The sequence below is a fragment of the Gorilla gorilla genome, chromosome 5, assembly GCF_029281585.2.
Source record: "Gorilla gorilla gorilla isolate KB3781 chromosome 5, NHGRI_mGorGor1-v2.1_pri, whole genome shotgun sequence".
Classification (NCBI taxonomy): Eukaryota; Metazoa; Chordata; class Mammalia; order Primates; family Hominidae; genus Gorilla; species Gorilla gorilla.
This window is the reverse complement of record NC_073229.2, coordinates 54,844,771-54,916,167: the sequence shown is the minus strand read 5'-3', so window position 1 is coordinate 54,916,167 and position 71,397 is coordinate 54,844,771. Positions and strand designations below refer to the sequence as shown.

Below are 71,397 nucleotides of genomic sequence, written 5' to 3'. Positions count from 1 at the left end.
CTCCTGACCTCAGGTGATCCGCCCACCTCAGCCTCCCAAAGAGCTGGGATTATAAGCGTGAGCCACCGCACCGGGCCCACTTTTATTGTATATTATAATGAAAAGATGGATAGCTGTTTGCTCTTTTAAAAATATAGACTTCATAGCCGGGCGTAGTGGCTCATGACTGTAATCCCAGCACTTTGGGAGGCGGAGGCAGGTGGATCACGAGGTCAGCAGTTTGAGACCAGCCTGATCAACATGGTGAAACCCTGTCTCTACTAAAAATACAAAAAAATTAGCTGCGCCTGGTGGCAGGTGCCTGTAATCCCAGCGACTTGGGAGGCTGAGGCAGGAGAATCACTTGAAACCGGAAGGCAGAGGTTGCAGTGAGCCGAGATTGCGCCACTGCACTCTAGCCTGGGCAGTAAGAGCAAAACTCCATCTCAAAAAAAATAAAAAATAAAAATAAAAATATAGACTTCGCCAGGTATGGTGGCTCCTGCCTGTAATCCCAACACTTTGAGAGGCCAAGGTGGGAGGACTGGTTGAGACCGGGAGTTCAGGAGCAGCCTGGGCAGCATAGTAAGACCCCATCTCTACAAAAAAATTTAAAGATTAGCTAGGCATGGTGGCACTTGTCTTTAGTCCCAGCTACTCGGGAGATTGAGGTGGGAGGATTACTTGAGCCCAGAAGGTCGAAGCTGCAGTAAACTATGATCATGCCAGTGCATTCCAACCTAGGTGATGGAACAAGACCCTGTCTCAAAAAGTATATATAAAATAAAAAATAGCCGGGCGTGGTGGCTCACGCCTGTAATCCCAGCACTTTGGGAGGCCGAGGTGGGCGGATCAGGAGGTCAGGAGATTGAGACCATCCTGGCTAACACAGTGAAACCCCGTCTCAACTAAAAAGACAAAAAATTAGCCGGGCGTGGTGGCGGGCACCTGTAGTCCCAGCTACTGGGGAGGCTGAGGCAGGAGAATGGCGTGAGCCTGGGAGGCAGAGCTTGCAGTAAGCGGAGATCGCGCCACTGCACTCAAGCCTGAGCCACAGAGCGAGACTCCGTCTCAAAAAATTAAAAAATAAAAAAATAGGCCGGGTGCAGTGGCTAATGCCTGTAATCCCAGCACTTTGGGAGGCCGAGGCGGGCGGATCACGAGGTCAGGAGATCGAGACCATCCTGGCTAACACAGTGAAACCCCGTCTCAACTAAAAAGACAAAAAATTAGCCGGGCGTGGTGGCGGGCGCCTGTAGTCCCAGCTACTGGGAAGGCTGAGGCAGGAGAATGGCGTGAGCCCGGGAGGCAGAGCTTGCAGTGAGCAGAGATTGCACCACTGCACTCCAGCCTGGGGCTCCCTCCGTCTCAAAAAAATAAAATAAATAAAAAATATATAGAGAGATTTCAAAGAAAATTTTTACCTCTTTCAGAAAAGTGCTTCTGTAAATTAAGATTGCCAGATTCCTAAGTCAAAGACCTAGAGAAATAGATACAGTCTAATTTGTAGAGATAATATATAATATTAACTGAGCAATTACTATGTGCTAAGAACTATTCTAACTGATCACTTTATGGGGCATATATATGGCACATACACATTTGTACATGTTATTTATATCTGTATGACACTTTTTTCTTTAATTATCTTAATTATTATTTTACCCAAGAAGGTAAATAACTTGCCCAAGGTCTACAGATCAGACAGACACAAGCCCTAATTGGGGGACAATGTATGGGGTAGCTCTTTGTGTGTTAGAGTTCACACTCAGAGCATGGAGAGCTCTGAGCCAGATTAAATACAATCAGGATGTAAGGTAATGAATGGAAAGACAATAGAGTTCATGGATAATTTCCTTCAATATGTGTGCAAAAGAAATGAATGGTGATTGGAACAATGTTAAAAGTTGACCATGTAGGTGAGTAGTGTCAAAGAAGAATGGCTGCTAAAAATGAGAGCTTTTAGTGGCCAGGCATATGGGGTAAGGGTTAGCCTTAGCTTAAAGGGAAACTACAATCTTTATAGCAGTAAGATAAGAATCTTTTTTTTTTTTTTTTCTTGAGTTGGAGTCTCAATCTGTCGCCCAGGCTGGAGTGCAGTGGCGCAATCTTGGCTCACCGCAACCTCCACCTCCCGGGTTTAAGCTATTCTCCTGCCTCAGCCTCCTGAGTAGCTGGCATTACAGGCACCTGCCACCACGCCCAGCTAATTTTTGTATTTTTAGTAGAGATGGGGTTTCACCATGTTGGTCAGGCTGGTCTCTAACTCCTGACCTCGTGATCCGCCCTCGGCCTCCCAAGGTGTTGGGATTACAGGCGTGAGCCACTTCACCTGGCCCATAAGAATCTTTTGTATCTTGCAGTGATACTGACTGATTTGGTCAATTAATTAATAAACCTTTACTGAACAGCTACTATGTTTAAAGTACTGTGCTAAATACATGGAGTTATATACAGAGGCAAAAGATATGGTCCTAATTCCTGCTTAAGGAATCACATATAGGCCAGGCATAGTGGCTCACACTTGTAATCCCGGCACTTTGGGAGGCCGAGGCAGGAGGAATGCTGAACCCAGGAGTTTGAGACCAGCCTGGGCAAGAGTGAGACCCTGTATCTACCTAAAATTTGTGTGTGGAGTTGGTGTGTGGGTATGTGTGTTGTTTTTTTGAGACAGTCTCACTCTGTCGCCCAGGCTGGAGTGCAGTGGCACAACCTCGGCTCATTGCAGTCTCAACCTCTCGGGCACAAGTGATCCTCTCACCTCAGCCTTCCAAGTAGCTGGGACTACAGGCACATGCCACAATGACCAGCTAATTTTTGTATTTTTTGTAGAGACAGAGTTTTGCCATGTGGCCCAGGCTGGTCTCAAATTCCTGAGCTCAAGTGATCCACCAGCCTCAGTTTCCCAAAGTACTGCGATTACAGGCCTGAACCAACACATCCAGCCCCCAAAACTTTTTAAAAATTAGCAAGGCATAGTGGCATGCGACTGTGGTCCCAGCCACTCAGGAGGCTGAGGTGGGAGGATTGCTTGAGGTTGCAGTGAGCTATGATCACACCACTGCACTCCAGCCTGGGCAACAGAGTGAGAACCTGTCTCAAAAACATTTTTAAATATAATTTGAGATGGGGGTCTTGTTCTGTTGCCCAGGCTAGTCTCAAAATCCTGGCCTCAAGCAATCCTCCCACCTTGGCCTCCCAAAGTGCTAGAACTACAGGTGCAAACCACCTTGACTGTCCTAATCTCTATTTTACAGATGACCAAAACCAAATCTCAGAGACAGGAAGTAATTTGCCAAAGTTCTCATAGCATTTGCAGAACAAGGATAGTGAACTCAGACTTTATTGTTACCCTAGGCTCTTATAGAGATATAATTAGTAACGAAAGGTAGTATTTGCCAAGTGGCAAATTAATGGTATAGGCAATGCATATTTTTTGCTGTAATATGTTTACAAGTTCAAGGTCTAAATGCTAACTAGAACTTTTCCTGGGGAATTTTCAGGTGCAGAGGGACTTTCCCAGTTGTCTCCTCAACTGCTTTAGCATGAAAACAAAAAATGGTCTCGTCTCCGTGCACCTGTGCCACCTCAATCATACACATCACACGTGCTCTTGATATGTCTAGTTCAGTAGTTCTGAAAGTGTGTGGTCTTTGGACCAGCAGCACCTGGAAACTTGTCAGAAATGCAAATTATCGGGCCCACTGCCTGCCCACTGAATCAGAAACTCTGGGGGTGGAGCCCAGCGATCTGTGTTTTAATAAGCACTCCAGGCGACTCCAGTGTATCTTGGGGTTTCAGAACCCATGGTCTGTCTCATGGCTCTCCAGAGAGTTTGTGAACTCCTTGAAGGCAGAGCCTGTGTCCTTGCAGTTTTTGTTTCCCTAGCATCAAGCCTTGAACACAGTGGATATTAATAAATATTTCTAAAACTGAACCACAGGAGTGAATATGGCTCGGCAGATAACCAACATCCCATTATCCAACTCTTTTCATATGATGATTAATACTTTTAGGTTTACTTTATGTAATGGATTGAATTGTGTCCCCCAAAATTCATGTAAAAGTCCTAACTCCCTAGTACCTCAGAATATATAACTGTATTTGGAGATAGGGCCTTTAAGAAGTAATTAGGGTAAAATGAGGTCATATGTATAGACCCTAATGCAATATGACTGGTATCCTTATAAGAAGAGGAGATGAGGCTGGGTGTGGTGGAGTATGCCTGTAATCCCAGCACTTTGGGAGGCCAAGACGGGCGGATCACATGAGGACAGGGGTTCGAGACCAGCCTGGCCAACATGGTAAAAGCCCATCTTTACTAAAAATACAAAAAAATTAGCTGGATGTGGTGGTGGGCGCCTATAATCCCAGCTACTTGGGAGGCTGAGGCAGGAGAATCACTTGAACCCAGGAGGCAGAGGTTGCAGTGAACCGAGACCACGCTGTTGTACTCCAGCCTGGGCAACAAGAGCAAAACTCCATCTCAAGAAAAAAGAAAGATTTTACAAAAATACTGACTCTGAAATCCAAGAACTCCTATCCAAGCCCAGCCTATGACAAGAAAAATCTTATTTTTGGGTGAGTCTTAATAGTCTTTAGATACTAGCTATTAAAGTGTTCAAGAAATTACTCTCTTTTGTTTTTTTTCAGACAGAGTTTCACTCTTGTTGCCCAGGCTGGGTGCAATGGTGCAATTTCAGTTCACTGCAACCTCCGCCTCCCAGGTTCAAGCGATTCTCCTGCCTCAGCCTCCCGAGTAGCTGGGATTACAGGCGCCAACCACGACGCCCAGCTCATTTTCTGTATTTTTAGTAGAGACAGGGTTTCATCATGTTGGCCAGGCTGGTCTCAAACTTTTGACCTCAGGTGATCCACCCACCTCGGCCTCCCATAATGCTGGGATTACAGGCGTGAGCCACCGCACCGGGCCAGAAATGACTCTTTCATGCTCAACGTGAGTACCGGTTTTGGAGTCAGACAGAGGTGGGTTTCAATCCTGACTTGGCCACTTAGGAGTTGTGTAATTTTAAATTCTAAAGACTCAGTTTCCTCATCATAATTTGAGGCTAATAACAGATCTCTCCTAGATATAGCTCAATAATTGGCAATTATATCATAGGCACTCAGTACGGGGTGATTTAAAAACGATAATTAACTAAATTACTTATATTCGTCCTCTCTGGGAGATGGGATTACTGTGAAATTCTACTGTAATATTTGAATCAATTCAACACACATATAGTACTATGGTGACTTTTTAAAAGACCATACAAAATGGCAATATTTTTCAAGGCAAAAAAAATTGAAGACTCCAGGATAATATAAATCAGAATAAGAATGTCAGAGGCCGGCCAGGCGCAGTGGCTCATGCCTGTAATCCCTGCACTTTGGGAGGCTGAAGCCGGTGAATCACCTGAGGTCAGGAGTTCAAGACCAGCCTGGCCAACACGGTGAAACCCCGTCTTTACTAAAAATACAAAAAATTAGCTGTCGCGTGGTGGGGGGCGCCTGTAATCCCAGCTACTCAGGAGACTGAAGCAGGAGGATTGCTTGGACCTTAGAGGCTGAGGTTGCAGTGAGCCGAGATTGCACCGCTGCACTCCAGCCTGGGCAACAAGAGCAAAACTCATCTCAAAAAAAAAAAAAAAAAAAGAATGTCAGGGGCCAAGCCCAGTGGCTCATGCCTGTAATCCCAAAACTCTGGGAGGCCAAGACAGGCAGATCACTTGAGGCCAGGAGTTCGAGACCAGCCTGGCCACCATGGCAAAACCCTGTCTCTACAAAAAATACAAAAATTAGCTGGGCATGGTGGCACACACCTATAGTCTTGGCTACTCAGTAGGCTGAGGTGGGAGGATTGCTTGAGCCTTGGAGGTTGAGGCTGCAGTGACCCAAGATTGCACCACTGCACTCCAGCCTGGGCGACAGAGCAAGACTCTATCTCAAAACAAAAAAAAGAATGTCAGAAATGTAATAGAAAGATATGACACTGGCCAGGAGCAGTGGCTCATGCTTCTAATCCCAGTACTTTGGGAGTCTTAGGTGGGCAGATCACTTGAGGTCAGAAGTCTGAGACTAGCCTGACTAATATGGTGAAAACCTGTCTCTTTAAAAAAAAATCATAATAATACAAAAATTAACCGGGTGTGGTGGTGTGCACCTGTAATCCCAGCTACTTGGGAGGCTGAGGTAGGGAGAACCTGGGAGGCAGGAGTGAGCTGAGATTGCGCCACTGTACTCCAGCCTGGGTGACAGAGTGAGGCCCCATCAGAAAGAAAAAGAAAGAGAGAGAGAGGGAGGGAGAGAGGGAGAGAGAGAGAGAGAGAAGAAGGGAAAGGGAAGGGAAGGGAAAGGGAAGGATCAGCCAGGCGCGTGGCTCACACCTGTAATCCCAGCACTTTGGTAAGCTGAGGTGGGCGGATCACCTGAGGTCAGGAGTTTGAGACCAGCCTGGCCAACATGGTGAAATCCCATCTCTACTAAAAATACAAAAATTAGCTGGGCGTGGTGGCAGGCGCCTGTAATCCCAGCTACTCGGGAGGCTGAAGGAGGAGAATTGCTTGAACCCAGGAGGCGGAGGTTGCAGTGAGCCATGATAGCGCCATTGCACTCCAGCTTGGGGGACATGAGCGAGACTTCATCTCAAAAAAAAAAAGTAAAAAAGAAAGAAAGAACAACCAAGAATAATTGAATTATCTCAAACTGATGAGTATAATTAGGGATTACTGGCCAGGTGCCATGGCTCATGCCTGTGATCCCAGCACTTTCAGAGGCAGAGGCATGTGGATTGCTTGAACCCAGGTGAAACTCCATCTCTACAAAAATATAAAAATTAGCTGGGCATGGAAGTGCATGCTTGTGGTCCCAGTTATTTGGGAGGTTGAGGCGGGAGAAAGACCTGAGCTGGGGAAGCTGAGGCTGCCATGAGCTGTGATGGTGCCACTGCACTCCAGCCTGGGTGACAGAGGAGACCCTGTCTCAAAAAAACAACCACAAAAAAGTAGAGAGTATTGATTTTGTCTTTGTATCCCCAGATCCTAATATGGCACCTGGCATTTACTGTAAGTTCAACAGCTTTTGGTTGAATGAAAGAATGAGTGGCCTTCTACAAAGATGATTATTCTAATTATACAAAGACATTTCAACCCAACTATACTTACACAGGATCCGTGGCTCTGTAGCATTTTGACGTTGTGCAATCAAAACTTTAATTTTAACCTGGAAATTCCACTTTGGGGAAATAACCTAATAAAACAACCCCAAAGGAAAAAGAGTGTTGTGGTTTTTTGTTTGCTCATTTGTTTTTAAAGAGTCTTTACTATGGTGATATTCAAAATAGAGAAATCCTGGGATTGTCTTTAGAGCCTCCCCAACCCACATTCTACATCTCCCCTCCGGAGTTTTGACCAGACCTTCCCAGCTGCCCTCAAACTGTTCTGACCATCCTTGCCACCCTTCACCTGACTGGCCCAGTACCCCATACTTCAGACCCTTTGGGATCAGCGTTCTCATTAAAACTTATTGTCTTGTGCCTGCATGTCTTTGGGACTCTACTCAGCCAACTAATCTGATAAATTAATTTAAACTGGGATGCTAATGAGTGATAATGGCTGAATATGAGTCTACTCATGGATAACAATTGCATTTCAGCAGCACCTTACTCTGAGACATAAGTCATACATTTCAGGCATGTGTCAGGGCCATTGGGAAAGATATTTTAAGACGGGGGATTTCCTCAAACCCCTCAAATTACACCATGCAGACAGCTGTCTATCCTGCATGATCTGGCCAACTTCTTGGCATCCAGTTATCAGCTCTCAGGGGACACTAGAGGAAACAGTTCTGTTCCTCTTCTTAATAGGGCTTGGAAGTAGTGACTAGACTATTTATATCACTTAAGGAAAAAGGCATTTGCTCTGGAACCCACCCAGAAAGCACACATTCCCTAGGCTTAGAGAAGACCTTTCTCTACCTAGAATTGTAAGAACAGGGAAAAATTCAAATCAGAAACTATTAATGCCCCTATGATTTGCTGCAAAATAAACTCTGAAAACAATACTAAAGTTTTCAGAGATTTAGGACCTTCTCTGGGAATGGCTGAGTGACTAGAGCCTAGATCAACCAAAAGGAGTGAGCTGGGACAGGCAAACACTAAGGTGGGACTGGTTAAAATAAGCTTCGCTGCCAGGCGCGGTGGCTCACCCCTGTAATCCCAGCACTTTGGGAGGCCGAGGTGGGCGGATCACAAGGTCAGGAGTTCGAGACCAGCCTAGACAACATGGTAAAACCCCGTCTCTACTAAAAATACAAAAATTAGCCAGGCATGGTGGTGCGCCTCTGTAATCCCAGCTACTCGGGAGGCTGAGGCACGAGTATCGCGTGAACCCGGGAGGTGGAGGTTGCCATGAGCTGAGATCACACCATTGCACTCCAGCCTGGGCAACAAGAGCAAGATTCTGTCTCAAAAATAATAATAATAAGATTCACAAGTGAGAAGATCCTAGACATCAATATGAATTTATACAGATACGCAAATGAGGGGCTATTGAACCTGATCATAAAAATAGTTGCCTTTTGGTCAGGCATGGTGGCTCACACCTTAATCTCAGCACTTTGGGAGGCTGAGGCGGGCAGGTCACCTGAGGTTGGAAGTTCTAGACCAGCCTGACCAACATGGAGAAACCCCATCTCTACTAAAAATACAAAATTAGCTGGGCATGGTGGCGCCTGTAGTCCCAGGCGCCAGATACTCGGGAGGCTGAGGCAGGAGAATCGCTTAAACCCGGGAGGCGGAGGTTGCAGTGAGCCGAGATCACACCATTGCACTCCAGCCTGGGCGACAAGAGCGAAACTCCGTCTCAAAAAAAAAAAAAAAAAAAAAAAAGCAATGAAACCCTTTAAATCTGATCTCCAGGATCAGGTAAGGCTTCAGAGCAGAGGCAGCCCATGGGTCCTGAAACATGAAAATAAATGGAAGAATCAGCTAGTGGAAGGATAGGATGGGAAAACTCAAATTTCAGCAATAAGAAAAAGCATGTGCAAACATCCAGAGGCATGAATTTGCATGAACAGAAAAAAAAAAAGTCATGCTGTAGTAAGTAGGGTGCAAAAATTTTTATTTATGTATTTATTTTTGAGCTGGAGTTTCGCTCTTGTTGCCCAGACTGGAGTGCAATGGTGCAATCTCGGCTCACCGCAACCTCCGCCTCCCAGGTTCAAGTGATTCTCCTGCCTCAGCCTCCCGAGTAGCTGGGATTACAGGCATGTGCCACCACACCCAGCTAATCCAAAAGTTTTATAAGCACAAAATAGAGGAAAAGGTTGCATTATCATTGTGAAGTTAAAGAAAAATGGTTATTTTTCAGTAGGATCTGTGCTATCAGGAAAAGCACACAAGGTAAAGATAGGGAAATTCATTATGTACACAACCAAGGCTCACTGAAGTGAGAAAGTCCAGATGATCATGAGGCAGTCACTTCTCAGTTGCCCCACCTCCAACACTTTACCCCCATTTGAGAAGGGGAGTGGGAGCTTGATAGAGAACAAATTATCAGTTGCAGTTACATCTGAAATTCACATTATCACAGACTTTTACCTTGCTGCTGAGTATGGTCCCTGGAGTGAAAAGGGAGTGGAGAGAAATTCAACTGAACAAGTAGCCACAGGTGATCATGAAGAGCTGTGTATGCCTTTCTTTCTTTCTTTCTTTTTTTTTTTTTGAGATGGAATCTCACTCTGTCACCTAGGCTGGAGTGTGGAGTGCAGTGGTGTAATCTTGGCTCATTGCAACCTCTGCCTCCCAGGTTCAAGTGATTCTCCTGCCTCAGCCTCCCAAGTAGCTGGGACTACAGGCATGCGCCACCACATTCTCCTACTTTTTGTATTTTTAGTAGAGACGGGGGTTTCACCAGGTTGGCCAGGCTGGCCTCGAACTCCTGATCTCAGGCAATCCACCCGCCTCGGCCTCCCAAAGTGCTGGGATTACAGGTGTGTGCCACCGTGCCCAGCCTGTGTGTGCCTTTCTGAGGAGTATGAATTTTATCTGAAGAGTGGTAGAAGGCCGTGGAAGGATTTTCAGCAGGCCCACCTGCTGTAAAAGCTTTCCCGAGCCACCACCATGTGTGTAGTTACTTGCACTCATATCCCCTTAGATTCAATAGTCTGACTTACATTTTTTAATTGTTATTATCCATATATACAATATGCATTCCTAGGCTGGGCACAGTGGCTCATGTCTGTAATCTCAGCACTTTGGGAGGCTGAGGCAGGAGGATCACTTGAGGCCAGGAGTTCAAGACCAGCCTGGGCAACATAGAAAGACCTTTTCTTGGCTGGGCGCAGTGGCTCACACCTATAATCCCAGCACTTTGGGAGGCCGAGGTGGGTGGATCACGAGGTCAGGAGTTCAAGACCAGCCTCGCCAACATGGTGAAATCCTGTCTCTACTAAAAACTACAAAGATTAGCTGGTATGGTGGCACGTGCCTGTGGTCCCAGCTACTGCGACAGAAGAATCACTTGAACCCGGGAGGTGGAGGTTGCAGTGAGCCGTGATCACGTCACTGCACTCCAGCCTGGGCGACAGGGCGAGACTCCATCTCGAAAAAAAAAAAAAATTAACCAGACATAGTGGTGCAACCCTGTCATCCCATTTACTCAGGAGGTTAAAGTAGGAAGATGATCGCTTGAGTCCAGGAGTTCCAGGCTGCAGTGAGCTATGATGGTGCCACTGCAACAAAGCCTGGGAGACAGATGAGACTCTGTCTCTAAAACAAACAAATATGCACTCCAAATATATTTGTTGTTTGAAGGAAAGCAGCAAAGGGAAAGGAATCATTTGAATTCCTCTTATTTCACAATTCAATCAGTCAGAGTTGAGTTCACCAGGCGGATGAACTGATAAAGTTTTGTAGAGGCAAAACAAAATTCTTTTTTGGGGGGACGGATTCTGGCTCTGTCACCAGGCTGGAGTGCAGTGGCGCGATCTCTGCTCACTGCAACCTCCGACTCCCTGGTTCAAGCGATTCTCCTGCCTCAGCCTCCTGAGTAGCTGGGATTACAGGCACACGCCACCACACCCAGCTAATTTTTGTATTTTTAGTAGAGATGGGGTTTCACCATGTTGGCCAGGATGGTCTTGATCTCCTGACCTTGTGATCTGCCCGCCTTGGCCTCCCAAAGTGCTGGGATTGCATGCGTGAGCCACCGCGCCCAGTGGCAAAACAAAATTCTTAATGTGTTTATAAATGTGAATGTGACTTATACAACCGTATTTATTCAAATGAAACCTTTACCTTCCTATCTGCTTAATTCTATTGAACTCAAAAGCGCCTAGGACTATGGGGGACACAAAGCAAGTGGGAGTGCTTAAAGTTTATACTGTTAATCAGCTGGGCATGGTGGCTCATGCCTGTAATCCTAGCACTTTGGGAGGCCAAGACAGGTGGCTCACTTCAGATTAGGAGTTCGAAACCAGCCTAGGCAACATGGTGAAACCCCATCTCTACTAAAAATACAAAAAAATTAGCTGGGCGTGGTGGTGGGTGCTTGTAATCCCAGCTACTCGGGAGGCTGAGGCAGGAGAATTGCTTGAACCCGGGAGGCGGAGATTGCAGCGAGCCGAGATTGCACCACTGCACTCCAGCCTGGGCAACACAGCAAGACTCAGTCTCAAAAAAAAAAAAAAAAAAAGGTTAATCATGGATAGATTGAGTTACCAAGTTAAAGTGTTTTGTAAAATAGGGGAAAGTGATAAGATTCATTAGTAGGGCTAATTCCTCTGTCAATATCCCAGTCAAAGCCCTTAAACCTACAAATCTCCTTATATTCTCTGAGGGTGGGTGCCTAGATTCTACAGAAACCAAACCAGATTGTGAAAACACCCCATTCTCTAGACCAGTGCTTCTCAAAATGTAGCCCTTGCACCAGCAAAGGTGGAAATGAAAATTCACAGGCCCTACGCTAGCAAGCCAATAGAATCAGAAACGCAGGAGTTGGAGCCCAGCATCCTGAATGTTCACAAGCCCTCTGATGCTGGATGCTCAAGTTCAAGAATCGCTGTTCCCAGGCCGGATGCGGTGGCTCATGCCTGTTATCCCAGCACTTTGGGAGGCTGAGGTGGGTTCAAGACTAGCCTGAACAACATGGCGAAACCCCGTCTCTATTAAAAATACAAAAATTAGCCAGGTGTGATGGCTCGCGCCTGTAATCCTAGCCGCTCAGGAGGCTGAGGCAAGAGAATCGCTTGAACCCAGGTGGCAGAGGTTGCAGTGAGCCGAGATTTCTCCACTGTATTCCAGCCTGGGTGAAAGAGTGAGACTACGTTTCAAAAAAAAAAAAAAAAAAAAAAAAAAAAGAACCACTGTTTCAGGTTACTCTTTTTCTTTTTTTTTTTTTTTTTGAGACGCAGTCTTGCTCTGTTGCCCAGGCTGGAGTGCAGTGGTACGATCTCAGCTTACTGCAACCTCTGTCTCCCGGATTCAAGTGATTCTTCTGCCTCAGCCTCCCGAGTAGCTGGGATTACAGACAGGTGCCGCCACGCCCAGCTAATTTTTGTATTTTTAGTAAAGATGGGGTTTCACCATGTTGGTCAGGCTGGTCTCAAACTCTTGATCTCGTGATCCACCCGCCTCCGCCTCCCAAAGTGCTGGGATTACAGACATGCGCCACAGAGCCCGGCCCCAGGTTAGTCTTATCTCTTATGGCCCTCTGCAAGGAAGAGTAGAGTGGAGATGGGGACTACAGAACTTATTCCCATCTCTTTGGGGATCTATATTGTCTATTGGTTTGTTTTGCCATTACCCTAATACGGATGGAACGTAAGGCTCATTAGACAAAACATGAACCAGACCTGTTCCATGGAACTGTGAAGTCAGTTTTCCTTGGCTTTGCTTTTGGTCATTTAAAAAAAAAAAATTATTGCTTCATGAGACACACTGGTCTCTGAACTTTTCCCTTTTCTAGTAAAAGTACAAATTCCAGCTGGAGCTCTTGACCAACAACATCTTTCTACAGAAGTTGCTGTCTTCGATGCTTTGCTGAGTTCCAGAGATAAGATAAATAATTTACCAAATGTAGGTTTCTGATTACTCACTCTATTAGCATTTAGAGCAGAGAGCTCTGGCCCCTGGGGAGTTTGATTCGTTCAGATGCAGCCCATCTGCTTTTGTTTTTTTGTGGGGAGTTTTTTGGGGGTGGGGTTGCCTGGAAAAGCCAGGGAGCTCCCAGCATCCCACACATACTTTAGGGATGAACTGCCTAAATCTTATGGGTTTTACTGGAAATTCTGGGGAATGCTATTTTCTTATTGTTTAAAAAACACACAGCTGCTAAGGCTCATTTTCCTTTCCTCTCCTCTCTCTCTCTTTTTTTTTTTGAGACGGAGTCATGCTCTGTAGCCCAGGCTGGAGTGCAGTGGCACCATCTTGGCTCACTGCAACCTCTGCCTCCCAGGTTCAAGCGATTCTCCTGCCTCAGCCTCCTGAGTAGCTGGGACTACAGGCGCCCGCCACCACGTCCAGCTAATTTTTTGTATTTTTAGTAAAGACAGAGTTTCGCCTTGTTAGCCAGGATGGTCTCAAACTCTTGACCTCATGATCTGCCCCCCTTGGCCTCCCAAAGTGCTGGGATTACAGGCGCGAGCCACCGCACTCGGCCCTCTGTCTTTTTTCTTTTTAAAAGATGAGTAAAAACAAAACCCCACAATTTATTTCCAGAGTGTACAAAATAAGATATCTGAAAGTGTATTTTCAATCTTGTGCAATTTATTTATCCTAAATTCATGCTGCAGGTTACAAGAGTAATTTCAGGGAATTTTATAAAAGAGATTAACTAGAGTTTCTCCTAAATCAAGTGGCACTGTTCTGGGGGGAAACAGTCTATTATATGAATGCATCACTCTTCACTCATACAATTTCTGAAGTATAGTTTCAATATCGGTAGTGACAGGTGTTACAAAAGGTTTGTATCTGTAGTTATTCTACAGGCTCTTTATGGCAAATATACGTCATTATTATTTTACACCAGTCTTAAAAGTAAACTGGGGTAACAGAAGAAATCACAGCAAAAGACAGCAGATTCTGTGAATGGTCCATTCATTGCAAATGCAGAGAGGAAAAAGTTGTGATAAACCCAAGAAGCCACGTGTTGTACATATATTAAATGCTCTTCTAATTCCTTCAAGATAATCTGATCGACAACTTACTTTATTCCTTTTTAAAATAAAATTAAACTATGTGCCTGGATGATAGAACATAGTGATGAGTGGGTCTTATTTTGGCGATCCTTAAGGAATCGAAATTCCATGTAGTCTCCCATGTAGGATTTTTGTATTTTCTTTTCTTTCCTTTTTTCTTTTTCTTTTTTTTTTTTTTTTTTTTTGGTGAGACGGAGATTTACTCTTGTTGCCCAGGCTGGAGTGCAATGGTGCGATCTCGGCTCACCGCATCCTCCGCCTCCCAGGTTCAAGCGATTCTCCTGCCTCAGCCTCCCGAGTAGCTGGGATTACAGGCATGTGTCACCACACCCGGCTAATTTTGTATTTTTAGTAGAGATGGAGTTTCACCGTGTTGCCCAGGGTGATCTCGAACTCCTGACCTCAGGTGATCTGCCCACCTCAGCCTCCCAAAGTGCTGGGATTACAGGCGTGAGCCACCACGCCTGGCCGATTTTTGTATTTTCATGAACTTATTACTATTATTATTATTTTCTCTTGAGACGGAGTCTTGCTCTGTCTCCCAGGCTGGAGTGCACTGGCTCTATCTCAGCTCACTGCAACCTCCGCCTCCTGGGTTCAAGCGATTCTCCTGCCTCAGTCTCCTGAGTAGCTGAGACTATAGGCATGCGCCACCATGCCTGGCTAATTTTTGTATTTTTAGTAGAGGCAGGGTTTCACCATCCTGGTCAGGCTGGTCTCGAACTCCTGACCTCATGGTCCGCCCGCCTCGGCCTCCCCAAGTGCTGGGATTACAGGCATGAACCACCGCGCCTGGCCTTTGTGAACTTTCTTAATGCTAAGCCAGGATTGTACATTTTACTTCCTATGGTGAGCACCCTGTGAATAAGTAAAATAACAACATCTCACCACACACCTGGGTATTGTTTTTCTGTCAGTGATTTAGTAGAAAGTTGATTGTCTCCCAATACCAAGTCACATTAAAAGTCTCTTGCATGGAAGTTGAAAGTTGTGGGTTGGTTTGGGGCATGCCCCTAGCTAAGTAGTGAGCTCCCATACAAAACAATTATGTTAGAACAGAGAATGCCACTAAAAGGGTGAGAAAGGTAAAGTAAGGACACAAAAGGAATTCCTTGTGCCTCACAGCTCTGGGTTAAAGCAATTAAAGAGTGAAAGGTGTAAAAATGCTACTTGCTACCTATTTTGTGTTTCTCTAGGAGATTAACCTACTTTCTTGGCTCATTTTCTTCTTCCTACATCAGCTGGTATAAAAGCTGTGGTAGCTGGCAGCCTCAGATGACTCCATCAGCATCTGTTATCTTAGTTTTGGGCCTCTCAGGGACACACAGAGTAGTTTACCTCTTATTTCTTTTGCCTCCTCCCCACAGCAGGTAAAAAGTCTGCCCCGAGCTTAGACACATTCTCCCTTGTTATAAGAATTTGCTCAACCAAGGATAGTGAGTTAATAGTCGGTGCGCGCGCTCTTTCTTCTCTCTTTTCTTCTGACAGATCCAAGAAGCTGGAGTAGTAAATCTGAGAAAAGCTGCATCTAAGTACGCACACACACACACACACACTCTCACTCAGAAGGAGAGCTCAGACCCAGCCACTTGCTCTCTGCTTCTGCTTCCCGTATGCTGCATTTTAGAAGGTTTCATATTGCTCCTGCAACAATTTTTTTTTTTTTTTTTTTTTTTTGGTTAGTTGGATGGCTGAATGAAACACAACCTTCCCTGCAGACATCAAAGCATGTCTCCAGCATAGCAAATTCTCCATCCAGGCTTTCGTCTCTCCGGCTACATTCCAATTTAACCAGGGCTGCCTTGCATGATAATCAGGCCTAATTACCACTTTATCCCTTGATTGTTGTGCTGAGTTTTGGAACTGCAGAGTTCTTTTCTCAGCTTCGGTTCTGCCTTCTCTTACCCTCCCTCCTATTATTTAGCATACCCAGGACTGAGATTTAGCCATTCTAATTAGCAAATAGGTGAAAAGGGCTGGACTGTGCCTTTGGAATATCAGGGCTCTGTCCACTTAGTAAACTTGAATTCCTTTCACAACTGTGGGAAGACCTTGCCATAGACAGGATATTCTGAATACCACAGGAGCTTTAAGAGATTTATTACTAGGTTAAAGAGTGAAACAAAGGCCCTGAGATGATATCCTCATTCCCCAGAGGTATTTTCCTACCTTCTCTCTTACCACACACACAGGCACAAGATCTTTTACAAAATGATGAAACCAGGAAGGAAGGGGGTGTAAACTGGGGCTTTTGGAATCTTTTTTCTAATTCTTTCACTTGGTACAATGCATTTGAATGCCTTCGTTTCCCTAACTGCAAAAGGAATCACAGCCAAATAATTGAAAAATCAGAACACAACTAATGCCATCTACCTGCAGTTTAAACCATCCAGGCAGAAGATAATTTATGTTTTACTTTAAAGCTGTTTTTCTTTCTTTCTTCCTTTCTTTTTTGTTTTAAAATGGAGTTTCGCTCTCGTTGCCCAGGCTGGAGTGCACTGGCGCAATCTCGGCTTACCACAACCTCCACCTCCCAGGTTCAAGCAATTCTGCCCCAGCCTCCCGAGTAGCTGGGATTACAGGCGCCCGCCACCATGCCCAGCTAATTTTTTGTATTTTTAGTACAGATGGGGTTTCTCCATGTTGGCCAGGCTGGTCTCAAACTCCTGGCTTCAAGTGATCTTCTCACCTTGCCTTCCCAAAATACTGGGATTACAGACATAAGCCACCATCACTGGCCTAAAATTATTTTTTAATTTGTTATTTTTATGACAAATTTATTGAGTACCACATGTGCCAGGTACTGTGTTAGATACTGGGTATTTTAAGATAATAGGATATAACTCTTGCCCTCAGTAAGAACACGCTGAACACTAAAGGTAGGTGAAGGGAACCTGGAAAGTCTGGAGGCTCTAGATATGAGTTTTTCAAAAATATGATCTGAGGAAAACAAAACTGGCCTTGAGCTGATTGATAATTGTTGAAGCTGGGGATTGAAACACGATAGTTTAATATTACTATTTTGTCTCTTTTTTCCATGTTTGAAATTTTACATAACAGAAAAGTTAAGAAAAAAAATATGTAATCTGGGGCCATAATCTGTAGAACCGCATGGAAGAGACTGATTGAAACACAGATTCTCTGGCCCCACCACAGTCCTAGTCAGCTTCTTGATGGGGTTCAGGAATCTGCATTGTAAATAAGGTCTTTGTATGAGTCCTATGCCTACTAAAATTTGAGTTCCTTGGCAGAGGACACAGTACATTCCAAGACTGGAGGCAGAAGAAAGAAGAAAAACTTTTTTTTTTTTTTGAGACAGAGTCTCACACTATTGCCCGGGCTGGAGTGCAATGACATAATCTTAGCTCACTGCAACCTCCGCCTCCCGGGTTCGGGCGATTCTCCTGCCTCAGCCTCCAGAGTAGCTGGGATTACAGGTGCCCACCACCACGCCTGGCTTATTTTTTGTATTTTTTAGTAGAGATGGGGTTTCACTACGTTGGCCAGGCTGGTCTTGAACTCCTGACCCTGTTATTCGCCCACCTCAACCTCCCAAAGTGCTGGGATTATAGGCGTGAGCCTCCGTGCCCTGCCGGAAAACTATTTATCAGAGAAGAAAAACTTCCTTGGAAACCACTTAATGAGATCAGACAATTTCAGTACTATGTAGAGGACCTTTGCAGAGCCTGAGTCTAGGCCAAGGCATCTTAAATTGTAATGTGCACAGGAATCACCTGGGAGCTTGTGAAAATGCAACAGGTTAGGGTGGGGATTGAGAGCCTGCATTTCTAGTTATCTCCCAAGTTAGCTGCTGATGCAGTGCTGCTAGTCTGGGGATTGCACTTTGATAAGCAAGGGTTGGGGTAGCCTTAGTATTTTACAGATAAGAAACTGAGGCCTAGAGAGATGAATACTTGCTCTGTTGTTGCAGGCATTGATTCTATCATTTTGTGCTGCTATCTCCTAAGGATGCTGAGCCTTGGTAGGAGCCTATTACCAGTTGGATGTCATGAGCAGGCGGCACTTTAAACATAAAGATTGCAAACCTGGGGCAGTCTTGGAGCTGAGCTGCAGTACAGATTTCTTCTCAGCACCTTGGGAATGGTCCAAGGAGTTGCAATGTGGCTGTTCTGCCACAGTCTGTTATTTCTTATCACTGTTACTGCATCTTCCAGGTCTGGTCTCTTGAATTCTATGAGAGTTCTTCGACAATCATTAGACCTATTAATGCGTAACCCTATGCACTAACATATGCCCAGATTTATCATATATATATATGTTGTTGTTGTTGTTAAATGCTATTGCATTGAGCAAGTTTCGCAACTCTATCCTGAGTTGCAAAGACAACATGGGTAGACATCTATTAAATGTACTTCCTAATATTGGGACAGGAGTGAACTCCTTGATACAGGAAATTCCATGTCACACAAAGCTAGTAAGCTCAGGGAACTGATTATCCCAGGCGGGTACAGATTCAAAACTGCTTTGCTTTCTCACCCTCCTTGAAGTATAGATAAGATAGTTAAGCATCCTTAATGAAAAAGGATGCTTGGGGGGGGGTACTTCCTAACCTTTGAGGAAGAGGTTGAGGTTGAGTCAAAGAAGCTGTCCCTGTCCTGTTTCCCCGTCAGTGACAGAACTCAAGACAGGAGGACCAAAGAACTGACCCAGGGGCACGTTTCGTGATCACTAATTTCCAGGTAGTGAAGACTCAAGACATTTCTTAACAAAAAACATTACCAGAACCGCCTCCCCCCATACTCCCCCACACATTCTTTTTTTTTTTTGAGTCGTAGTCTGGCTCTGTCCCCCAGGCTGGAGTGCAGTGGCGCGATCTCAGCTCACTGCAAGCTCCGCCTCCCGGGTTCTTGCCATTCTCCTGGCTCAGCCTCCCGAGTAGCTGGGACTACAGGTGCCCGCCACCACGCCCGGCTAATTTTTTCGTATTTTTAGTAGAGACGGGGTTTCACCATGTTGGCCAAGATGGTCTCGAACTCCTGACCTCGTGATCCGCCCGCCTCGGCCTCCCAAAGTGCTGGGATTACAGGCTTGAGCCACCGCACCCGGCCTCCCCTACACATTCTCTGCCTATGTTGAAGCATCTCTTACTCTGATCTTGAAACAATTTCTGCTGAAATGACTCTGAGTTAGAACGCCCTGTGATCTTTCCTAAAGACCTGAGCATGTCTCCTTGACATGCATCGCATTTACAGTTATATCCTTTACCCTTGATCCAATGACTCATATTCCCTGAACCCTTTTATCTAAAAATGCTAAAGAGGGGACAAATGATTGGTAAGCAGAATCTCCTGGCCACTGCAGTCCCAATCAGAGTGAGGTTTGAAAGCTTTTCTTAGGCTCAGAGTCCAGGGAAAAGTTAATTTTTGGTTCTCGGAATGTGGACTTAGGTTTCTGTACCGGCGAGGAGTAAGGATGTGGAATGAGTAAACTCCCTGGGAGGTGGGGAGTGGGGAGGGGATGGGGCCTCCCTGGAGCCTCGGGCCATTAGTAATCTGCTTTGTGAATGGAGTTAAAGGAGGAGGGGGCTGCACATACTTGGAATTCCTTCATCTGGGTGGGCTCCTTCTCTCCAAACTTTCAGGATGTGGGAAATATAAGATGAAAGAAGCTGCATTTCCAGCCTATCAGGTTACAGCGTGGAAAATTGAGAGGGAAAGAAGTAGGGGGTGGAGAGGGGGGCGGGAGAAGGCCTCCCCGAGAGGGGCCAGGGAAACCCAGTTTGAGAACTGGCTGGGGAGAGTGAGAAAGAAAGAGTGCTGGGGCGGTCAGATCACGTTTCACATCACATCAGAGCTGTGGAATTTCCTCTCTTCTAGGGGGAGCCCTGTGAAGATGAAGTTGGTTTAAGGTTAGTCGGTGATGAATAATAGCCCAAAGGCGACTGATGGAGGGTGTTACTAAGTGACTGGTGTTTACAAGCAAAGCTTTGGTGGTGGGGTTGGGAGGTGGGAGCGGGAGCCATCTTCAATCTGAGTTGTTCACCAAATTCTGTGACCCGAGAATGGAGTCCATGTATGGATTTTATTTGTGTCTGACCTCTGTGGTATGCAGAGTCCTGAACACTCGGGCCGAGAAGGGGAGCAAAAGAAATGCGAAGGTAATTAGAAAAGGCGGGAGAACCTCCAGCGTGGGTAAGGGATGCAGGGCCCTCCGGGCACAATCAGAGTTTCTGCTTTGTGTCTCTGGCGTCCCTGGGGCGGTCCTGGCAGGATCTGTTTCTGTTCTACTTAATCCACGTGCTCCACACCAGTCAGTTGTCACTGCCTGGCTCTCTGAGGACCTTACCTCCCCAGAGATGCGTTTATTTTTTAAGTGTACCCAGGCGGCTGCCCCTCCTTATTTTCTGTTATGAGAAAGAAAGCTCCACCCTGGGTGTGAAACTTCTGCGAGGCCGGATAAGTGGCTCCTGAGGCCAGGTACACCCTCCTTAGGGAAGAATAAAAACAGTGGAAGACCACTGGGGTCAAGTTTGGGCCTAAAATTAAATAAAGGACAACGGGAGGGAAAATGGAACCAAGCAACTGGGCTGGTGGTGGCGTGTTAGGAGAAAAAGAATGTTTATTAAACCCTGATACCAAACACAATCGGGTAATATATTGTTCTAATATTATGACGAATAGAAAGTTATTAGATGGCATATAAATCATCACATACTACACATGACAAAAATATTGCTTGTTTTGAAAAAATTAGAATACAATAAAATACGCTTGTCACAAACCATAGCAAGCTTCATTTCATCTTTTTTCTCCTGTTTCAGAAAGCTGTTTAGGATTTTGCAGCATATGAGGGTCATCATTTTCAAACATCTATTAGTGCCATATTGTAGTCGCGTGAGAGGTTCAGTTAATAAAGATTTCTGGTTGATAGATGGCTAGAGCAAACAGACTTTTGCACTATCTTCTCTGCATTGCTACTGAGTTATTACAATACACTGAGTCCATATTTTATCACTTTACAAACCATACACTCATATTTTCCCCTCCTCCCTCCCTTTCCAAACACTACCACCTCCAATAGTTTTGAGAAAAATAAATAGAATATTTCCTCGTCTTTGCATTAACTCCTCACAGCTCCCTTTCCAACACGAGCTGTAGCCTTGAACCTTGCTGGACTCAACTCCATTGCCTAATCCTTGCTGGTTTTGACACCCACAGTCATTTTCTAAGACTGGCTTTTTTTTTCTTTTTTTTTTTCGTGAGGCCTATTAAATTTGGGATAGGTAGTATATTTGAACTGGTCCTTCTGGATTTCTGAGTGGTTTCCTAAGAACAGGTAAGGGTAGTAACTTGAGTGGTATTTCCTGTGTGCCCCAGTGAAATAAGTCAACAGCATGTTTTTCTAAGTTGAAATGAAAATTAATATTTTTTTTTGAGATAGGGTTTTGCTCTGTCGCTCAGGCTAGAGTGCAGTGGTGAGATTACAGCTCACCTTGACCTTCCGGGTTCAAGCGATCCTCCCACCTCAGCCTCCTGAGTGGCTGGTACTATAGGTGCGCACCACCATGCCTGGTTAATTTTTTTTTTTTTTTTTTGCCGGGGGGGCAGGTATTTTTTGTAGAGACGAGGTTATGCCATGTTGCCCAGGCTGGTCTTAAAGTCCCAGATTCAAGTGATCCACCCACCTTGGCCTCCCAAAGTGCTGGGATTACAGGCGTGAGCCATCGCACACGGTGGAAAATTATTATTATTTTTGAGACGGAGTCTCGCTCTGTCGCCAGTCTGGAGTGCAGTGGCACAATCTCTGCTCACTGCAACCTCCAGCTCCCTGGTTCAAGTGATTCTCCTGCCTCAGCCTCCCAAGTAGCTGGGATTATATGCACTCACCATCACGCCCAACTGATTTTTGTATTTTTAGTAGAGAGGGGGTTTCACCATGTTGGCCAGGATGGTCTCGATCTCCTGACCTCAAGATCCGCCCGCCTCAGCCTCCCAAAGGGCTGGGATTACAGGCGTGAGCCACCATGCCTGGCTGGGAAAATTTATTTTTGAAAGTCCTGTAGTCAGCCTAGTCCACCGTAGCCTGCTGTTGACCTTAGTTTTGGAAGAGCTAAGGACTCAAATGTTAAAATTAGAACTGACTTCAGTACTGGCCCTACCTACCAGCTGAGTACCTTATTTTTATTTAACGAACACTTATACAACATATACGAGGTACCAAGCACTGTTCTAAGTATTTTAGAAATATTTGCTTGGCTAATCCTCATAGTGGTGTTATTGTAATATAACACTATTATGAAGTATGTTGTTATTATCCTCATTTTACAGATGAAGAATCTGAGATGTAAAGTAATTTGCCAACCTATGAACCTGAGTTTCAGCTCACTGCCCTAGCATATCCCCAGTTGGCTGGAGGGATATAGCCCTGTTTCCACATCTGCCTGCATGCAACTTTGAACAAATCACTTGGCATTGCTAGGAGGCATATGAGGGGTATGAAACTGTAGGCGGCAGGGGAGATAGGGCCTTTACACACACATGAAAAAGCAAAGAGCATGTATTTGGTACCCTTTTAGGGAGCGAGAGGAACAGGAGATTTCTCAGGCTGTTCCTCCCACCCCCATCCCTGCGTAGAGCAGCATGTTTGGGTTACTTCAATACCTTCTTATAATTCAATTCACAGCCTCAGCCTTGTACCATTTCCGTTTCCTTGAACTGCATCTAGACATGATTCTGGTCCCCACCAGCTTCTGACCTCATTACTCATTCTGTTTACAGCTTGGCCTCACCCTTCAGACTGCCCTGATTTCCCAGATAGGAATTTGGCTGCCCTCACTGACTATGATTCAGATTTTCGCCCCAGCCACATTGCACCAGGCCCTCCTGTGTCCACACCCCTCCGCTCAGGCTGGCACCCTGGGACCCTCACCTCCTTCCCTCACTGAAACCCCTGTCAAGGATCAGGCAGGTCTCTATAAAATACATCCCACCACGGAGAGTCTGGGCAGGATTATGGAGGATCTTGAAGGAAACTTGGGAAACTCTTGAAGGATTTGGAGTTGGGGGATAACGTGATGAAGGGGGATAGATTAGAAGGAGGTAAGGCTGGAGGCAGGGGCCTCCATCAATGAGCTATTGCAGTGACACAAGTGACCCAAGGAAGGGCTGAGGGGGGTGCCCTGTGGAAATGGAAGTGAAGCGTGAATGGGAGACAGAAGATGAATCTCAGGACACTTGGTCATTGCCTGGATTTGAGAGGAATGGGGTGAGGAGAGTCGCACACCGCGATTCTCCAAGGTTCCCATATGAAGCATCTGGGAAGCTGATGACTCAAGGACGGGACCAGGGTGCTTGTGAGGCAGTGGAAGAGCCTGGCCTCGTGCCTGGCAATCCGGAATAGGCTCAACAAATGTTTACAGAAGGAGGTATATTTATATCAAACCTCTAGATCTAGTCATTAAAATGTGAATGCCTGGCCGGGCACTATGGCTCACGCCTGTAATCCCAGCACTTTGGGAGGCCGAGACAGAATGATTGCTTGAGCTGGGGAAGGTCGAGGCTGCAGTGAGCTGGGATCCTGCCACTGCACTCTAGCCTGGGTGACAGAGTGAGGCCCTGTCTCGAAAAAATAAAAATAAATAATGTGGGTTTTTTGGGTTTGGGTTTTTTTTGAGACAGGATATGGCTCTGTCATCCAAGCTGGAGTGCAGTGGCACAGTCTCAGCTCATGTAGCCTCAACCTCCTAGGGTGAAGCCATGTTCTCTCCTCAGATTCAGTAGCTGGGACTATAGATGCGCCACACCATGCCTGGCTAATTTTTCTATTTTTGTAGAGACAGGGTTTTGCCATGTTGGCCAGGCTGGTCTCGAACTCCTGAACTCAAGCCATCTGCCTGCCTTGGCCTCCCAAAGTGCTGGGATTACAGGCATGAGCCACCAAGCCCAGCCCCACAAAAATAAATAAAATAAAATAGGCTGGGAGTGGTGGCTCACGCCTGTAGTCCCAGCACTTTGGGAGGATGAGGTGGGTGGATCACTTGAGGTCAGGAGTTCAAGACCAGCCTAATCAATATGGTGAAACCCTGTCTCTACTAAAAATACAAAAATTAGCCAGGCGTGGTGGTATATGCCAGTAATCCCAGCTATTTGGGAGGCTGAGGCAGGAGAATTGCATGAACCCAGGAGATGGAGGTTGCAGTGAGCCTAGATCACACCACTGCACTCCAACCTGGGTGACAAAGCAAGACTCCATCTCAAAATAAACAAATAAATAAATAAAATATTAATGTCCCATGGAAGGATAAAACCAAGAGCCACAGTGAGCCTTGTACACCTTTGTCTTAAGAGAAAGAAGACCCAGGGGAAACCCAGGAATGAGGTTTGGGAGGCCCGCCTCGGCCTCCCAAAATGCTGGGATTACAGGCATGAGCCACTGCGCCCGGCCTCCATGTACCTTTTTCTTTTTCTTTTTCTTTTTTTTTAAGACAGAGTCTCGCTCTGTCCCCCAGGCTGGAGTGCAGTGGCGCGATCTCAGCTCACTGCAACCTCCGCTCCCAGGTTCACGCCATTCTCCTGCCTCAGCCTCCCCAGTAGCTGGGACTACAGGCGCCTGCCACCACGCCTGGCTATTTTTTTTTTTGTATTTTTAGTAGAGACGGGGTTTCACTGTGTTAGCCAGGATGCTCTCGATCTCCTGACCTCGTGATCCGCCTGCCTCGGCCTCCCAAAGTGCTGGGATTACAGGCGTGAGCCACCATGCCCGGGAGTGCTACTTTTTTTTTTCACCTCTCTTATCTCCCTAGCAATTTAGGCCAGAACAGGAAAGAGTCCCCCAAAGAGAGAAAAACTCTTAAAAGTAATTGAAAAAAATGTTTTTGTGTTCATGTTTGACCATGCATATATATTTTTTTGGATATAGAGTCTCTTTTTTTTTTTCCAGGCTGAATCTTGCTCTGTTGCCTAGGCTGTAGTGCAGTGGCGCGATCTCGGCTTACTGCAACCTCTGCCTCCTGGGTTCAAGCGATTCTCCTGCCTCAGCCTCCCGAGTAGCTGGGATTACAGGCTCTTGCCACCATGCCCAGCTAATTTTTGTATTTTTAGTAGAGACAGGGTTTCACCGTGTTGGCCAGGCTGGTCTCGAACTCCTGACCTCGTGATCTGCCCTCCTCAGCCTCCCAAAGTGTTGGGATTACAGGCATGAGCCACCGCGCCTGGCCCAGATCAAGTTTTGATAGATAGAGATAATAGTCCCAGCAGCCACCATGTATTTTTCCATTGCTAGGTGCTGTGTTGATGGCCTTGTATTCATTCTCATTGAGTCCTCTCAGTGACTGTCTGTCACATATGCCTATCCCTGTTGGACAGATGAGGAAATTAAGACTCCGGGATTAAGTGACTTGCCCAGCAGTAGTTGCATGTTGATTCCTTTTATTTTATTCTATTTTTTTGTCTTGTCTGATTCCAAGCTGACACTTATTGAGCACTTACTACCTGCCAGGATCTATACCAGTGCTTCACAATGGGTCCTCAGGACCACACTATGTGAGAGAAGCATTCTTATTGTCCTCATTTTTCAGGTCCGGAAGCAGGCTCAGAGAGGCTTAACTTGCAAATATCACACTACTAGGAAGTGGCAGAACCAGGCTGTGACCCCAGGCAGTGGGATTCCTAGCTTTTGACCACTGCATTTCGTCATTAAAAACCCAAGACAACCTCTCTGTGATTTAGTGTTACTCCTGAAGTGATCCCAGGGAAGGACCCTCAGGACACGTTAGATCAAGACTCCAGGGTTTGCTCTGACTGTCTACAGAAGGGAGAGCTGGGGAGGATAGGGCTGGGAGGTTGAATCTGTTAATATCTGCACAGAGGAGGGCAGAAGCAGCTAAGCGGTGTTCGTACTGCTCTGTGCGTGCCCTGGAAATGCAAGCAGCCCTCAGCTTCTGTGGCTGGCCTGGATGGCTGGCAGCAAGCCCGCAGGAGGGAAGCCCCATCTCAGGGAGGGGCAGCCAGACCCTCCGGCAGTGGCTTCCCCCTCGCTGACCTTTAGCTGGAGCTGATGAATTGGCAGCAACTGTGTGACATCAGGGAGACATTTTCTTCTTTGTGAGCTCAGAGCTTCCATTTAAAAATTCCTCAGTCACAAGACAGAGGCTGCAGAAGCCCGGGCAACACTTGTGGTGGCAGCAGGTGATGTGCACTTGCTCCAAGTCCTCCAGAAGTCTGCGTAATCCCCGGGATTCCGGGCGGCCGCTGGGATGGCCATGTAAGGTGCGGTTGTTGGCCTTATTTATCCCTGTGGCGCTGCCAGCTCTTAGAAGCCCTGCAAGGAAGGGATCATGGGGGGGTGGTGGGGAGGGCTGGTCCCATCAGCTGGCGCCTGGGAGTCACCAGCTTCCTCCAGCAGTTTCCTCTGCCTGGCCCCTCTCTCCCTTCTTGTCTTTACCCCTGGTGAAAACCAGCACTCAATTTAAAATTAAGTGAGCTCAGAAGTTATCCAAACATGTTTGTCTTGACTTTTGTATGTGGGGCAGGTGGAGTGGAGGGAAGAGAGGCTGCAGTGAGTCAAGATCGTGCCACTGCACTCTAGCCCGGGTGACAGAGCAAGACTCCATCACACACACACACACACACACACACACACACACACACACACACACACACACACACCCACTCACACACACACACTCTTTTCCCTAAACTTGACGGTGGCAGAAGGAACCATTATTTTATTGCAGCAAAGGGCAGAGTTGAAAGGGAAATTAGATCTCTAAATACTCCAAGCCCCTCATTTTACAGAGGAGAAAACTTCCAGCTCAGAGAGGGGAAGTGACTTGCCCAAGGTCTCACCACAAGTTAGAGGCAGAGGCAGGACCAGAACTGATTACCTTGGGCAGGTTAGCTTTTCTCTCTGAGCTTCGTTCCTTCATTGATAAAGTGACACGGTGGGGTTTGATGATGCGCAAGATTTATCTCCAGATCTCAAAATACAGAACCATAACTGAGTGACTCTCTCAGGCTCCCTGAGGGATCCTAGAGGATCCAGGGGAGCAGAACCCTGGAGAAGGCAGGATATATGGTAAAGAAGGTGGGGACTGTTTGATGAACAAGTAACTCCAGGATCTTGGGACAGACGATTCATTACCTTGGCTAGCTGCCTCTTCACCTCAGTCTCTCCCCCTGCCCTTGCCCTTGGAGAAAAGCATTCATCCCAGAACAGCCATCTTCCCTCTTTTCCCTTCTTCCCAACCCACAGATGTACATATTCCCTAATTTCTGATTATTTACTGGGCCGCTATTACCCTAGCTTATATATTTATAGCTTTCCGGTAACACTCATCTAGGAATCACTCAGTGTGCCAGGTACTAAGTACTTTACATTATCACATTTAATCCTCCTACCTCCATCCTCTGAGTTAGGCTATATTATCCTCAGTATGTAGATAAAGAAACCCAGGCTAGGTTGAGTGCTGTGACTTACACCAGTAATCCCAACACTTTAGGAGGCCAAAGCCAGAGGATCGCTTGAACCTAGGAGTTCAAGGTCAGTCTGAGTAACATAGTGAAAACTTGTCTCTATAAAAAAGAAAGAAAAGAAACCGAGGCTCAGAGACTTACATATTTGCATGTTCTTATAGTTAATAAGTGGGGAATCCCTAAAGTGACCCAAATTTGGCTGGAGACTAAGGGCTATTTTTTTTTTATTTATTTATCCTTATTTTAAGATGGGGGTCTTGCTATTTTGCTTGGGCTCAAACTCTTGAACTCAAGTGATCCTCCCTCCTCAGCCTCATGATGCCATCACGCCTGGTGCTGAGCTCTAGTTCCTTTTTTTTTTTTTTTTTGTGAGACAGAGTCTCACTTTGTTGCCTAGGCTGGAGTGCAGGGGCGTGATCTCAGCTCACTGCAGTCTCAACCTCCTGGGCTCAAGCGATCCTCTTGCCTTAGCCTCTAGAGTAGCTGGGACTACAGGAATGCACCACCACACCAGGCTAATTTTTTGATTTTTTTTTTGTAGAAATGAGGTCTTGCCATATTGCCCAGACCGGTCTTGAACTCCTGAGCTCAAGAGATCCTCCTGCCTCAGTCTCCCAAAGTGCTGGGATTACAGATGTGAGCCACCTCACACCTAGTTCTTTTTTCTTTTTTTTTGAGATGGAGTCTCGCTCTGTCCCCCAGGCTGGAGTGCAATGGCACGATCTCGGCTCACTGCGACCTCTGCCTCCCGGGTTCAAGTGATTTTCCCTGCCTCAGCTTCCCGAGTAGCTGGGATTACAGGCACATCCGCCACCACGCCCAGCTAATTTTTTTTGTATTTTTAGTAGAGAGGGGTTTCAACATGTTGGCCAGGCTGGTCTTGAACTTCTGACCTCAGGTGATCCACCCACCTTGGCCTCCCAAAGTGCTGGGATTACAGGTGTGAGCCACTGCGCCTGGCCTAGCTGTAGTTCTTAACCACTGCCCTGGATTGCCTCTCTGGCAGCCCTGAAGCTCTGGCTATGGTCTATTAGTTGGGTTGGATGTAGTAGGTGCTAATGAGACTGTGAGGGTCCAGTGTATTTGTCCTAACTCGAGGCCAGAGACTGCACCCTTGAATGTGACCCCTTATCTCACAATGGGGCGTATCTCACAATACGCAGGATTGGGGCTCGGCATAGGGAAAAGAAGGAGGATCGTTTGTGTCTTTCATGACTACTGGACAAAAATTTGAAGTGATCAGGTATCATTTTGTTATGCTGAGTTTTCTAGTAGCTAAAAAGGATACAAGCCCACCAAGTTGTTAACATTGACACACTACGTTATACAGATCTGTTTGCAGACACTTCCTAGCGCAGCAGTTTAAATACTATCCTATAACTGAATTCTGTAGTTTTGGCACTAAAGTACCTTTCGGCTACCCTGAGTCATGTTCTCGTGGCACCTCCAGCTGGTCAGCAAGTCACACAAAGTGGCGTGGAGATAGTAGCTGAAAATGCAATCATACCCTGTTTTCGTAGATTCCAGGGATCTGCCAGGAAAGACAATTCTCGAAGAGGTGCCATCAAAGGTCTGAGGGTTGAGAGGCCAGGTGGGTGGGACTTGGTGTGAAGCCATGCAAGTACCCTCAGGGACAAGCCATTCCTTTGTTCCTTCCTTCCACATACTCTTACTGAGCACCCATAAAGGCAGGTTAGACCCAAGACTATGTTGGACCCTGAAAATTCTGAAACTATGTTAATATGCTATCAACATATAAGCAAACTATTATTATACAATGTGAGACTTGCTATCTTAGAGCTATGAGCCCTTGGGGGAGGGAGGAATTAGTTTTGCTGGGCCAGGGGTGAAGTGCTGGTCTCGGAAGGCCTCCCTGGGAAGGTGTCCTTTGAGCTGAGTATGGAGATAAGAGAAGGAGGGGAGAGTACATTCCAAACCCAGACAGGAGCTAGAGCAAAGGTACAAAGGCCTGCGTGACCACAGCCTGATCAGGGAACTTGGAGTCCAGCATGTTCTACAGAGAGCTGGCTTGTCTTTTTATGCAAAGAACTTTTACAGGTATCAGTCTATATCATCATTATCATCAAAGCTTACATTTATAGAATTGATTCTGTGCCAGACACTGCAAAGTGCTTTACTCACATCCTGTTTTATTTTTATTGTTTATTTATTTATTTATTTTTTGAGATAGAGTCTCACACTATTGCCTGGGCTGGAGTGCAATGGCGCGATCTCGGCTCACTGCAACCTCTGCCTCCCGGGTTCAAGCGATTCTCCTGCCTCAGCCTCCCAAGTAGCTGGGATTACAGGTGCCCCACCACACCAAGCTAATTTTTGTATTTTTAGTGGAGACGGGGTTTTCCCATGTTGGCCAGGCTGGTCTTGAACTCCTGACCTCAAGTGCTCCACCTGCCTCAGCCTCCCAAAGTGCTGGGATTATAGGCGTGAGCCACCGCACCTGGCCAGACGGTGGTCTTTTAAATATGGGGAGGACATGCAGTGGGGATGTTAGGATTGAAAGTTAATCAGATTTAGATTTGGAGGGCTATAAATGCCAGACTGGAGAGTTTGAACTTCATTTTGTAATGGTATAAAGAAAAATGGAGGGGAAAGGAATGTCTGTTCTGCCTGGGCACTGAAGTAGCACATACCTTATCACATTCAGCCTTGGTGAGCAATGAAGGTTTTGAACACAGCACAGATACATTTGAAGAAGGTAAACTGTATGGGATGCAGGATGAATGGAAGTGAAGGAGTTTACAAGTGGGGTTCCAGTTTGTAAGTTATGTGAAAATCCACTGGTGAAGAGTAGAGAGTTAGAGCCTAAATTACAGTGATGGCAATGGAATAAAAAGGGAATATTTTATTTTATCCATTTTTGTTTTGTTTTGTCTTTTGGAGACAAGATTTCAGTATGTTGCCCAGGCTAGTCTCAAACTCCTTGCCTCAGGCAATCTTCCCACCTCAGCCTCCCAAAGCACTGGGATCACAGGCATGAGCCACCGTGGCCAGCCCTGGCCCTGGGACATTTTATATAAATATGCTAATATGTGATAAATGTCTTTTTACAGTGAAATTATTCTTAAGGTTTTTGGAGAGAAAATGTATAAAGGCTTTAACTATATAAAGTATGTGTGATTTTAATAAAATTAATGTAGTCATACTGAATTGAACCGACAAATATCTTTTTAAACATAAACTCTGGTTCATCAGTTTTCCACAATTGATTATTTGATTTTTGGATATTAGTTTTTTTGTTTTTTTTACTATGGACCCCACTTGAACAGTTACAATACATTCTCTTGCAAATATTTTCAGCCCAGAATGCCACTTGTTGCGTGTACCTGAATGAAACTCAGATATCTGGAAGCTTGAATCGGAGCCTAAACTTAGCCCCCTACTGACTTGGAGAAGAATCTAAACTTGGCAAAATGCCTCCATCTCTCTTCAGGCAACGGTCTAAAAAGTAGCTCCCTAGCCCCCCACCCTCAACTAATGAACTATATCTAATAGCCTCCCTTTAGAGAGTCCTTTGAGAAAGAGATGGCGTTTGTTTTTGACCTCATTATCCATTTCAGCCTGTCCTTGATGAAAATAATCGCCCCTTAGGCAGGTACATTCCTCACATTCCTCTCCCAGTTAGCTGCTAAGACGTCGTTAACCCCAGTGACCATGGGAAAACGCCGCTGTCTGCTTCAGAGAGTCTAAGGGGAGTGGGCCCAAGATAACAAGAGGTGAAGAGGTCAGAGTGGGAGCCCCTTTCATCTTTTCAGGCTGTTTCCAACCCAGACAAAGGATTCTGTCCAGGGGTGCAAAGCCCACGCGGCTTTATTTTATGGTCTGGCCCTGAAAGGAGGCTGGGAGGGCCGTGTCTTATCTGGATATTGTTTTGGAGGCGAATGCCGGGCTCCCGGGAAGTCCTCGACTCCTGGGGGAATGCTAAGTGGAAGGAAGGGCCTGCAGCCCCCACTTGGGCGGAAGAGACCACCCAGCTACTCAGAGGAGGGTGTGAAGGGCTTGAATGGAATGAGCTGCCCTACAGGATTTATCATTCAGACAGTGAGATTAAGGGTGTGAGACTGTTTAGCTGCTTCAAATCAGGGTAGCTCTTGGATTTGCCGCGAAAGAGAGAAAGGGAAGGGGGCAAGTGGCGGGGGAAGGGAGGTCGGGTGGTGTGGAGACGGACGGGAGGCAAGGACAATTTGGAAATCTGTGGGGGAGGGGGAAGATCCGGATTTCCTCCCATCTTGCCGCTAACCTGCTTTACACTTTGAGCAAGTCATTTCTTCCTTTTGCGAAATGAAGGGATTGGAAGGATACCAGAAGGTGCCTCAAGGGGCTGCCTTGGACTAAGGGGAGGGGAAGACTTATGCTGCTCCACCTCCTCCCCCATACGCTTTCCCCTAACTTGCCTCATTGACTGTGTTTTATTAGAAAAGCAACACAGCCCGTCGGCCGGGCACGGTGGCTCACGCCTGTAATCCCAGCACTTTGGGAGGCCGAGGCGGTGGATCACGAGGTCAGGAGATCGAGACCATCCTGGCTAACACAGTGAAACCCCGTCTCAACTAAAAATACAAAAAAAAAAAAAAAAAAAAAAAAAAAAAATTAGCCGGGCGTGGTGGCGGGTGCCTGTAGTCCCAGCTACTCGGGAGTCTGAGGCAGGAGAATAGCGTGAACCCGGGAGGCGGAGCTTGCAGTGAGCCGAGATCGCGCCACTGCACTCCAGCCTAGGCGACAGAGCGAGACTCCGTCTCAAAAAAAAAAAAAAAAGGGAAAAGCATAACACATTTCATTGTTTGTTTATTTATTTATAGAGACGGGGGTCTTGCTATGTTGCCCAGGCTGGAGTGCAATGGCAATTCACAGGCTCAATGACAGCTTTCTACAGCCTTGAACTCTTGGGCTCAAGTGATCCTCCTGCCTCAGCCTCCTAGAAAGCTGGGCCTGGCAACAAACTTTTTATTTACTTATTTATTTTTTTTTTTTCTAGAGACTGGGGTCTTGCTCTGCCCCAGGCTGGAGTGCAGTGGCATCATCATAGCTCACTGCTGCCTCGATTTCCTGGGCTGAAGGGATCCTCCCACCTCAGCCTGCCTAGTAGCTGGGACTACAGGCACGCACGTGCCACCATGGCCGACTTATTTTTTAATTTTTTGTAGAGACAGGGTCTTGCCATTTTGCCCTGGCTGGTCTCGAATGCCTGGGCTCAGGCGATCCTCCCGCCTTAGCCTCCCAAAGTGCTGGGGTTATAGGTGTGACCCACTGCACCCGGCCCAACAAATTCATTTAATCCAAGTTTTGCTTGATGTAGGAGCCTTCAGAAATGAAGGTCCAAAGACCCAGGGAAAATGGTCTGTTTTTTTGCTTAGGCTGGGTGAAGAATGGACAGTTGTGTAGAAACAGGATTGGACAAAAGGGGATGATCTAGTGGTAACAGACTGAGAGGGAGGCCCAGCAAGGCCTTGGTCTCCCTGTGTAGCATTCCTTCCTCCAGGGTCTGGGGCAGGACCTTCTGGAATGAAGGTCTTCAAGGGAGAATGGAGGCTGAGCGCTGTGGCTCACGCTGGTAATCCTAGAACTTTGGGAGGCCGAGGCGGGCGGATCAGTTGAGGTCAGGAGTTTGAGACTAGCCTGGCCAACATGGTGAAACCCCATCTCTACTAAAAATGTAAAAATTAGTCGGGCTTGATGGTGTGTGCCTGTAATCCCAGCTACTTGGAGGTCGAGGCAGGAGAATTGCTTGAACCCAGGAGGCGGAGGTTGCAGTGAGCCGAGACCGCGATGCTGCACTCCAGCCTGGGCGACAGAGCGAGAGACCCTGTCTCAAGAAAAATAAAAGGGAGAAGGGAGAGAGAGTGACCTTTTTAGGTTTTAGGGCTTGCTATTGGGGAGAGGGATTCTAGTTTCCTTTCTTTCCCCTCTCCTCCCCTCCCCTCCCCTTCCACTCCCTTCCCCTCTCCCTCCGCTCCCCTTCCCCTCTGCTCCCCTCCCCTCCCCTCCCCTCCTCCCCCATCCTTTTCTTTCTTTCTTTCTTTCTTTTTTTTTTTAAATAGGCGGAGTCTTACTCTGTCACCCAGGCTGCAGTGCAGTGGCACGATCTCAGCTCACTGCAACTTCCGCCTCCCAGGTTCAAGCAATTCTCCTGCCTCAGGCTCCCAAGTAGCTGGGATCACAGGCACCCGCCACCACGCCTGGCTAATTTTTGTATTTTTAATAGAGGCGGGGTTTCACCATGTTGCCCTGTTGGCCAGGCTGGTCTCGAACTCCTGGCCTCAAGTGATCCACCCGGCTCTGCCTCCCAAAATGCTGGGATTACAGGCCTGAGCCACCGTGCTCAGCCTTGGGATTCTAGTTTCTATAACCCGCTTTGGGGAAGGGGAATTTTGTTTTCTAGGATTTGGGGTGGAAGAAGCAAGGGTGAGAAACAGGAGGGCAGGAGGTCAGAGAGAACTGACTTCTGAGGCTGCTTTGGAGGCCTTCCAGCCTCCTTTAGTTCATGCCAAAGTGCCATACTTTGGAGTGTTGTTTTGGAGCACCAGCAACATCTCCTGTTTGCCCCTGCAGATTGCCCCCCATCCGCCTGCACCCTGCTGGGTGCTCCAGGAGGCTTCTGTGTGCTGCTCCCCTGTCCTCTGGTTTCTGGTTGGGTTTGAGGGATATTCCTTCCCCTTCTTCCTCCCTTCCAGATCACCGAAGACTGTTTGAGGCCCTCCATCAAAGCCTGCAGCTCCTGTCTGGGGGCCCTTGAACCCTCTCCAGGTAGTTCTCCCCTCATGTTCCAGCAGGGCCCCCCTTCCCCCTTGACACCTGGCCTAGCCATGGAAACAGCGCCCCTCTGCTCTGTCGCTTTTCCAGAGCCGCCCACACCTTTGTAAATAGCCCCTTTATTAGACCCTTCTCAATTTTCCCAATTTTGAGCGTGCCATCTGTTTCCTGCAGGGACTCTGACTGTCACGGGATATACATCATTGGTATTTTCCACATTACCACATGTAATCTGTGTGGACCATAGCTGCATAGCATTGTGTTGAGCATATATACCATAATTCAGTTAACCATTCCCTTGTGGGTCCACATTCAATTGGCCTCATTTTTTTCTGTATGAAAACCTCAGTGAAATACTCCTTGCCTGAACTTTCTTTCCTGTCTGGGTTTAAGTTCACAGTAGGTGATTGGTCCTTTCTACAGGTATGTTTTCAGCTGTGATCTTTTGCTGCCCTCAGGAAACTTACCAGTTGACAGGACAAAATTGAGACACATTGTTAGAGCAACAATGGAGTACAATTACATGAGATGATTAGAAATTCAAAAATAGGCCAGGCACAGTGGCTCACGCCTGTAATCCCAGCACTTTGGGAGGCTGAGGCAGGTGGATCACTTGAGGTCAGGAGTTCGAGACCAGCCTGGCCAACATGGTGAAACCCCATCTCCATTAAAAATATGAAAATTAGTAGGGCATGGTGGCACACACCTGTAGTCCCAGCTACTTGGGAGGCCGAAGCAGGAGAATTGCTTGAACCTGGTAGGCGGAGGTTGCAGTGAGCTGAAATTGTGCCACTGCACTCCAGCCTGGGCAACAGAGCAAGACTCCGTCAAAAAGAAAGGAAGGAAGGAAAAAAGGAAGGAAAGAAAGGAAAGAAAGAGGCCGGGCGTGGTGGCTCATGCTGATGCCTGTAATCTCAGCACTTTGGGAGGCTGAGATGGGCAGATCACGAGGCCAGGAGATCAAGGCCATCTTGGCCAACATGGTGAAACCCTGTCTCTACTAAAAATACAAAAAAATTAGCCAGGCGTGGTGACACACGCCTGTAGTCCCAGCTACTCAGGAGGCTGAGGCAGAAGAATCGCTTGAACCTGCTAGGTGGAGGCTTCAGTGAGCCAAGATCGCTCCACTGTACTCCAGCCTGGGCGACAGAGCGAGACTCTGCCTCAAAAAAAAAAAAAAAAAAAAAGAAGAAGAAAGAAAGAAAGAGAAAAAAGAAAGAAAGAAATTAATTCAAAGATAGATGAGAAATGGTTGGTTGGAAAGAGACTTGCTGGCTGTCTGCACTGTCTCAGGACAGAGCCGTCTAAAGTGGCATTTATCACTGTGGCTAATTTATTTACCAGAGTCCAAGAATTGGACCCTCGCCTGATTTTGTCTGATTTTTGTCTGGTTTTGTTTGATTAGTATATAAAATAAGAATGCCAATTGTTTCGTTTACGAGTAGAAAAAATAATGTCTATTCTAATGTTATGTGGACCTGAATCTTTGCATCAAGTGGAAGCCCAGTGATAACAGGAACATTGTTTGAGGAAGCTCAGTTTCATTGCAAGGAATGGTCAGATGATTGAAAGCTTTAAGGACATCAAGCTTTACAGGCAGACTCAGCCATCTCCACAGTAGGGATTGCCTTGCCCATCTTATGGGATGCTAATAAATATTCCAAGCCTGTTGGCCAAAACTCCCTTCTCTACGCTCTGGATAGTGCTCTATAAGCACTGTCACCTGGAGTAACTCCACCTGTTCCCAGCCTTTGACCCTGCATTTAAAGGATGCTTTGCAACTTTCATCTGCATGGGAATCACCTGGGGATCTTGCTAAATGCAGATTCTGATACTATGGATCTGAGTGGGGCCTGAGATCCTACTTTATTTTTATTTTTAGAGACAGGGTCTCACTCTTTTGCCCATGCTGGAGTGCAGTAGCACAATCATAGCTTACTGCAGCCTTGAACTCCTGTGCTTAAGTGATCCTCTTGCCTCAGCCTCTCAAGTAACTAGGACTACAGGTGCATGCCACTATACCTGGCTTTTTTTTTCTTTCTTTCTTTTCTTTTTTTTTTTTTGAGACAGAGTTTCGCTCTTGTTGCCCAGGCTGGAGTGCAATGCCATCATCTCGGCCCACTGCAACCTCTGCCTTCCGGGTTCAAGCGATTCCTCTGCCTCAGCCTCCCATGTAGCTGGGATTACAGGCATGTGGAACCACACCCGGCTGATTTTTATTTTCAGTAGAGACGGGGTTTCTCTGTGTTGGTCAGACTGGTCTCAAACTCTCAACCTCAGGTGATCTGCCCACCTTGGCCTCCCAAAGTGCTGGGATTACAGGCATGAGCCACTGCACCCAGCAAGAGCCTGCATTCTAAATATGCCTCAGCAGATGCCAAAATGTGTTCAAGCAATATGCAATGGAGTCTTCTGGAGCTGCTGAGTCTCTTTAAAACAATGTTTATCTCTGCTCTAATCTCCATGAGGTGGTTGCTTTACAATTTATTAGGGTGGGCCGGGCACGGTGGCTCACGCCTGTAATCCCAGCACTTTGGGAGGCCGAGGTGGGCGGATCACGAGGTCAGGAGATCGAGACCATCCTGGCTAACAAGGTGAAACCCCATCTCTACTGGCCGGGCGCGGTGGCTTACGCCTGTAATCCCAGCACTTTGGGAGGCCGAGGCAGGCGGATCACGAGGTCAGGAGATGGAGATCATCCTGGCTAACATGGTGAAGCCCTGTCTGTACTAAATATATAAAAAAATTAGCCGGGGGAGTTGGTGGACGCCTGTAGTCCCAGCTACTCGGGAGGCTGAGGCTGGAGAATGGCGTGAACCCGGGAGGCGGAGCTTGCAGTGAGCCAAGATCGCCCCACTGCACTCCAGCCTGGGCGACAGAGCAAGACACCATCTCAAAAAAAAAAAAAAAAAATCACAAAAAGAAACCCCATCTCTACTAAAAAATACAAAAAATTAGCTGGGCGTGGTGGCGGATGCCTGTAATCCCAGCTACGCGGGAGGCTGAGGCAAGAGAATGGCGTGAACCCGGGAGGTGGAGCTTGCAGTGAGCCGAGATCGCGCCACTGCACTCCAGCCTGGGTGACAAAGTGAGACTCCTTTCTCAAAAAAAAAAAAAAAAAAAAGAAAAATTTATTAGGGTGGTGCAATAATACTCAGGTGGGAAATTTTCTGTTTTAGTTACTAGTTGAGGAGTCACCTGGGTGAGAGGGTACCTTTGCGGTAGTTCCCTAATGCAGCAGGAGAGAGATCCGTGAGGAGGTGCGAGCTTCACCTGGAGTTGAAGGCCTGAGGGTCCCACTTTCATGCTATCTCCCCATGCCCAGGAACTACAGACTAACCACTCACCCTGCCCCTTTTTTTTGAGACGGAGTCTCGCTCTGTCGCCCAGGCTGGAGTGCAGTGGGGTGATCTCGGCTCACTGCAACCTCTGCCTCCCGGGTTCAAGCAATTCTTCTGCCTTAGCCTCCCGAGTAGTTGGGATTATAGGCCCACGCCACCACGTCTGGCTAATTTTGGTATCTTTACTAGAGACGGGGTTTCACTGTGTTGGCCAGGCTGGTCTCAACCTCCTGACCTCAGGTGATCCACCCACCTTGGCCTCCCAAAGTGCTGGGATTACAGGCTTGAGCCACCCCGACGTGCCTCACCCTGCACTTTTACCTAAAACTGGAAAACTCAGCTTATCTGAAATCTTTGTTTCCTCTTTCTACAGAGGAAGAAAAACAAAACCTATGTAAGTATTTGTGAAATGACTTAGCTTGAGCCTTCAAAGTCAGCCCCTCCATAACTTTAAATGAGTAATTGAGTAGACTATAGATGGAGGAATTAATCACCACCATATTACTAAAGTTGTCTTACATTTTAAAAACACTTGACAGTTTTCAGAGCATCTGAACATCTACAATCTTTTAGATCTTTTCAACAACCCTGGAAGGCAGAGCAGGCATTATTATCCCCTTATGATCCCCATTTGCTAGATAAAACTGAGCCTCAGAGAGAGGGCAAATGACATATCCAGGCTCAACTACTAGCTACTAGTGGGTAAAGTTTGGTTAAAGCTATTTTTTTTTTTTTTTTTTTTTTGAGACGGAATCTCGCTCTGTCGCCAGGCTGGAGTGCAGTGGTGCGATCTCAGCTCAGTGCAACCTTTGCCTCCTGGGTTCAAGCAATTCTTCTGCCTCAGCCTCCTGAGTAGCTGGGACTACAGGTGTGCACCACCACGCCCCCCAAAAATAATTTTTTTTTTTTTTTCTGTGACGGAGTCTCACTCTGTCGCCCAGGCTGGAGTGCAGTGGTGTGATCTCTGCTGACTGCAACCTCCACCTACCGCGTTCAAGTTATTCCCCCGACTCAGCTTCCCCAGTAGCTGGGACTACAGGCATGCACCACCACGCCCGGCTAATTTTTGTATTTTTAGTAAAGACAAGGTTTCACTATGTTGGCCAGGCTGGTCTCGAACTCCTGACCTCAGGTGATCTGCCCACCTCGGCCTCTCAAAGTGCTGGGATTGATTACAGGTATGAGTCACTGCGCCGGGTCCAATTTTTATATTTTTAATAGAGACAGGGTTTTACCATGTTGGCCAGGATGGTCTTGAACTCCTGACCTCATGATCCGCCCACCTCAGCCTCCTAAAGTGTTGGGATTACAGGCGTGAGCCACCATGCCTGGCTGGTTCAAAGCTTTTATTTATGTATTTATTTATGTATTTTTTTTTTTCAGACGGAGTCTTTCTCTGTCACCCAGGCTGGAGTGCAGTGGCTCGATCTTGGCTTACCACAACCTCTGCCTCCCAGGTTCAAGCAATTCTCCTGCCTTAGGCTCCTAAGTAGCTGGGACTACAGGTGCACGCGCCACCACGCCGGGCTAATTTTCGTATTTTTAGTGGAGACAGGGTTTCACTGTGTTGGTCAGGCTGGTCTTGAACTCCTGACCTCAGGTGATCTGCCTGCCTCAGCCTCCCAAAGTGCTGGGATTACAGGTGTGAGCCACTATGCCTGGCCTGGCTCAAAGAATTTATTATAATATTTATTTATTTGTTTATTTATTTTCAAGATGGAGTCTTGCTCTCTCAGGGAGTGCAATGGCATGATCTTGACTCACTGCAACCTCTGCCTCCCAGGTTCAAGCAATTCTCCTGCCTCAGTCTCCTGAGTAGTTAGGATTACAGGCGCCCACCACCACACCTGGCTAATTTTTGTATTTTTAGTAGAGACAGGGTTTCACCATGTTGGTCAGGCTGGTCTCGAACTCCTGACCTCAGGTGATCCTCCCGCCTCAGCCTCCCAAAGTGCTGGGATTACAGGTGTGAGCCACCACGCCTGGCTCAAAGCTTTTAAATGCTCATCATGAGTCCACATCTTTTGCCTCACGTGCTATCTGTCGCCATCCCCGACATGCACACCACATTTGCCCACGTTATGAAAAATTACTCAAGGACCCAGAGTTGGGAGCAGACTTGGGACTGAGACCTGTATTTTCCCTCTTAGACTGGGTCTCATGTCTTCTTTTTTTCTTTTTTCTTTTTCTTTAAACAGGGTCTCACTCTGTCGCCCAGGCTGGAGTGCAGTGGCATGATCTCGGCTCACTGCAACCTCCACCCCCTGGTCTCAAGTGATCCTCCCACGTCAGCCTCCCAAGTAGCTGGGATTAAAGGCGCATGCCACCATGCCTGGCTAATTTTTGTATTGTAGTAGAGATGGAGTTTCACCATGTTTGCCAGGCTGGTCTCGAACTCCTGACCTCAAACGATCCGCCTGCCTTGGCTTCCCAAAGTGTTGGGATTACAGGTGTGAGCCACCACACCCAGCCAAGGGTCACATAACTTCTTGACTTTCCATGTAAAAATTATCATTGCAACAGTTTTCTTCCTCTTCCTCCAGATATTCTACGATTTTGACCATGCTCATTCTCGCTGCCATCATCCTCACCCAAGTTTTCATCCTCACATGTGAATTATTGCATGGCGGTCACTCAGGTTATTAAGACTTCAGCAGGCCGGGCGCAGTGTCTCACGCCTGTAATCCCAGCACTTTGGGAGGCCGAGGCGGGCGGATCACCTGAGGTCAGGAGTTCGAGACCAGTCTGACCAACATGGTGAAACCCCGCCTCTACCAAAAATACAAAAAAATTAGCTGGACGTTGTGGCGCATGCCTGTAATCCCAGGTACTCGGGAGGCTGAGGCAGGAGAATCGCTTGAACCCGGGAGGCAGAGGTTGCAGTGAGCCGAGATCACACCACTGTACTCCAGCCTGGGCAACAAGAGCGAAACTCTGTCTCAAAAAAAAAAAAGAAAAGACTTCGGCAGACACTCATGGAGACTTACTATGTGTCAGGCCTGTGCCAAGCTTGAGGATTGGGCTGACTACATCCTTCTCCCTGCCCTCAAGGGCTTTCCAGGGAAATGGCCATATAGAGGTCTGAAACAGGTCACTACAACAGGGCACGAAAAGGGCATTGATGGGGAGATGTGCAGGGACCTGAGGAGGGCCAGGTGGCGGCAGGCTGTTCCTTCCTGTTGGTCTTCAGGCCTTCGGGTTCTCTCCTGTCACAGGCACTCAATGTTCTGTGCGTCCACTGGTCAAGATCCTTTAGCGATGTTACAGCGCCAAGACTTCAGCTTGGGATTCAGTGTTCTCCACTGTCTGGCCCCTGCATCTCACTGTTCCACAGGATGACCTTCTGTGCCACTTGCAGCTGCCTCCCAATTGGTGCAGGTATTTTTCACACAGCTTCCTATCATATAGTCAAAGAATCACAGTAGTAACCACGGTACTACTCATTGCCTGTCTATGGCCCTCCGCTAAGGACTTTATTGTGTTATTTTATGTAATCTTCACATCTCATTATGGTAGGTGTCATCTTCCTCATTTTGTAGATGAAGACACCAAGGTTCAGAAAGTTCAAATAACTTGCCTAAATCCTACAGCTAGAATAAGGCTGAGTAGAACTCGGCCCCCTGGTCAAGCCCGGAGTCATCCTACTATTCCCCTTCCACTCCACTGAGATGATAGGAAGGAAAGAGCAGAGGTTAGGGGTCAGTGATTTTCTCCCTTCATTCTTGCTGCTCCCACACCTGAAATACTCACTTTCTTTTCCTTTTTTTTTTTTTTTTGAGACAGAGTCTCGCTCTGTTGCCCAGGCTGCAGTGCAGTGGCGCGATCTTGGCTCACCACAACCTCCGCCTCTCGGGTACAAGCAATCCTGCCTCAGCCACGCTAGTAGCTGTGATTACAGGCACGCGCCACCATGCCCGGCTAATTTTAGTAGAGAGTCACTTTCTTTCTTTCCTTTTTTTTTTTTGAGATGGAGTCTCACTCTGTCATCCAGGTTGGGGTCCAGTGGCATGATCTCGGTTCGCTGCAACCTCTGCCTCCCGGGTTCAAGCGATTCTCAGCCTCCCGAGTAGCTGGGACTACAGGCGTGCACCACCACGCCCGGCTAATTTTTGTATTTTTAGTAGAGACAGGGTTTCACCACATTGGCCAGGCTGGTCTCGAACCCCTGACCTTGTGATCCACCCACCTCGGCCTCCCAAAGTGTTGGGATTACAGGCGTGAGCCACCCCGCCCGGCCGAAATATTCACTTCCTCCTCCAACAGTGAATGAAACCTGAGAGACAAATGCCTTCCCCTTTTCATCCCTTGACAAACAGTTCGGAATCTCCTTAGATGGTCCTTTGGGGTCAGGCATCTGTCTCCCATAGTGGTGAGCAGCTCAAGAATGCTCTCTTGAATTGTGTTCCTTTTTTTGCTGTTTAGCTTCTCCAGTCCCTCTTTTCTGCTCTCTGGAATTTCATTCCTATATAAGCTACCTACATGCAAACTGTTTATTAAGGTTCCCCTCCTAGGGGAACGTGGGCTATGCCATGTGACATTCAATGCTATGAGACTAAATGAGATCAGCAACAGAGTAAGATAGGGAACAGATCCAAGGACTGAACCCTACAACCCTCCAACATCTGTTTTGTTTTTAGAGACAGGGTCTTGCGCTGTTGCCCAGGCTGGAGTGCAATGACGTGATCATAGCTCACTGCAGCCTCGACCTCCTGGGCTCCTCCCTGTCTCAGCCTTCTGAGTAGCTGGGACTATGGGCACATGCCACCATGTCTGGCTCTCTCTAACATTTAGTGGTGAAGGAGATGAGGAGAACCTAGCAAAGGGGACCTTAATGAAATAATCAAGAGAATATAGTGTCTTGGAAGCCAAGAGGAAAAAAAAATGTCTCAAGGAAGGAGGAATGCTCAGCTGATCCTTGCTGAACAGTCAAGGAAGGTGAAGATTAAGTGATAACCTATAGATTTAACCACGCTAGAGGGGACTGACAATCTTAACAAAGAGCAGCTTGGGTGGAGTTACAGAGTGATTCAAATGGGTTCAAGAGAGAATGGAAGGGGAAAGTACAATTGTCCCTTATCCATCCCTCAGTATCTGCTGGGGATTGGTTTCAGAAGGTCCCTGAAGATTCCAAAATCCGTTTTTTTTTTTTTAAAGATGGGGTCTTACTATGTTGCCCAGGCTGTTCTTGAACTCCTGGGCTCAAGCAATCCTCCCACCTCAAAAATCCTCCCACCTCTCAAATCACTGGGATTACAGGAGTGAGCCAAGTTTCCTGGCCCCTAAATCCTTGGGTGTGCAAGTCTCTTATGTAAAATGGTGTAATAGCTGGGTGCGGTGGCTCACACCTGTAATCCCAGTACTTTGGGAGGCCAAGGCAGATGGATCACTTGAGGTCAGGAGTTCCAGACCAGCCTGACCAACATGGTGAAACCCTTCTCTACTAAAAATACTAAAAAAAAATACAAAAATTAGCCGGGTATGGTGGGGGGGCATGTGTAGTCCTAGCTACTCAGGAGGCTGAGGCAGGAGAATCTCTTGAACCCAGGAGGTGGAGGTTGCAGTGAGCAGAGAGTGAGCAAGCCAGTGCACTCCAGCTTGGGCAACAGAGTGAGGCGCCATCTCAAAAATAAATAAATAAAGTGGTGTAATATTTGCATATAACCTACACATCCTCCCATATACTTTAAATCTTCTCTAGATTAATTTAATAACTAGCACAATGTAAATGCTCTGTAAATAGTGTAAATAGTGTTATACTGTATGTTTTTGTTTGTTTTATTATTATTTTTTGAGACAGGGCCTCTGTTTGTCACTGAGGGGGGAGTGCAGTGGCACAATCATGACTCACTGCAGCCTTGACCTCCCTGGGCTCAGGCGATCCTCCTGTCTCAGCCTCCCAGGTAGCTGAGACCACAGGCATATGCCACCACACCAGGCTAACTTTTATCTTTGTAGAGGCGGGTTTCCACCACGTTGCCCGGGCTGGTCTTGAGCTCCTGGGCGCAAGCTGTCTGCCCACCTTGGCCTCCCAAAGTACTGGGATTACAGGCTTGAGTCACCATGCCTAGCCTATTTGTATTATTATTATCATTATTATTTGAAGTAGCAGGATTTGATCTGTGGGCTTTAATTTGCCAACTCCTGCTGTATAATGTTTGAATGCTTTTTCTTGGTTTTTTTATTTTGTTTGTGACGGAGTCTTGCTCTGTCACCCAGGCTGGAGTGCAGTGGCATGATCTCAGCTCACTGCAACTTCCCCCTCCCAGGTTCAAGCGATTCTCCTGCCTCAGCCTCCCGAGTAGCTGGGATTACAGGTGCGCGCCACCACACCCAGCTAAGTTTTTTATTTTTAGTAGAGATGGGGTTTTACCATGTTGGCTAGGCTGGTCTCGAACTCCTGATCTCAGATGATTCGCCAGCCTCAGCCTCCCAAAGTGTTGGGATTACAGGTGTGAGCCACTGCACCTGGCCCTATTTGTACTATTTTTTTTTTTATTGTTGGCTTCTTTTTTTTTTTTCTTTCAATTTTTTTGTTCGTTCGTTTTGAGACAGTCTTGCTCTGTTGCCCAGGCTGGAGTGCAGTGGTGCAATCTCAGCTCACTGCAGCCTCCACCTCCCAGTTCCAGCGAGTCTCCTGCCTTAGCCTCCCGAGTAGCTAGGACTACAGGCACACGCCACCATGCCTGGCTAATTTTTGTATTATTAGTAGAGATGAGGTTTCACTGTGTTGGCCAGGCTGGTCTCGAACTCCTGATCTCAGGTGATCCACCTGCCTCGGCCTCCCAGAGTGTTGAGATTACAGGCGTGAGCCACCGCTTCTGGCCTTTTTCAAATAGTTTTGACCTTTGGTTGGTGGAAGCCATGGATGCAGAACCCGCGGATATGGAGGGCCGACCACATAAATAATTATTTTATGGCATTTTCCTATGAAGGTGAGTGGAGAAAGGGGATGCAAGCTGGAGAGGATGCTGTGGTTTGAATGTGTCCCCCAAAGTTCATGTGTTAGAAGCGTAATCCCCAATGCAACAGTGTTTTGAGGTGGAACCTTTGAGAGGTGACTAGGCCGGCTGGGCGCGGTAGATGATGCCTATTACAGTGCTGATGCCCAGCACTTTGGGAGGCTGAGGTGGGCAGATAACGAGGTCAGGAGATCGAGACCATCCTGGCTAACATGGTGAAACCCCGTCTCTACTAAAAATACAAAAAATTAGCAGGGCGTGGTGGTGCGCGCCTGTAGTCCCAGCTACTGGGGAGGCTAAGGCGGGAGAATGGCGTGAACCTGGGAGGCCCAGCTTGCAGTGAGCCTAGATCGCACCACTGCACTCCAGCCTGGGCGACAGAGCAATACTCCATCTGAAAAAAAGAAAAAAAAAGAGGTGACTAGGCCATGAAGGCTCTGTCCTCACAGATGGATTAATGCCATTGTTGTGGGAGTGGTTTTCTCATTAAAGGATGAGCTTGAGCTTGGCCCCCTTCCTTCTCCTGCCTCATTCCCCTCTATGTTGCCCCTATGATGCCTTATGCCATGTTATGATGTGGCAAAAAGGCCCTCACCAGATGCCAGCCCCTTGACCTTGGACTTCCCAGCATCTAGAACTGTGAACCAAATGAATGTTTTTTCTTTATAAATTATCCAGTCTCTGGTATTCTGTCATAGCAGCACAAAGCAGACTAAGACATAGGGTCAAGAGCAACTTTTTTTAAAAAGATGAGTGAAATTACACATATTTATGTGCTGATGAAAATGATTCAGCAAAGAAGAAAAAACATGACGCAGGAGAGAGGAGGGAGAATGGCTGGAGTGAGGGGATGGGATCTCGTGCTCAGTGAAGGTGTATGCCTTAGATAGGAGCATAGACCATTTATCCCTAAACTACAGAAGGGAAAGCCGAGCGTGTGGGCAAATTCTCCCATCTCACGACTTATTGAGTGTTTGACTTGCAAGAGATCATTAAGACCTTGAGTCTGTGCTGCCTAACCTCCCTCTCCATTTTGCAGATGAGACATAGAGGGAACTGACTTACCAAAGGACACACCAATGATTGTCATGTGTGCACCAATGATTATTTGTTTTGTTTGTTTTTGAGATGGAGTTTTGCTCTTGTTGTCCCGGCTGGAGTGCAATGATGCGACCTTGGCTCACTGCAACCTTTGCCTCCTGGGTTCAAGTGATTCTCCTGCCTCAGCCTCCCAAGTAGCTGGGATTACAGGCACCCGCCACCATGTCTGGCTAATTTTTTTTTTTTTTTTGAGACAGAGTCTTGCACTGTTGCCCAGGCTGGAGTGCAGTGGTGCGATCTCAGCTCACTGTAACCTCCGCTTCCTGGGTTCAAGCGATTTTCCTGAGCTGGGATTACAGGTGCCTGCCACCATGCCCGGCTAACTTTTTGTATTTTTTAGTAAAGATGGGGTTTCACCATGTTGGCCAGGCTGGTCTTGAACTCCTGACCTCATGATTCACCTGCCTTAGCCTCCCAAAGTGCTGGGATTACAGGCATGAGCCACCGTGCCCAGCCATGCCTGGCTAATTTTTTGTATTTTTGGTAGAGATGGGGTTTCACCCATCTCTACTAAAGGGATTGGCCAGGCTAGTCTTGAACTCCTGACGTCAGGTGATCCACCCACTTCGGCCTCCCAAAGTGCTGGGATTACAGGTGTGAGCCACCGCACCTAGCCTGCACCATTGTTAGAGGCAGAGCTGAAAACAGAATCCAAGACCTTTCTTGCACCACCTAGCACATTAGGGTTCTCTCTGTGCTCAGATGTTCTACCCGCCCCACCTGTGCTCTGGGTAGTAGATGCATAGTGTAGGGGCCTCCAAGAAGACATTGGAAGAAGAAAGTGTAGAACTGAGCAAACTTCAGAATAGGATCAATAAGCCATGGGGTTGGGTGATTTGAAAGTCTACTGATGAGTCTAAGGGATCTCCCTAGATGTATTTAGGAGTAACTGAGGCATTGTAAGGAAAGCTATAAACTGGTAAACTGGACTCAGAAAAATCTGTCAAAATGCAGAAAGAGGATAGTGTAAATCCAAGTGCAAACAGAAGGGCGTGGATCCTTCTGGAATATAGATTCCTGGTTTCAAATGTTCCATCAAGCTTTGTTTCCTGATGTGGGATTCGGAAACATAGCCCCTTTAAGCTTAGATGGAGTTGAATGCTGCTACTCTATTCAGGACTGGATGATGAGTTTCCAGAAGGGAGAGGCCGCAACAAAAGAGGCACAAACAAGCTGGTCCCATGAAGGAGCCAAACACCAGATTTCACCTTGACCTCCAGGAAACTTGTGAAACCACTGCATTCTCTTTCCCCTAATTCCACTCATTTCGAAACATTCTCTGAGCTGTTGTGCGAGGCACCGTGCTTAGTGCTATAGGTATGACGGGTAAGCGAGAGGTGGGGGGTGGTATACAGAACAGATAAACTGAAGGAGGTCCCACCTTCCAATTTTTACAGGCTTCTAGTAAGAATGAGTGATTCACACATTGGACTGTGATTTCATGCCCTCTACTCAGTCTCCCGATTACTCATTCTGCTTCTCATTTAGCTCTGTGCTGGACAGAGGGGGCGTGTAATATGGGGGGAGTCTGTGTCTCTAGTCACTGCAAAGATAACTAACTCCCTGACTGTGGATTCAAAGATATAAATTATAAACTGCTATTGGGTACAAATTATTCCCATGTGAGCTTGTTGAGCATGATCCACTTATCTCTAGGGCTGATCGCTAGTTAAATCCTGCCCAAGTAGCTGAAAGCCTGTTTGTTTTACGACAAACAGGAGACAGGGGCCCTTGCTGAAATTCCTGGTGTAGGATTGAACCTTAAGTCAATGCTCTAATATGTTTGTTTGGAGAATTCTTAAGTGGGTACGGTCTGTAACAGCTGTCTTCTGCCTCTGCACCAAAGCGGTATTGGAAGAGACCCACAAGGTCATGGTTCTGACTTCCAACACTCAGGCTGTTGAGGATAGGTGGAGGAGATGAGCTAGAATGTCACCAAGAGATAATCCAGGAAACGCTTCTCTGAAGAAATTACCATGGTCTCTTCATTTCTGCAGCCCTTTGCAGTTGTTTTCGAAGCATTTGCATTATCACTGATTTCATGGAATCCTCACATTGCCCCACGAAGTAGGTGGAGCAGGTTTTATTATCACTGTTTTGCAGCTGAAGAGACTGAGGCCCCAAGAGGTGGCATGACTTGGCCCAGGTCACATGGCTAATAAGCAGTTGAGCTGGAGCTCGAGTCCAGGTCTCCTGACTGTGAGTCGAATGCCCAGGTGTCAGCCAGCCATTCCTCGGCGGCTCAGCTGCCTCCTCAGCCCCCTTGGCTCTCAGATGAGAGGCCTGGGGTGAGAGCATGGGCTTCACTCCCAGGATGAACTGGGTTTGAGTCCCACCTCTGCCCTAACTAGCTGTCTGACCTTGGGCAAGTTGCCAAACCATCTCTATGCCTCTGTTTCCTTGTCTGCAAAATGAGCAAAATAACAGTACCTCCCTGTCGGGTGATTTGGAGGAGTAAACAAGATATTACAGAGAGAACAAAACACAATGTCTGGCATGGTGCAAGGCATCAATAAATGCTATATTACCCACTCCCCAAAGCCTATTTTCCTCAAAGACGCAACCCAAAAGAGAATACTCAAGAATCTTGCAGGCCAGGCACCGTGGCTCATGCCTGTGATCCCAGCACTAGCACTTTGGGAGAATGAGGCAGGAGGATTGCCTGAGTTCAGGAGTTCGAGACCAGCCTGGGCAACAAGGCGAAACCTCATCTCTACAAAAACTGCAAAACGGGCCTGGCGCGGTGGCTCACGCCTGTAATCCCAGCACTTTGGGAGGCCGAAGTGGGCAGATCACCTACATCGGGAGTTTGAGACCAGCCTGACCAACATGGAGAAACCCCATCTCTACTAAAAGTACAAAATTAGCCGGGCGTGATGGTGCGTGCCTGTAATCCCAGATACTCGGGAGGCTGAGGCAGGAGAATCACTTGAACCTGGGAGGCAGAGGTTGCAGTGAGCTGCGATTATGCCATTGCACTCCAGCCTGGGCAACAAGAGCAAAACTCCATCTCAAACAAACAACAAAAATCAAAAATCAAAACTTAGCCGGGTGTGATAGCATGCTTCCTGACCCTGGAGTTCGAGGCTACAGTGAGCCGAGATTGTGCCACTGCACTTCCAGCCTGAGTGTCATAGTGAGACCCTGCCTCAAAAAAAAAAAAAAAAAAAAAAATATGTATATATATATATATATATATATATATATATATATCTTACAAAAGGTTCCCTGATTTCCTTCCTTGTCATTTCTTGCCCTTCCCCCCGCCCCCCTCACTTTGTGATAATGCTACATCAAATTTCTACGGGCCAGGCACAGTGGCTGATGGGGCACAGTGGCTCATACCCATAATCCCAGCACTTTGGGAGGCCGAGGCAGGCAGATCACTTGAGGTCAGCAGTTCGAGATCAGCCTGGCCAATATGGCAAAACCCCATCTCTACTAAAAATACAAAAATTAGCTGGGCATAGTGGTGCATGCCTGTAATTCCAGCTACTTTGGAGGCTGAGGCATGAGAGTTGCTTGAACCCAGTAGGCAGAGGTTGCAGTGAGCCAAGATCACGCCACTGCACTACAGCCTGGGTGAAAAACAAAACAATGATAATAATAATTTGTACATCTCTTTTTACTTTTCTTTTCTTTTTTTTTTTTTTTTTTTTTGAGACGGAGTTTTGCTCTTGTTGCCGAGGCTGGAGTACAATGGTGCGATCGCTGCTCACTGCAACCTCCACCTCCCGGGTTCAAGCGATTCTCCTGCCTCAGCCTCCTGAGTAGCTGGGATTACAGGTGCCTGCAACCGCAACTGGCTAATTTTTGCATTTTTTAAAATAGAGACAGGGTTTTACCATGTTGGCCAGGGGCTGGTCTGGAATTCCTGACCTCAGGTGATCCTTCCGCCTCAGCCTTCCAAAATGCTGAGATTACAGGCGTGAGCCACTGTGCCCAGCCTCTTTTTACTTTTCTTTCTTTCTTTTTTTTTTTTTTTAGACAGAGTTTTGCTCTTGTTCCCCAGGCTGGAGTGCAATGGTGCAATCTCGGCTCACTGCAACCTCTGCCTCCTGGGTTCAAGCAATTCTCCTACCTCAGCCTCCCGAGTAGCTGGGATTACAGGCAAGTGCCTCCACACTGGCTAATTTTGTATTTTTAGTAGAGATGGGGTTTCTCCATGTTGGTCAGACTGGTCTTGAACTCCCCACCTCAGGTGATCCACCTGCCTCGGCCTCCCAAAGTGCTGGAATTAGAGATGTTAGCCACTGTGCCGAGCCCTCTTTTTACTTTTCTTTTTTTTTTCTTTTTTATTATACTTTCAGTTTTAGGGTACATGTGCACAACGTGCAGGTTAGTTACATATGTATACATGTGCCATGTTGGTGTGCTGTACCCATTAACTCGTCATTTAACATTAGGTATATCTCCTAATGCTATCCCTCCCCCGCTCCCCCCTCTTTTTACTTTTCAAAGTGCTTCCCCTCTCTTGGGATCTTCCCGTCAACCCTGTAAGATAAATAGAACCCGAAATCTTCATTCTCTTATTGCAAGTGAGAAAACCAAGGCAAGAGAGGTGAATTGACTGCGCTAAGGCAACACCCCTGTTAGCCGAGGAGCTGGGACTCTTCTTTCAGTGTTGATTCCTTGCCGGAAATCTTTGATGAATTATGTGGGTTTCCTTTCACCTTTGACATTGGGAGCTAGGGGACCTCATGGACTTTCTGCAAACTCAGGATTATCTTTGAGAACCCAAACAGGGAGGAGAAAAGTGGTTTGCCTCCACGAGACTTCCCGATCCCACTCGATTTCCCTGCACATCAAGACCTGGGCCTGGGGATTGGAAAGGTAACCTAAGGTAAGGGGTAAATTCCATCTGCAGCCAAAGACCAGCTCTGAGCTGGCTTCCCATGAGCAGGGGAGGGTGGAAAGGTCAAAAGGGTGGTGCTCTTCCTGAGAGTCCAGCGTCAGCTCTGCCACTTGATATCTGAGAACACCTCGAACAAGGCAAGGTGCACCTCAGTTTCCTCATCTCTAACGGGAACACTGGATTAGATAATGTCTCAGCTGACTTCCTGATAACACAAAATAATTTGCTTGAGGATAACAGTGACACATTATGGACCGCTTTTAGAAACTTTTATTATGGAAAATTTCAAAGAAATTCAAAGTCAACAGAACAATACAATGAACCTCCATGTATAGATCCCCCAAATTCAGCAATCATCAACATTCTTTCTTGTTTCATCTCTACCTCCACCACCTTGCCCACTTGATGGTTATTTCTTTTCTTCTATATGTGGTGGGAAGGGTTTGCTTTGTTGCCCAGGCTGGTCTCCACCTCCTGGCCTCCAGTGATCCTCCCACCTCGGCCTCTCAAAGTGTTAGAATTACAGGCACCTGCCACTGCACCCAGCCTGGTTATTTAATGATTATTATTATTTTTGAGACAGAGTCTTACTCTGTCACCCAGGCTAGAATGCAGTGGCACGATCTCGGCTCACTGCATCCTCCAACTCCCAGGTTCCAGTGATTCTTGTGCCTCAGCCTTCTGAGTAGTTGGGACTGCAAGCGCACGCCACCACACCCAGCTAATTTTTGTATTTTTAATAGAGACAGCGTTCGCCATGTTGGCCAGGCTGGTCTCAAACTCCTGGCCTCAAGCGATCCTCCTGTCTTGGCCTCCCAAAGTGCTGGAATTACAGGCATGAGCCACCACGCCTGGCCAGCCTGGTTATTTCTTATAGTTCTTTTTTTTTAACTTCTAGTGAAATTTACATACCTTGAAATGCAGAAGTATTAATATAACTGAATTTATTAACAAATTAAACATTTAAATATGACTTTAGCACACTAGGGGTTAGCAAATACTCTCTTTTTGGGGCTGGCTAGGTTAGCACCAGATCTGCAGTCTTAAGTCATTATTTTCCTTCCTGCCTCTACCCATGCTGTCATCCTTGTGTGTCCCTGGAGCTTATGGCTTTCTCCTGCATGCACCTCTATTATGAGGCTTTTATTGTCTTGGCTACAAATTCTTATAAACTTTTTTTTTTTCTTTCCTATACATTTATCCTTCTCCAGGTTTTTTCTTTTTTTCTTTTTTGTTTCTCTCTTCTATAACCTCTTTCTCATACCTGTTGCTGTTTTCTCCTTTAGAGTTCTTACTTTTCTGTGTTCACTCCACCTTCTCTGATCTCACTGTCCTGTATCTTTTGGTATGTTTATATGCTGGATGTTAGACACTGAGCCATAACCCCAGGGTCCAGCCCAGGGCTAGGCACTTAGTCAACAGTGAGTGAGTGAGTGAATGAAAGCAAAGGATGACATAGTCTGAAACCACCTGCAATCTGGTTACAGTAACGTGGTCAACTAAGGAACCCTAACCCGTTACCCTGGACCACATCTTTCTCTTTGCATTGAGCAAGAAACTATTTATCTGCCCCCTTGGAAGCTCCAGCATTTGAAAGGAAGGAGGCTGATTTCCTGACAAAATGTGACCCAAAGGACCATCCTCCTCCTACTCCCCATCATTTAAAAAAAAAAAAGAGCAAGCAGGGGCTATCAGGGATACTTCCTGTTTTCCTCTCTTGAAAGCATCCTGGATAGATGAAACTGAAGGATCAAAGGGACTGCCTCCTCTGGGGCCTGGGGACTGGCAGAATGGCTTTTAACCCTCTGCTGTCTCCCACATGTGAGTGGCATGGGCAGTTGATGTCTTATATTTCCCTAGTAGATTTTAACTTCTTTTGGGCAGGGGCCTTGGCATTCATTCATTCGTCAAACATTACTGTACCTACCAAATCCCAGGCTTTGAGGATCTGGGGATATAGAGATAAATATGACAGTGTCTGGCCTCATTCATCTAACAGTAATGATCCCATGTGCTAACATGATCAAGTATTTTCTCCCTGTGAAGCTCTTACTACATGCTTTTCATGCATTTGGTCCTCACAACAAGCTGATGGGGTATTCTTGCCTCCATCTTACTGACAAGAAAAGCAAAGCTTCTGAAAGTAAAATAACCTGACACAGGCATGTGACTGGTAGGTGTCAGGCCTGGGGTTAGAGCTGAGCGGTCTGAGCAGAAACTATGTTTATGGCTGATACACTAGCCTGCCCCTGGAGACCTGCCTCCGTGTTTGAAACATGGTAGTGACTTTATTGCTAGTAATTTTTACAAGTGCATTTTATCTCTAGGCTTGGTCAGGTGGCTTCTGGTGAACAGGTTTGTTTACATCCGACTTACTGTATCATATTGTATTAGAGCATAGGTGAGTCAGCTTGCGGCCCCCTGAAGAGTGACAACAAGGCTGGAAAAACCAAGAGGCAACCTTTGGCCCTATTTGAGGAACGAAGAGAGCGTCAGGCTCTTGCTTCCCCTCTCTCATTTCTGGAATAGATCAGATTCCACAGATTCGTTTTGCTTTTTGTTTTGTACTGCATTTTTTTCAAATCCTGGAAAGAAAGCCGAGGGAGGTTGGGTGCGGTGGCTCATGCCTGGCAGCCCAGCACTTTGGGAGGCTGAGGTGGGCAGATCGCTTGAGGTCAGGAGTTTGAGACCAGCCTGGCCAACATGGTAAAACACCGCCTCTACTAAAAATACAACAATTAGTTGGGCGTGGTGGCAGGCGCCTATAATCCCAGCTACTTGGGAGGCTGAGGCAGGAGAATTGCTTGAACCCGGGAGGCAGAAGTTGCACGGAGCCGAGATTGCACCACATAGTGAAACCCTATCTCAGCTAAAAATACAAAAAATTAGCCGGGTGTGGTGGCGGACACCTGTAATCCCAGCTACTCGGGAGGCTGAGGCACAAGGATTGCTTGAACTTGAGAGGCAGAGGCAGAGGTTGCAGTGAGCTGAGATCATGCCACTGCATGCCAGCCTGGCCGACAGAGCGAGACTCCGTCTCAAAAAACAAAACAAAAAAGGAAAGATATTTTCTCCATTTTTCTGGAGAGGAATCGAGGCTCAGAGTAGTTAGTTAATATTACCCCAAGTCACACAGCTAGACAGAGCCAGGATTTGATCCTAGGTTTGACTAACTCCAGACCCTCCACTTGAATTATTCTACTTCCCTGATGCTAAAGTTGGCAGAGAGAGGAAGAAACTCCCTTCCTGCTGAGGTTCCTGACAAACAGTAGGGGCAGGTGAGGGTAGCAAGTAACCCTGAGATCTGCTGGTTAGGGACGCCTAGCACAAAAGGATCTTAAGATGCCTCTGATTCTAAAATTCTATCTCTTTAAGACCCAGAGTTCCCATGCCAAGCCTGCTCTGTGATCCTCAGAGATTTCAGGGGTGGGGAAACTGGATTGAATGCGCTGACATACAAGCAAAAAAAGACCTCAGCATTTTTGCCTCGCCTCGGTGGCTCCGGCCTTTTTTTATTTTTTTTCCCTCTCTCATTTATTTATTACTATGCTATTCCCTGGCCCTGCTGCTGTGTCAATACTGATAAAAGCAAATCACCCCACAAACAGGTGCAGCTGGGAGCTGCCCCTTGGACAGCTGCCAGGGAAATGTGATCGCTCAGCTGGGGTGACCTGCCCCTGCCCAACCCCCACTCGGGTTCCAGCCCAGGGCATGTGTCCTTGGGCAGTTAATGTTGGTCCACATGTCACAGCCCTGGTATCCCAGTTGGCATCATGGACTTGTGCTGGTGTGTGTGGTTTGGGTGGGGTGGGTATATGCAGGAGAGAAGGGAGGCTCCCAGGAATTTATTTTCTCTTTCGGTTTCTTCCAACAAATTCAGAAAATACAATGTCACCAAGTCCCCCTGCAAGAATTTGAAAATATTTCCTAAGAATATCACTGCCTTATTTCCCTAGGTAAGAAATATTTTTTCCCATTCCCAAATTCACACACACATGCAGTGTAATGATCCAAAAGAAATTTTCTGAGTATCTCCTAGGGCTTAGCTGTGGGTTCACCTAAATAAACATTTTGTGAGCCAACCCTGCTATCCAGAATGCATTTTGATGCTACCAAGCCATGTGACTTTGACTCTGGCTTGGAAAGATTTTATTTCATTTCCCCTCCCCCATTTCAGTGTTTTGTCCCCAAGCATCATTTCCCCACTTCCCTAGGGCACCAGCCTTTCCGGAAATGCCCTAGCTCTGCGTGCAGCCTCCGCCTCCCGGTGTGGAGAAGGCGGTGACAGCGCCGCGCCGGAGCCGCAAGGCGGGCCTGGGCGGAGGGCGAGGGGCCGGGGCGGCCGGGCCAGGCTGCCCGCCTGCCGCAGCGCAGCGAGTAGCTCGGGGAGGGAGGAGGTTGCCATGCAAATGACGCGGCGTCCTGCGGGCCCCCCTTACCCGGGGGCCCTCTGGTTGCCAAAACAGAGCATTCCCCAGAACAGTCGCCTGGAAACGAGCGCTGTCATAGCAGCCTTGAGCTCAGTAGCAGCGAGCCAGCTGTGCTGCCACGAGGAGCTGGGTCAGGATGTTCAGACCTCCTCAGCACCCCCTCCCCACCCAGTCTCCACCTCGGGGAAGGGAGTGGTGGCTTGGGCCACCGTGGAGGGGAGGGAGGGCGCTAATTGGATTGGAACACTCCTGAAACCCATCAGCTGCTCCTCCCTGGGGGAGGGGGAGGAGGAAAGCCGCAGACTGTCTTTGTGATCGGCTCAGCCTCTCCCTCCCAGCAGCCTCGCCCTGACCTGGTCCTCACTGGCCTCTGCCCACCTATCGCTGTCCTGGGGCACAATGGCAAGATCTTTGTAAAATGGAGGAGGCAGACACCGGATCAGATAATCACCGAAATGAAATTCAGCCTTGATATGAAGGGTACCGTGGTGATGCTACCGGGATCTGACCTGGTTTGGAAGGGTTAGGGAAGAATGCAGGTTTGCCACAGCTCCCATGTACTCTAACTACTTCATCCCTTAACAGCCCCCCGTCTTTCCAGCACCTTTTCTCATCAGCTCAGCTATGCCAACCTGGTCTTCCTTAAACCTTGGGAGCATTTGCTTTTTCCTATTTCATTTGGCACCCAGAGAGCTGCCTCATCATTTAAGCGTGTGTGTGCTCACCAATTAAACTACAATATAAACTTTAAGAGGCAGGACCTATGTTATCATTGTCATGGCCCACCTTGACCATGAAGAACGAGACAGTCCAGGCGCAGTGGCTCACGCCTGTAATCCCAGCACTTTGGGAGGCCGAGGTGGGCGGATCACGAGGTCAGGAGATGGAGACCATCTTGGCTAACACGGTGAAACCCCGTCTCTATTAAAAATACAAAAAAATTAGCTGAGCATAGTGGCGGGCGCCTGTAGTCCCAGTTACTCAGGAGGCTGAGGCAGGAGAATGGTGTGAACCCGGGAGGCAGAGCTTGCAGTGAGCCGAGATCGCGCCGCTGCACTCCAGCCTGGGCGACAGAGTGAGACACCATATCAAAAAGAAAAAAAAAAAAAAAGAACAAGACAGAGTTTCACAGACCTGCTTGAATTTAGGTGCCAGTGATCTTTGTCAACATAGTCATCACCCTGGGAGGCCTCTGGCGTTGCCTTTGCAACAACTGTTTTAGATTGGCCTTCAGAGACTAGTAAAACCTCTCCTGGGACTAGGGAGGGGAGGAGATTCAGTGACAGCCTGAGCGACAGTAAGCAAACAGGTGGGCTACAGAGAAAGTGGACGACTACTCAGGACATATCGAGCGTTTCATGTGGTCCGGACGCTGTACGCCAGAGCTTACAGGTGTGACTTAAGCATGTATGTGCAAGGGAGTCCCCTTCCTTCAAATTCCTAAGGGGCCTTGGGAGTCCTATGTACCCAAACAGCAAGTCTTCATTCAACCTTGCTTGGTAAGGCAGCATGTAAATGTGCAATCTCTCTCTCCTCCCTCTTCCTTTCCTTTCTAGTGTATTGAGTTCCTGCTGTCTGCCAGGCACTGAGCTAGGCACTGGAGGTTCAGAGAATGATTAAATTAGTATCATTCTGTATTTATGAGAAAAAAATCCTAAACCATATGTAGGGGGCGTTTGCCGTGCCTACAGTCACCAGCATTTTTTGATCAACTTTCCTATTTTGGGTTTTTCCCACATCATAAATCCCACTTCCCCAAAGTAAAGGCCAGAAATTGACCTTCCCAGATGTCCTTGCAACTAACATGTAAGCAGGTGACCTAAGTTCCACCGATCAGATGCACCCACATGAGATTTTTTTTTCTTTTTCTTTTTCTTTTTTTTTTTGAGATGGAGTCTCGCTGTGTCGCCCAGGCTGGAGTGCAGTGGCCCGATCTCGGCTCACTGCAGCCTCCGCCTCTGGGGTTCAATCAATTCTGCTGCCTCAATCTCCGGAGTAGCTGGGACTACAGGCACGTGCTGCCACACCTGGCTAATTTTTGTATTTTTAGTAAAGACGGGGTTTCCCCATGTTGGCCAGGATGGTCTTGATCTCCTGACCTTGTGATCCCCCGCCTCAGCCTCCCAAAGTGCTGGGATTACAGGAGTGAGCCACTGCGCCCAGTCTTTTTTTTTTTTTTTGAGATGGAGTCTCGCTCTGTCGCCCAGGCTAGAGCACAATGGCATAATCTCGGCTCACTGCAACCTCCGTCTCCTAGGTTCAAGCAAGTCTCCTGCCTCAGCCTCTCAAGTAGCTGGGATGATAGTTGTGCACAATTACGCCTAGCTAATTTTTGTATTTTTAGTAGAGACAGAGTTTTACCATGTTGGCCAGGCTGGTCTCGAACTCCTGACCTCAGGTGATCTGCCCACCTCAGCCTCCCAGAGTGCTGGAATTACAGGCGTGAGCCACCACACCTGGCCTGTTTTTCCTTTTTTAGACAAGGTCTTGCTTGAACTCCTGGTCTCAAGCGATTCTCCATCCTGAGCCTCTGTAGTAGCTAGGACTACAGTTCTACAGTTGTGTACCACCAACGACATGAGTTGTTTTTTGTTTTTTGAGATGGGGTCTCACTCTGTCACCCAGGCTGGAGTGAAGTGGCACCATCTTGGCTCACCACAACCTCCGCCTCCCAGGCTCAAGTGATCCACCTCAGCCTCCTGAGTAACTGGGACCACAGGCGCGCACCACCAGGCCCAGCTAATTTTTTGTATTTTTAGTAGAGATGGGGTTTCACCATGTTGCCCAGGCTGGTCTCGAACTCCTGAGCTCAAGTGATTGTGCCCAAATTGGCCTCCCAAAATGCTGGGTTTACAGGTGTGAACCACTGGCTTCACATGAGATTTTGATTTGGAAGAAAGCAATTGAGGAAGAAAGCATCCTGGGGAAGGGGGCTTTCCATCCTCTGAACCCCACACCCATGGCTGTGCCCATCACTCAAAGGCATGCACTTGGCTTGTGTTGCCTTGTGACATGGTTCCTATTGTTACCCAACAGTCCTATTTTACCTTGAGCAAGGATGACATGCACATTTGTGAGTCATTTCATATTGTTCTGCCCTCTCCCATCTCCAGACTCCCAGAGGCACTGACTGTCCCGTGGCTGGCATGTGCACTGCAGCTATTTTTCACATGGGCACAACCCATCACCCAGCATACCGTCAACTCCATGGTGTCTTGGGATTGCAACTTATGTGATTTTTGCCAACCCCCTTTCCTACAGCTTTACAAGAAATAGGATTTTATGATATGCCTGTGGAAAATGAGAATCATATTATTTATTTTCAAATTGATGACTTTCTCCATAATAAAATTATAAGCATTTGCAGGCATAGCCCATTCATTCATTTGTTCCTTCAGCAGTAAATGAGTGCCTATGGTGTGCCCGGCATTGTGTTGAGTGCTGGGACAGAACTGAGTACAGCACAACTCCTCCTTACAATATGTTAGTTTATTAGCAAAAAACAGATACAGGCTGGGTGCCATGGCTTAGGCCTGTATCCCAACATTTTGGGAGGCTGAGGCCTGAGGATTGCTTGAGCCCAGGAGTTAGAGAGCAGCCTGGACAGTACAGGGAGACCTTGTCTCTGCAAAAAATAAAAATATTAGCTAGGTGGGGTGGTGTGCACCTGTAGTCTCAGACACTCAGGAGGCTAAGGTGAGAAGATCACTTTAGCCCGTGAGGTTGAGACTGCAGTGAGCATGATCATGCCACTGCACTCTGTCCTGGGTGTCGGAGCAGACAAATAAGTGGGGGAAAGGTGGTACAAGAGCTCTGATGGCCAGTGTGCAGGGTAGAGAAGGGGGTGGTTGGTTGGGCGCAGAAAAGACTCTTTCATAGGCACAACATCAAGTGCTTATTCTAGGACAGCTTTTTTCTCAGGACTTAATGTATATTCATTCACTTAATCTTCACAACAGCAATAAGGCAGGTGTTTTTTTGTTTTTGTTTTTTTGTTTTTTTGTTGAGACGGAGTCTTGCTCTGTTGCCCAGGCTGGAGTGCAGTGGCGTGATCTCGGCTCACTGCAAGCTCCACCTCCCAGGTTCACGCCATTCTCCTGCCTCAGCCTCCCGAGTAGCTGGGACTACAGGCGCCTGCCACCACGCCCGGCTAATTTTCTGTATTTTTAGTAGAGACGGGTTTTCACTCTCGATCTCCTGACCTCATGAACCGCCACCTTGACCTCCCAAAGTGCTGGGATTACAGGTGTGAGCCACCACGCCCGGCTTTTTTTTTTTTTTTTTTTTTTTGAGACAAATTCTCACTCTGTTGCCCAGGCTGGAGTGCAGTGGCATCTCAGCTCATGGCAACCTCTACCTCTCAGGTTCAAGCAATTCTCCTTCTCAGCCTCCCGAATAGCTGAGATTACAGGCACCCACCACCAAACCTGGCTAATTTTTGTATTTTTAGTACAGACAGAGTCTCACCATATTGACCAGGCTGGTCTCAAACTCTTGACCTCATGATCTACCCACCTCAGTCTCCCAAAGTGCTGGGGTACAGGCGTGAGCCACTGTGCCCAGCCAATACCGTATCTTACAGGAAAGGGAACCAAAGCCCTGAGAGGTGTAATGTCTTGCAGGGTTGCACAGCTGGTGAGTTGCAGAGCTGGGATGTGTCCTCCATACTCTAACATCCATGTGCTTAACTGCTGCACTGCACTGCCTTGAGCAGATTCTGGAAAGTGAAAAATTAGTGATCACCAGGCATCTTTACAGGCTCAGGGCGTGGAGTGGCTGCCTGTTTTGTTCAGCTGGGACATGGTGCACTGGGAAATGGTATGGTGTAGAGGGCGGCCATCCAAAATACTTAAAAGTGATAGGTGAGAACTCACTACCACAAGCTGGGACTTCAGTTGTTCTTTTTGTTCCTTGATGGATAATTTCACTTCTTAAGAGTGGTTGACCTAGACAAAATTGTAAGGTTGGCAGAATGGGCTTCTCCCTAGGCAGATAGAATTTGCTTTGGAATCTCAGGGACTTGGGATCTGGTCCCCACTCTGCCACTGACCAGCTGAGTGACTTTGGGCAAGTCACTCAACATCTCTTAACCTCAGTTCTCTCCATTGGTAATTGAGAATAATAACCTCATAGTGTTGACATAGGATTAAATGAGATAATGCATGTCAATCAGCTTAGAATGCAAACAAGCCAAAAGTAACATTTATTCAATTTTTAAGTTCACAATATCTCATCTACAACTCCAAACACCTAAAAGCTCTGAAAACGAAACACATTTGGCAACAAAACCTGAGTTTTGAGTCTCACTCTGTCACCCAGGCTGGAGAGTGCAATGGCACGATCTCGGCTTACTGCAACTTCTGCCTCCTGGGTTTAAGCGATTCTCCTGCCTCAGCCTCCTGACTAGCTGGGATTGCAGGCACTCGCTATCATGCCTGGCTAATTTTTGTATTTTTGTAGAGATGGGGTTTCACCATGTTGGCCAGGCTTGTCTTGAACTCCTGACCTCAGGCAATCCGCCTGCCTCGGCCTCCCAAAGTGCTGGGATTACAGGCTTGAGCCACAGCACCCAGACAAAACCTGAGTTTTTTTTATTCCCACCTAGTGTGAATTTTCCACGTACTTTTTTGCAGGAATATTAAAGTATTTGTTTAAAGTATTTGATGACATCCCAGATTCTGCTGGGGGCATTGCAAAATATGTGGCATGGCACTGTGTTCCTTTTCTAAAATCCGAAAGACTCTGCGTTACAAAACACATCTGACCCAAAGGCATCAGATAAGGGATTTTGACCAGCATTATCTCGTCTCTAGACCACTCTCTCCACTCCCAGTCCCCCTCTTACTCTAACTGTTCAAATGGCCATTGGGCATCTAGAATCAACCCTTCTCTGCAAAAGAAATACACATACACCCATATATCCTTTGGGTCTCTCCATACACCTGTCTCCCTCAGCCAAGCTCCTTTGCTCCCACTATTTCTTCAGTCCTGATTTTTGCCAACCTCATTGAATTTAAATGCCCCCATACCCCTCTACCCCCACGCCCTGGTCAAGAACACAGATTTTAGAGATGGTGCCTTCTCTGAACTACTTTGGTAGTATAGGCCCAGCCAGTCGTTACTGCCTGTGGGCTGCAGAATTATTCCAAGAAGCTCTATGTCTATTTGAACTCCAAATACTATCTGCCAACTGTGTAAGTAATGTCTGGTGCATAACTCTGCTACTCCTTTTCAGCTGTGCTGAAGGCCTGATTGTTTTTTGTCACTATGAATTTTCCCCGTTTACCAAAGCCCAGAATAACAGCTTCTCTCCTTTGCAGGGCTGCAGTCATTTCCAAAGGGAACAAGGGGTCTTCATGCTGGGGCAGGTTACAAACCACTGAGCTGGGCTGTCTTGGTAGTGTGCCATTCCTCTTTGGTGGGGGGGGGGGGGGGGGGGGGGGAATCATGAGACCTGAGGTCAAGTTCCAGCTCTTCCCTGGCTGGTTAGATGATCTTGGGGGCAGACCCTTGTGACTTGGAAAGCTTTGGTTTCCTCATTCTGGAGCAGAGATCATGAAAATTATTTGGCAGGATTGTGAAGAAGATTAAATGAGATAATGAAAGGACTTTGAAAACTGTGAGGTGTTGCACAAATGGAAAGCTTGTTGTCATCTTACACATATTGTCAACTTCTTTTTTTTTTTTTTGAGACGGAGTCTCTCTCTGTTGCCCAGGCTGGAGTGCAGTGCCGCGATCTCGGCTCACTGCAACCTCTGCGTCCCAGGTTCAAATGATTCTCCTACTTCAGCCTTCTGAGTAGCTGGGATTACGGGCACCACCACACCCGGCTTATTTTCGGATTTTTAGTAGAGATGGGGTTTCACCGTGTTGGCTAGGCTTGTCTTGAACTCCTGATCTCAGGTGATTAGCCCGCCTCGGTCTCCCAAAGTGCTGGGATTAGAGGCGTGAGCCACTATTGTGGCTCTTGGAGCCGCAATATTCCAAGTGCTCTTGGAGCACTTGGCCACATATCGTCAGCTTCTTAAAGGTGGGAATAGTCTCTTGTGTTTTCTTCAGTTTCCTCAATGGCACTCCCCACCCCCATTCTGCAATCAACACAGGACTGGCTATAGAGATGGCCTTGTGTAAAACACTGCGAAGTAACTTGCACAGTGGCTTAGCAAATAAGAGGTATTTAATAAATGGTGGTTAATATGCTTGCATGTTCCATCCATTGTGTGGAGAAGCAGTGTGGTGCAGCGATTTAGAGCATGGGCCCTGGTATTAATCCACTCTCTGCCACTTGCTTGGTTAGCACGTGTGACCTTGGGCAAGGTTAGCACTAATAGGCCCTAATATTCTCATCTATCACACATGGCTGATGATAATAGTAGTTAATTCATGAAGTTGTGAAAACTGAAAGGGTTTAGTCTATGTAACAGAGCCGGGCACGAATCGAGCACTCTGTAGGCATGTGTTGTTTTTGTCTTTTTTTGCGACAAGATCTCAATCTGTCGCCCAGGGTGAGTGCAGTGACACAATCATGGCTCACTGCAGCCGCGACCTCCTGGGCTCAAGTGATCCTCCCACCTCAGCTTCCTGAATAGCTGGGACTACAGGTGCATGCCACCATGCTCAGCTATGTTTAAAATTTTTTTTTGTAGAGATGGGGTCTTGCTATGTTGCCGAGGCTGGTCTTGAACTCCTGGCCTCAAGCAATCCTCCCACCTCAGTCTCCCAAAGTGCTGGGATTACAGGGGAGCCACCACACCCAGCCCAGTTGTTATTTAACAAGAGGTGGTTGGTGGCTGGGCGTGGTGGCTCATGCCTGTAATCCCAGCACTTTGAGAGGCCGAGGCAGGTGGATCACCTGAGGCCAGGAGTTTGAGACCAGCCTGGCCAACATGGCGAAACCCTGTTTCTACTAAAAACATAAAAATTAGTTGGGTGTGGTGGCACGTGCCTGTATCCCACCTACTTGGGAGGCTGAGGCACGAGAATCGCTTGAACTGGGAGGCGCAGGTTGCAGTGAGCCAAAATTACACCACTGCATTCCAGCCTGGGAGACAGAGCAAGACTCTGTCTCAAAAAAAAAAGAGAGGTGGTTGGAGAAGATCGCCAGACAGGAAGTCTAGCTTCTGGTCTTTGTTCAGAGTCAGCATAGTCTTCAAAGAGGGTTAGATGCTCAGGCCAGCCTCTCAGGATCAGCACAAATCATGCAGTGGTGAACAGACTTGGGTGTCGTTTCCCCCAGGTGTGGGTGAAGTTCCTAGACTAGACCAGATATCACTGGGTAAAAGGTGTGCCTGTTTAACATTTGGATAAATATCACTATTGTCCAACATACAGAAGTTTCTGTCCACACCACCTCCTGTCAGAACAAGAATGCCTATTTCCCCATGTCCTAACCAACTCATATTTTTAAGTATTTTATTAATTTTTTGACTAGGTAATGTTTGCAGATGGCACAAAGTTTAAAAAGGTAGGGAAGGGCATGCAGTGAGAGGTCTCCACATTCCCATCGCAGCCGTCCCAGTCCTGTCTCCAGAACCACAAACTTTGATCTCAGCCTTTCTGGTAAATGGAAAGTGGTATCTCACTCAATAAATCTCACAATTATGTTGACGTGAAAACAAATTACTATATATTAGGGAGTAGAATGTTGCATGTGAATGAATTTTAAGATTAAACAGGAGACTTCAAAGACATTTCATGCTCTAGGGTGGAGAGCGGCCCTTCTCTTGGGGGAAACCTTGATGCTGCTCTGTGTTAGTCTGTGGAATGAATGCTTGAAGGTGCCCCCACTCGTCTCGATCACATTGCGGTTTCCCTCATCCCCCAGTCACCTGTTTACCTTCCATCCCTTTGGGCTCTTCCTGCCCTTGGCCTGGTCACCACCTTGCTGCCTTACCTTAAGTCAGTCACCTCCCGCTCTGGGCTTCCTGACTTGTAAAAAAGGGGCTGAACTAGGCCTCATTCCAGGTGTAGCATTCCAAGACTGATCAACTAATTCACATTAAGGTGTAGATGACTGATAACAGCTTAATGTATTACCTCTCCTGTGGGTGGAAACATTTTAAGAGACGCAATTTCTCATCCTCCAAGAATGAATGTGCATGGTGCAATTTCAGGAATGGTCACAGGTGTGTGGGGATGGTGTAGGGGGAGGGGTCCCTTTCCTGGCACCCCTCCAGTGGTCACTGTAGGCCCCCACCTGCTCCAGCCAGGGGTGGTGGCAGCCCTGAGGGGAACAAACCTGCTGGCTTCCCTCACACCACAGTCCACATTCATTTCTCTCTGGCAGTGGCCAAGAGCAGGGTTTTGTCATACAGAAAAATGCCTCATCAGGGAAACCCACGTGTGTGGCCTGGAAAACTACCTTGTCCCCTGGGGCGAGGGGTGCGGTGGAGGTGTTAGCAGCTTGATTTCTAGGTTCTCAGGTCAGTTCTTGTCCTGGGTGGGTGAGGAGACCCCCACTGGAGGGCCACTGGCCTTCCGCCAGAGCAGGTGGTCCTGCCACACCTGGATCCAAGACGTCTGCTTTTTACGGAGAGAAAGAGGCTGTGTCAGACACTGTCTGGTTTTGTTGGCTGAAGGAGGTTTGGTTTGGCTTCTGAATTTTCAGGGAGGGCTGATGGCCCGCAGCCACGAGCCACCATTAGCCTGTGAGAAAGAGGAAAGGCGTTTCTTTAGCTGTGAAGTCTAGGCCACTGCATCCCAGCCCGTGTTCCACACTCACCCCTTGGGCCCTCATGGGGTGCCGTTTTGTCCCACTACTGTCTGGGCCTTTCTTCGGTGCAGGTGGCTGGGGAAGCCAGTCTGTGCTGCCCCCAGAACAGTGGTGGGTGGGGATGGAAACCAGGGGCTGAGGGGCCCAGGTCAGATCAGTGAGAGATGTGCCTCGCTCTCTGGCAGAACCTCCACTGTTGCATCCCCTCCTCTTTTCTGGACCAGGGCAGCTTCTCCAGACCTGATGATGCTTAGCCCGTGAGCCTCATCACAGAGCATTCAGAGCTCTAGACCCTCCCTACGCAAAGGGTGGTGTATGACCAGCCTCATCCACCTCACCTGGGAGTTGGTTATGCTGCAGGCCTTAGGGAGGTGGGAATGCCATAGAAGCTCTCTGGGGAGGCCCCTCTGAGGGGGAGACTCACCACAGGCCTGGTTCAACGGAGAGAGATGGACACTGGGAAAGGAACGCACGATGGGGCCGCGTGCTGAACTAGGGAGGTGTCTTCCCTTCCTTCCCTCCCTCTCTCCCTCTCTCCCTCCCTCCCTCCCTTCCTTCTTTCTTTCTTTCTTTTCTTTTCTTTCTTTTTTTTTGAGATGGAGTTTCGCTCTTGTCGCCCAGGCTGGAGTGCAATGACGCCATTTCAGCTCACTGCAACCTCTGCCTCCTGGGTTCAAGCAATTCTCCTGCCTCAGCCTCCCAACTAGCTGGGATTACAGGCACTCGTCACCACGCTTGGCTAATTTTGTATTTTCAGTAGAGACGGGGTTTCACCATGTTGGCCAGGCTGGTCTCAAACTCCTGACCTCAGGTGATCTGCCCATCTCAACCTCCCAAAGTGCTGGGATTACAGGCGTGAGTTACCACTCCTGGCCTTAATTTATTTCAAAACGGTTTCTTTTAGTTTTATTTTCATTTTATTTTAAATAGGCAACCCACTCACACAGTTAAAATTCTAAGGGCACAGGAGGGTATGTAAAATAAAGTTTCTTTCACAGACTTGTTTCCTAGCTGCTTCCCCTCTCAAAGGCAACCCATGTGGCCCAGGGACATTAGATTATGCCAGTAAAAACATGCACGTGCGCGTGCGTGTGTGTGTGTCACTAGACCTTTTATTTTTGTTTTGTTTGTCAAATGATCCTTTATTGAAATATTTTCCTTTGTGCTTAACTAGCTGGGCATTCCACAGCACCACTGTTGATGTCATCTATGATGTCATGAGGGTGGCGGCCATCAACATTGCAGCCCACAGACTGGGCAGTCCCCAGGATCTCTTTAATGGTTCCAGTGAGATCTCTGGCTAAAGATCGGTGCCGCATCTGTGGAGCAACGTTGACGATCTCATCAAAAGTGATATTCCCATTGTGTTGAATGTTTTTCTGTTTCTTTCTGTCTCTTGGTGGTTCCTTAAGGGCTTTGATGATCAGGGCAGAGGCAGAAGGCACCACCTCAATCTGGGCCTGTCTGTTCTCAATGGTCAGTTTCACTGTAATCCTCAGGCCCTTCCAGTCACCCATTGCCTTGGCAATGTCATCACCAGACTTTTTTGGAGACAGGTCCAGGGGGCCGATCTTGGGGCCCAGCGCAGACATGGCACCGACTTCACCCCCAGTGCACCTCAGGTATACGACTTTGATCTCGGTGGGGTCGAACTTCGGCCACATGGTGGAGGTGGCTGGTGTCGGATGAACCCAGATTCTGGACCGCTGAAGAAAGGTGCACCTTGGCCTCCTCTGAGCTGAGAGCCAAAAAGCCTGCTAGACCCCTTTTAAAAATTCAAAGGTTGGCTGGGTGGGGTGGCTCACGCCTGTAATCCCAGCACTTTGGTAGGCAGAAGTGGGCAGATCACAAGGTCAGGAGTTCAAGACCAGCCTGGCCAATATGGTGAAACCCCATGTCTACTAAAAATACAAAAAAATGAGCAGGGCGTGGTGGCACATGCTTGTAATCCAGCTACTTGGGAGGCTGAGGCAAGATAATTGCTTGAACCCGGGAGGAAGAGGTTGCAGTGAGCTGAGATCACGCCACTGCACTCCAGCCTGGGCGACAGGGCAAGACTGTCTCAAAAAAAAAAAATAATAATAAAATAAAAATAAAAATAGAAAAAATAAAAATAAAAAAATTCAAAGTTTGGCCCATGGCACACAGTGTATGAACCTTACTTTTCTCACCTCGTGTATCTTGTAGATCATTCTATATCAGTATGTAAAGAACATCCTAGATTACATTTCAGATGAATATTATTCTACTCTAAAGATAGACCTCAATTTATATAGCCAGGACCCTACTGCTGGACTTTTAGGTTGTTTAATAAATGTAGCCTAATTTTATTTATTTATTTATTTATTTTTTGAAACAGAGTCTCGCTCTGTCGCCCAGGCTGGAGTGCAGTGGCACGATCTCTGCTCACTGCAAGCTCCGCCTCCCGGGCTCACACCATTCTCCTGCCTCAGCCTCCCGAGTAGCTGGGACTACAGACGCCTGCCACCACGCCCGGCTAATTTTTTTGTATTTTTAGTAGAGATGGGGTTTCACCGTGTTAGCCAGGATGGTCTCGATCTCCTGAACTCGTGTTCCGCCCACCTCGGCCTCCCAAAGTGCTGGAATTACAGACATGAGCCACCGCGCCTGGCAATAAATGTAGCCTAATTTTAGAATCTTAGAAAATAGAAGGTCATTTAACACCAATTCCCATCCACCCTGCCTAGGTTTTTTTTTTTTTTTTGGTAGAGATGAGGTCTTGCTTTGTTGCCCAGGCTGATCTCGAACTCCTGGCTTCAAGCTATCCTCCCACCTCAGCCTCCCTCCCAAAGTGCTGGGATGTGCCCAGCCCTGCCAAGGAGTTCTTTCATGGTGTCTGACTGCATGCCTGAGACCCAGCTGCAGTGTCGCCTCCTCTGGGAAGCTCCACCTTCCTCTCCCTCTCATCACCCTTGCACATACCTTAGCCAGAGTCCTAATCACATGATATTATTTAGGCAAAAGGGTGATAACTTTGCTTTTGTATCTTCTCAGCCCTACCCCTATTGCAGAGCATAGTAGGTACAGAACCAATGTGAATTGACAGTCCTTGAGAGGGGATGCCTCCAAATTCCGCTGCTTGAACACTTCCAGTAACAGGGATCTCACTTCTTGAAAAGCTCATTCTGCCTGTGAAAGGCCGTATCAGACAGTCCTTTGATGGAGCAAAGTCTGTTTCCCATTGGCTTTTCCCTCTGGGTTCTAGTGCATCTTCTAAACACAAATGTAATCCCTCTTCCAGATATTTAAGATAACTTCCTTTCTCTAAGCCAGATACCCATCCCCCTGACCTCCCCTCCCCCATTTCCTTTGGGCTCTGGTTCCAGATCCTGTGCCTTCTAGCATTTTCCTCTAGACACTTTTTGATTTGTAATATGATTCATTTAAAAGTGATCTCTGTCTGGGCGCGGTGGGATTCATGCCTGTAATCCCAGCACTTTGGGAAGCCGAGGTGGGCAGATCACTTGAAGTCAGGAGTTCGAGACCAGCCTGGCCAATGTGGTGAAACCCTGTCTACTAAAAATACAAAAATTAGCCAGATGTGGTGGCACATGCCTGTCATTTCAGCTACTTGGGAGGTTGAGGCACGAGAATCACTTTAACCCAAGAGGCAGAGGTTGCAGTGAACCAAGATCACTCCACTGCACTCCAGCCTGGGTGACGGAGTAAGACTCTATCTCAAAAAAAAAAAAAAAAAAGTGATCTATTACACATCTATTAGAATAGCTACAATTAAAAAGACTGACCATAGCAAGTATTGACCAGGATGTGGAGCATTAAAACTCTCCAGCACTGCTGGTGGGAGTATGAAATGGAACAGGCACTTTGGAAAACAGTTGGCAGTTTCCTAAAAAATAGTTAAAAGATATATCTTTCATGTGACCTAGCCATTCCACTCCAAAATGTTTACTCAAGATAAATGAAAGCATATGTCCATTCTAAGGCATATGCTCCTAGCAGCTTTATTTGAAATAGCCAATGTCCATCAACAGTGAATACATCGACTATAGTATATCCATGCCATAGAATTTGAGCAAAACAAAACCTGCTGATCCACTTGAACAGGTATTGATATGATGACAATGAACAACATTGATATATCTCAAAATAGTTATGCTGAGTAAAGAAGCCAGATGAAAATTAACAAGTCCATACTGTATGATTTCATTTATATGAAATTATAAAAAATGTAAACTAGGCCTCACATCTGTAATCCCAGCACCTTGGGAGGTCGATGTGGGAGGATTGCTTGAGCCCAGGAGTTCAAGACCAGCAATCATACTGAGACCTTGTCTTTCTCTCTCTCTTTTTTTTTTTTGAGACAGAATCTCACTGTGTGTCTCCCAGGCTGGAGTGCAGTGGTGTGACCTTGGCTCACTGCAACCTCCACCTCCCAGGTTTAAGTGATTCTCCTGCCTCAGCCTGCTGAGCAGCTGGGATTACAGGCGTGCACCACCACGCCCAGCTAATTTTTGTATTTTTAGTAGAGATGGGGTTTTGCCATGTTGGCCAGGCTGATCTCAAACTTCTGACCTCAGGTGATCTACCCGCCTCGGCCTCCCAATGTGCTGGGATTACAGATATGAGCCACCATGCCCAACCCAGACCTTGTCTTTACAAAAAAAAAAAAAAAAGATTAGCCGGGCGTCATGGTGTGCACCTGTAGTCCCAGCTACTCAAGAGGCTGCGGTGGGAGGATCACTGGAGCCCGGGAATTGTGGCTGCAGTGAGCCGTGATTATACCGTTGTCCTCCAGCCTGGGCAACAGAATGAGACCCTGTCTCAAAAAAAAAAAAAAAAAATTCTGATCTTATAGAGTTTTGACCTTTCAATGAATGGTATATAAAGGAAATAAACTTAGCATTGCAATTGGTCTATCATGGCACTCAATGAAAAAAAGCTGTTTTTATAGCTTCATCACTCTGGCCTGTCACAGTATTTTAAACTCTTCATTCTGCGTATGGTAGACCTCTCATCTTGCAACATCTTTATATTTGATTAGCAGACCTACATGCTTTTTATTAGAATTTCTAGCACAAACACTGAAATGGACCAGGTCAAAACCTACCCCATGGCACGTCACCATTGAGTCTCCTCCAGACCCTTGGGTTAGGAGAAATGAGTTCAGTGTCACATTTTAAAGTGCGACAGCTAATATGCCAGCTAATGTAGGAGATGTCAGAGGAGTGTGGGATGAGCTTGAAAGGGGAGCAGCAGAGGAGTGTGGGATGAGCTTGAAAGGGGAGCGACAGCTGTAGTAAACAGCATGGTGGTTCCTCAAAAACTTAAAGAGAGTTACCATATGATCCAACAATTCAGTTTCTGGTTATATACCTCAAAGAATTGAAAGCAGGAACGGCCGGGTGCGGTGGCTCACGCCTGTAATCCCAGCACTTTGGGAGGCCGAGGTGGGTGGATCATGAGGTCAGGAGATTGAGACCACGGTGAAACCCCGTCTCTACTAAAAATACAAAAAAAAAAAAAAAAAATTAGCCAGGAGCGGTGACGGGCGCCTGTAGTCCCAGCTACTTGGGAGGCTGAGGCAGGAGAATGGCGTGAACCCGGAGGCAGAGCTTGCAGTGAGCCGAGATTGCGCCACTGCACTCCAGCCTGGGCGACAGAGTGACTCCGTCTCAAAAAAAAAAAAAAAAAAAAAAAGCAGGGACACAAACAGATATTCATATGCTCATGTTAATAGCAGCATCATTCACGATAATCAAATGGGAGAAGCAACTCAAGTGTCCATCAACAGATGAATGGATCAACAAAATACGGCATATACACATAATGGAATATTATTCAGCTTAAAGTAGGAATTTGCATAATGGAATATTATTCAGCTTAAAATAGAAACTTGGTATGTTTTTTGTTTGTTTGTTTGTTTGTTTGTTTTGAGATGGAGTCTTGCTCTGTTGCCCAGGCTGGAGTGCAGTGGTGTGATCTTTGTTCACTGCAGCTTCCACCTCCCGGGTTCAAGTGATTCTCATGCCTCAGCCTCCCAAGTAGCTGGGACTACAGGCACCCACCACCACACCCAACTAATTTTTGTATTTTTAGTGGAGAGGGGATTTCACCATGTTGGCCAGGCTGCTCTCGAACTCCTGACCTCAACGAACCTGCCTGTCTTGGCCTCCCAAAGTGCTAGGATTACAGGCGTGAGCCACCACACCTGGAAAGCAGAAACAGAACTTCTGAACTTTGAAGATATTATGTTAAGTGAAATAAGTCAGACACAAAAGGACAAAAACATACTGTATGATTCCACTTATATGAGGCGCATACCCATAGAAGCAGAAAGTAGAATGGTGGCTGCCAGAGGCTGGGCCGGAGGAAACAGGGAATGGGGAGTTACAGTTTAATGGGTGTAGAATTTCAGTTTGGGAAGCTTAAATGTTCTGGAGATGAATGGTGGCAATAGTTGCACAACAATGTGGATGCTGCGGAACTGTACACCAAAAAATGATATCAGTGGCATATTTTATATTATGTATATTTTATCATGATTTTTTCTTTCTTTCTTTCTTTTTTGAGACACAGTTTCGCTCTGGTTGCCCAGGCTGGAGTGCAATGGCGCAATCTCAGCTCACTGCAACCTCCGCCTC

At 47.2% G+C, this 71,397-nt stretch overlaps 1 protein-coding gene and 1 long non-coding RNA gene across 2 annotated transcripts; one reads left to right on the top strand and one right to left on the bottom strand.

The window, feature by feature from the left end:
- The first annotated feature begins 53,847 nt into the window (after positions 1 to 53,847).
- LOC129534160 (uncharacterized) lies at positions 53,848 to 55,813 on the top strand. Its single transcript, XR_008680626.2, has 2 exons — positions 53,848 to 55,542; positions 55,648 to 55,813. It is a non-coding gene; the product is annotated as an uncharacterized lncRNA (long non-coding RNA).
- A 10,082-nt stretch (positions 55,814 to 65,895) lies between these two features.
- LOC101136134 (large ribosomal subunit protein uL11-like) lies at positions 65,896 to 66,453 on the bottom strand. Its single transcript, XM_055390315.2, has one exon. The coding sequence runs from the start codon at positions 66,436 to 66,438 to the stop codon at positions 65,941 to 65,943; it is 498 nt and encodes a 165-aa protein (XP_055246290.1). The 5' UTR covers positions 66,439 to 66,453; the 3' UTR covers positions 65,896 to 65,940.
- Between the last annotated feature and the right edge of the window lie 4,944 nt (positions 66,454 to 71,397).

What these genes read in the sequence shown, in the direction of transcription:
- LOC101136134 (XM_055390315.2), bottom strand. Translation starts at nt 66,438, where the DNA reads ATGTGGCCGAAGTTCGACCCCACCGAGATCAAAGTCGTATACCTGAGG.